The sequence below is a fragment of the Anolis carolinensis genome, chromosome 1, assembly GCF_035594765.1.
Source record: "Anolis carolinensis isolate JA03-04 chromosome 1, rAnoCar3.1.pri, whole genome shotgun sequence".
Classification (NCBI taxonomy): Eukaryota; Metazoa; Chordata; class Lepidosauria; order Squamata; family Dactyloidae; genus Anolis; species Anolis carolinensis.
The window spans coordinates 129,286,636-129,358,724 of NC_085841.1; the positions used below are offsets into that span (position 1 = coordinate 129,286,636).

General features: G+C 41.3%; 2 long non-coding RNA genes across 7 annotated transcripts; one reads left to right on the top strand and one right to left on the bottom strand.

The window, feature by feature from the left end:
- Nucleotides 1–20,538: 20,538 nt before the first annotated feature.
- LOC134299431 (uncharacterized) lies at nucleotides 20,539–30,296 on the bottom strand. Its single transcript, XR_010006645.1, has 3 exons — nucleotides 30,136–30,296; nucleotides 24,139–24,268; nucleotides 20,539–20,750 (listed from the first exon to the last, which is right to left on the bottom strand). It is a non-coding gene; the product is annotated as an uncharacterized LOC134299431 (long non-coding RNA).
- A 19-nt stretch (nucleotides 30,297–30,315) lies between these two features.
- On the top strand, nucleotides 30,316–35,527 carry LOC134299425 (uncharacterized). 6 transcript variants are annotated; one of them, XR_010006633.1, is made up of 3 exons: nucleotides 30,316–31,695; nucleotides 32,979–34,558; nucleotides 35,421–35,527. It is a non-coding gene; the product is annotated as an uncharacterized LOC134299425 (long non-coding RNA). The 6 variants fall into 6 exon arrangements; XR_010006642.1 differs by having other exon boundaries at nucleotides 32,979–34,240; nucleotides 34,355–35,527; XR_010006641.1 differs by having other exon boundaries at nucleotides 32,979–34,045; nucleotides 34,134–35,527.
- The last annotated feature ends 36,562 nt before the right edge of the window (nucleotides 35,528–72,089 follow it).

Sequence of the window (72,089 nt, forward strand, 5' to 3'; positions counted from 1 at the left end):
TTTTTGTGTGTAGCCCGCTTTCCACTCTGCTTGTCAGCAATCTTCTTTGGTCTTACATGTCTATTTTTATGCCGAGGACAAGAGCAGACCAACTTCCATTTCAAACACCCTGGAATGGTTCCATTAAAAGACTCTATACATTATAAGCACAATAATCAAATTCCCACTGAGATTTAGATTCTGTTCCCTTCTTCATCTGCTGCAGAGTCAATGAACAGTGGTTGGAAGCACACAGGCTTTTGTTGCTGGATGTGGGGGGAGAGGAGGGATAGCAATTCAAATAAATATGAAAACCTTTGAAATTCTGCCATCTCTTCAAAAGCCTTTCAAGCAGCAGATTACTATTTATTTGTATGATAAGGAAATAAAGGAAATACATTTCTGTTAAGATGGTGTGTGTTGAAAAGCTCCAAAAGATGTACCCGATGTATTTGAAAGGAAACGCACACAGCACAGGCATTACAAGAAGCTCGTTTCTAAACGAAATCAAAACATTCAAATAAGGCCTAACTTCTTTCCTTTAGATTACAATAATTACATTTCTTTTATCTGGAGGAAGAAGCAATGTCACTTTCCTAAAATGAACTTAATATCACCTGAAGGCAATTTTTATAGTCAAGCATTTGAAGCTGGAAGAAATATATATCCTACATATTTAAGAAAACTCCTGCCCGCCGCCGCCGCCGCCGCCGCCTCCTCCTCCTCCTCCTCCTCCTCCTCCTCCTCCTCCTCCTCCTCTTCTTCCTCTTCTTCTTCTTCTTCTTCTTCTTCTTCTTCTTCTTCTTCTGAGTATATCTTAAGTCTATGGGGACACCATTGACTTATGATGTCCCCATGAGTTTCATAAGGTTTTTCTTAGGCAAGCAATTGTCAGTGATGGTTTTGACAATGCCCTTCTCTGAATTATAGCCATAAAGCACTTTGCATTCATTGGCTGTCCTTCAGATAGTAGTAAAAAGGTAAAGGTAAAGGTTTCCCCTGATGTTAAGTCCAGTCATGTCTGACTCTGGGGGTTGGTGCTCATCTCCATTTCTAAGCCGAAGAGCTGGCATTGTCCGTAGACACCTCCAAGGTCATGTGGCTGGCATGACTGCATGGAGCGCCGTTACCTTCCCGCCGGAGCGGTACCTATTGATCTACTCACATTGGCATGTTTTCAAACTGCTAGGTTGGCAGGAGCTGGAGCTAACAGTGGCCACTCTTGCTGCTCCTGGGGTTTGAAACTGGGACCTTTCGGTCTCCAGCTCAGTGCTTTAACACACTTCGCCACCGGGGCTCCTCTCAGATAGTAATAGTAGCTTCTTATTCTTAATCCTATTCTTATTCTTCTTATTAGCTTGCCTATCTTCCTGTCTCAAGGTGCCTTATGACTTTAAAAAAATAGAACTAAAACATACAAAAAAAGCAAACATTAAAATAATATTAAGTTATCAAAGTGATTTGAAATTATATGTAAACTAAATAGATAAAATATTATTAAAAAGATAAACACATTTCAATTGAGTCTAAAACAATACAGCACTTTCAACTCATTCTCTAAACATTTTCTAAAGCGAGCCTTTGGTATCCACTGGGATTTATTCCAGGATCTTCATGGATACCATATCCATATAATGGCATAGTAAAATAGTGCTCATTATATAAAATGGCAAAATCAATGTTTGCTTTAGGGATTTTTTTAAAAAAGAAATCTTCTGAACTGTGGATAATTGAATTTGAGGATGTTCAATCCATGGATACAGGGTGATTCTAGTCTCCCTAGGAAGGAAATTCCAACACTTTAACTTTTGCCTGGAAATGCACTGGTAGTCAGTAGAAGCATTTTAGCAGAGGAGTAATATGGTCCCTGTGACCTGTCTCAGTCGATACTCTGGTACAAGTCAGTTTCTAAACACTCTTTAAAGGCAACTCCATGTAGAGCATGTTATAATAGTCTAATGGGATGTAACTAAGACAAGTACCAATATGGCCAAGTTTGATGTCTCAAAAAACCAATACAGTTTGTGCACAAACTCTAAATGTGCAAAGGAATGCCTGACCATTGCAGGAACTCTCTAGGTTCAAAACTGAGTTTAATAATCTCATCATAAAGGCCACCAGAGTAACCATGCATTGTGGCAATTCTGGTGGTATCTATCAGGGGGCGTGGAGAACCCGTCGGCCCATGCCCCATATCGCCCAACTCAGCTGAGTCCGCATCCCATGGGGGCAAACATAAACCGTCTGGCTTCCCCCTATTGTTCCTAGCTCAACAAGGGAAGCCTTCCATGTTGCTGCCATGGCGGCATACTCCACTTTGCCTTCTCTTTAAGCACAGAACCCCACTGGAAGTAGCTGTACATTGTGGGTGGGAACCGGTAGGCTCTGTGCTTAAAGGGAAGACAAAGTGGAGAATGCTGCTGAATTCACCTCTGTCTGATGAGGTTGCAAGACAATCCCCAAATTGCAAACTTGCATCTTTGCAGGGAGTGGCTAAAGGCACCTCTGCTTTATCTGGATTAAGTTTCAATCTGTTCAATTTGTTCCATTTTATAGCTATGATAAGCTAACAGGGTGGGGTGGGTGAGTGTGGGTTGAGTGGGGAGAGAAACTTGAACAACAACATGGCCAGACTATGGTAGAAATGCAATTATATCAAGATAATGGAGCACTAACTAGCAAACAGCATTCCCAGTTGTTGCTAAGCTTGCAGGCATACATCTCAGCCGCTGCCCTGTCAAAATGTGTTTGGCAAATTATCATCATCATTCCTGGTAAGATATTCTCTTTTCCTCTGTGGCAGCCTTTTATTTCTACAATCCGGGAGAGTTCATTAAGCTGTAGCCATTCATGTGGGCATTCAGCTGGAAATGTGCCTGTAATCAACCAAAGGGCCAGACTAGTGAGCATGGAAGGCTCTTCTACTTGGGAAAAAACACCCTTCGCTTGGTTCAGTACAGGATATCCACTGCAGCAGGGTGTCAGTAGATAGTGATTAGAGGTTGCTTAATCAAATGACACATTGAAAGTAAACACCCACACAATAATTTCCCCTATCTCTCCCACCCACCTTAAAATCTGAACAATAGGAGAAGAACATCCAGGCCAAAGGTAATACACCTTGCTTTCCTCCCCAACATTTTTGTCTTTTCAGAAGTCGACCTCTGGTGATAACCACGTGCATTAAAGCTATGAATTATAAGAGAAAATAGAAACCCCAGATGTAATATATGTTCTACTCACTGTGCACTATCCAGGTGATCTTGCATTTTGTTTATTCTGTTAAATCATGTGTGAAAAGCAGGGATGGTTCATGGGCTTGCAGAGAGGACTTCCCTTTTTACACACTGAGCAGCTAGGGAGAAAATCCTGGTTCATATGACTCAATCCCTATATAATTTAAAATGCTACAATACAAAAACGTTTCCCCTCAGAACATGCCTAGCTTGCCATTTGTCATAACAGAACCAGTATGCTGCATGAATCTTAATGCCATGTCACTTTGTGGCAGAGAAGGACAAGCAGTAGAGAGATGTTGTTGAACTGTACTCCCCATAATCCCTGATCACTAGGTATGCCAGTTAGGGCTTGCTAGCAACATCTGGAAACCCAAAAAACAACTGAATTGTGACTTATGTGAATAGTTCTGTTCCATAAAAGGTTGAAGGAATTGAATCATAGAATCATAGAGTTGGAAGAGACCTCACGGGCCATCCAGTCCAACTCCCTGCCAAGAACCAGGAAAATCACATCAAAGCACCCCTGACAGATGGCCATCCAGCCCCTGCTTGAAAGCCTCCAAAGAAGGACCCTCCAACACACTCCAGGGCAGAGAGTTCCACTGCTGAACAGCTCTCACAGTGAGGAAGTTCTTCCTAACGTTCAGGCGGAGTCTCATTTCCTGTAGTTTAAAGCCATTGTTCCAAGTCCTAGTCTCCAGGGCAGTAAAAAACAAGCTTACTCCCTCCTCCCTATGACTTCCCCTCACATATTTGTACATGGCTATCATGTCTCCTCTTAGCCTTCTCTTCTGCAGGCTAAACATGCTCAGCTCTTTGAGCCACTCCTCATAGGGCTTGTTCTCCAGACCCTTGATCATTTTAGTCGCCCTCCTCTGGACAACATCCAGCTTGTCAACATCTCCCTTCAATTGCGGTGCCCAGAATTGGACACAGTATTCCAGGTGTGGTCTGACCAAGGCAGAATAGAGGGGTAGCACGACTTCCCTGGATCTAGACACCATGCTCCTATTCATGCCGGTCAAAATCCCATTGGCTTTTTTTTTTTTGCTGCCGCATCACATTGTAGGCTCATGTTTAACTTGGTGTCCACAAGGACTCCAAGATCTTTTTCATACATACCGCAGTCAAGCCAGGCATCTCCAACTCTGTATCTTTGCATTTCACTTTTTCTGCCTAAGTAGAGTATCTTGCATTCGTCCCTGTTGAACTTCATTTTATTAGTTTCGGCCCATCTCTCTAGTCTGTCAAGATCGTTTTGAATTCTGCTCCTGTCTTCTGGAGTGTTAGCTATCCCTCCCAGTTTGATGTCGTCTGCACACTTGATGATCGTGCCTTCTAACCTTTCATCTAAGTCATTAATAAAGATGTTGAACAGAACCGGAGCCAGGATGGAACCCTGTGGCACTTCTTTCCAGGATGAAGAAGACGCATTGGTGAGCACCCTTTGGGTTTGTTTGCTTAACCAATTACAAATCCATCTAACTGTAGTTTTGCCTAGCCCACATTTGACTAGCTTGTTTGTCAAAAGGTCATGGGGGACCTTGTTGAAGGCCTTACTAAAATCCAGATAGGCTACATCCACGGCGTTCCCCGCATCTACCCAGCTTGTAACTCTATCGAAAAAAGAGATCAGATTCATCTGGCATGACTTGTTTTTGAAAAATCCGTGTTGACTATTAGCAATGACCGCATTTGTTTCTAAGTGTTTGCAGACCACTTCCTTAACTATCTTTTCCAGAATCTTGCCTGATATCGATGTGAAGCTGACTGGACAGTAATTGTTTGGGTCGCCCTTTTTTCCCTTCTTGAAGATTGGGACCACATTTGTCCTCCTCCAATCTGCTGGGACTTCTCCCGCCAAGAATATTCTTACGGTGTCATTTCAGAATCCTTTAGCTTTGGAATTCCCAGCGATACTTCCAAGATTAAGAGAAACAGAAGACCACCTTGCTGCTGCTAAACTTACAGCATTTACATCACAATCCACAAATAATTTAAAATATAAGCTCAATATTAAAAAAAAAGAAAATAACACAAACTATTTTTATGAATAGGATGTTTGGCTGTATTCATGTTTGTTTGCTGTTTCATTTACATGTCTTCCTGTCTCACACAACAGATTTAAAACAAGCAATAGCCACAGCTTGAAAAAAACTAGTTGGGAACTCTGGGAGATGTGGTTCAAGAAAATAAGGTCCCTTGTGAAAAGCAGAGAAGGCAGACAGTGAAGAACAATCCACTTTCTTTAGGATGTCTCCAACAGACTGCCACAGAAGGTACAATTCAATGTCCCCATTCCAGACTTTTCCAATAACTTTCTTTGGGTGTGTTCCTCCATATAATGAGTGGAAAGCAAAGCCAGGTCCGCCTCTTCTGCTCCTGCCTCTCTCCCATTTTAGTAGAGGGAACGTATTGCACATCTATACAAGCACTACCCATGATTCGGAATTCTGATCCAGAATGGTAGTCAAAGCTGGCAGTGACAGAATCTGTTGTCCAACTGTTCTGAGTCCTCACTTGCTCTCACAGCCTTCTCAATCAGACAATATAAGTGGACATCTGCCATACACTATTTTACTAACACCCTCCCCTTCCATGCATGGCTCATGTATGTGTGGTTCCTCCATCCTTCAGGCACACAATGAATAGGGCAATTTCTGCTAACAGCATTTCAGGATTCCATATCCATTCTCCAGTACAGAGCCTTCCCAGCAGCCTCAATAATTCAAATTCAGCTTGATATAAAATGATTCTTTAATTTAACATGGAGAACAAATTCAAAAGCATAAGATTTCATATGTGGAATGGAGCTCATAAAGAGAGATAGAGATCAATGACTGAAGGATATTTATATTTCCCTCTGTCTCTCAGCTCCATCTTGTTTATCTTACATTCTAATTAGAGTATTCCTTTGGTGAATTCCCATAGGAAATTCAGTTTTATTTGACTTTCTCTCCTGTTACAGAAACCATAATCTAACATCGAGCTGCCACATCAAACATCATACAGAAGAGAGATAACCCTCCCCTTTATTCTTGATAATTTGATATCACTTCCCTTGCTTCTTTTTTTGGTATCCAGAGATGCATATCCAGATATGTATATGTATATGGATGAATGAATGTGTATAACACATTCAAGGTCCTTCTTTATTAGATGGCGTTTATTTATTGATACATTTATTTTAAAATGTTACACACCTGAGACTGGCTCTTTAGGTGAAGGGACTATTTGATGACCTCTGAGGATAGAGACCAGGATTAAAGCAGGGACATGTGTAGGGAATGAACCCTGCATTATTTAAGGCTACTCCTCTGCGTCAAGATCATCCTCCTCCTCCTCCTCCTCCTCCTCCTCCTCCTCCTCCTCCTCCTCCTCCTCCTCCTCCTCCTCCTCCTCCTCCTCCTCCTCCCTGTACTATATTGTATCTCTGGGCCTTAGACAATTCTTTAAGGATGGTGTTGATGAATATGTTGTCTCAAACAGGTATTGGGGAAGAATGTAAGAGTTTAGTGGGGTCTTACGATGAAGGATGAGGTTCTGGAACAGCCACTTTAAGACCTGGGGGCTATGAAGGAGGCTTCCCTTGGTGCTACCCTGGAGGCTTCTTCTCTCTTATAAAGCCTTGGAGCTTGGGAGAGAATGTCGTAGGTTTACTTTCCAGTAAATGGTGAGTGAGCCATAGGTTTGAATAGCATTTAGGGTTAGGTTTCTCCCAAGGGATAGGTTAAGGAGATGGTCATGGGTTGACACCTGGCCTCAGCTAGAACCACAACAGGCTACCCTCCCATTATTTCTTTGCTCATCCCTAGGCATAACGCAAATAAGCTATAGTTCAATTAAAGTGGCCCATGTTTAATCCAATATTCTGTATCTGGTCTTGTTACTTCATGCTTGGTCATCAAATACCCTTCCTTCTCTAGGAATAGAAGATTGCACTGCTAAGGGAGCTTGATGAAACAGACATACCTTCTTTCCCTATGGATGCACGATGGGGCAGTTATCTCAATCACCCGACTTCCTGTCATTTATAGTTCATACTGTTTCTTCTTGCTTTGATGTTAGTGCTGGTGAGAATGAGTCCACCACACCCCAAGTTGCTCTCTTATTGACGATAGCACCTAATCATCTTCCTTGTTTACAATATTCACTTACTGCACTTTACCCAGTTCATTTTATTTTATCTACTTGGGTGCCAAATCCATGTTTTTACTATGATTATCTTTTTATATATTATTATGTTTAGAGTTTAATTTATGTCTGTATTTTCTGATGTTATTTTATTTTGTTTGCTGTTTTATCCGGGCTTGGCCCCATGTAAGCTGCCCCGAGTCCCTTCGGGGAGGTGGAGGCGGGGTATAAACATAAAGTATTATTATTATTATTTGTTGCTAATGTACAGTCCTGGTATTTGCAAGGATGAAAGGTAGTTTTAAAAAGTACATCTCCTCCCCCCAAAATCATGTTTGATACATTTTTTTTATGTATGATCTTTATTCAAAGTTTTATATATAGAAAAATGACAGAAAAAAAAAAGAGAAACATCAATATACACATCTTAATAAGAAAATAGTGTTTTTCCATCGAAAGTGGGAGAACATTTATTTTGTTAGAAAGTAGGAAAAGAGAGTAGGAAAAAAAAAGTTGACTTCCATCTTCCTTTGACTGGTTCTACAAAAAAAAAAAGCAAAAAAAACTTCTGATAGTCAGTCAAAACCATATCCCCTTTGTCCTTATCCGATTCTAAGATTGAATTTATTCAGCAGATGGGGTTAAATTTTATTTGTTTTAAATAGTCCTTTACCAGGTCCCAGTTGGTTTCTTTCTTAGGCAAGCCTTGACTTGGAGATAACCAGTAGGTAAGCCTATCCATGTTCATCACATCCAAGACTTTAATCAACCATTCCTCCTTGTTTGGAGTCTCTTTTTGTCTCCACCTCCTAGCGTAAGTTATTCTCGCCGCAATAACCAGATAGTTAAACAGGATCTCTTTATCTTTATCATGTTCTATATCTAACATTCCGAGTAGAAAATATTCAGGTTCTCTTCTGATCTTTATCTTCAAAATTGATTGTATTGCTTCATTTACCTCTTTCCAAAAATGTTGGGCTCTCGGGCACGTCCACCATAAGTGAAAAAACGTGCCTGTTTGGTGCTCACACTTCCAACATTTATCTGAAGAGTTTTTATAGCATTTTGAAATTTTATAGGGGGTTATATACCATCTGTATTGCATCTTTAACCAGTTCTCGCGCATATCGTACGCGTAAGTATACCTGAGGCCCTGATTCCATACCTTCTCCCAACTTTTTAATTGAATTGGATGGCCCACATTTTGGGCCCATTTTACCATGCACTCCTTTATCTGCTCCGTTTCCGTGCTCCACTCTAATAATTTTTTATATAACTTCGTAATTATTTTATGCTCAATCTTCATTATGTTGTCCCAAAAGCCATTTCTTTCTGCGAAGCCCATTTCCTTGTCTAGCCTAAAGAGATCGTATGCCTGTCTATAATGGAACCAAGAACATTTCGGAAATAAGAGTTTAATATCTTTTTCCTCTTTTAAGTCGAATTTCCCTTTTTGTTTAGTTAGTAAGTCCTCATAAGTAGGCCACGTTCGCCAACCTAATTCTCTCCTTTGGAAGGCTTCCAATGGTGAAACCCATAGAGGGGTTTTCGTATAAAATTTCAATTTGTATCTATTCCAAATTTTTATCAGGCCGGCTCTAATAAAGTGATTGGAGAAATTACTTTCTACCTTTGACTTATCGTACCATGTATAAGCGTGCCAGCCCTTCCGAAGATCAAATCCCTCCAGGGTTAGGATTCTGCGTTTTTTTAAAGTCGTCCATTCTTTAATCCAACATAGACCCGCCGCTTCATAATAAAGTCGTAAATCTGGTAGGCCAAAACCACCCCTTTTTTTTCGTCTATTAAATTTATCCTTTTGATCCTGGGTTTTTTATTTTGCCATATAAATTTTGATATGTCTTTGTGCCAAGTATTAAAGATGCTTAAATTCCTTATAATCGGAATGTTTGATACATTGATAGAAGAATATGTAAGGGACCCTTCCAGATGAGACCAAAGGCATATCTCATCCAGCATTGAGTTCCTGTCATAGCCTACTATTGAAAACCTAAACAATACACAAAAGTACTGGCTGTTTCTCCCAGCTTAGTATTCATAGGCATATTGCCTCAGATATTGGAGGTAATACACAGTCATCATGATGCCTACAAGTGATTTATGTAAACAAGCCCCCATTTCTATGCTAAGCACAATAGCTTGATGAAGGTGTAATACATATTCAGCAATTGCTGGGAATGAAGCCATGGAGGGGCCTCTTTGCCTTTTGTACTTTTAGCTCTCAGCGGCTCCTATTCAAACATGTGAGGATTAATTATATCTTGGCCACCTACAGCTCAATTTACGGGGAACAGTTGTGCAGCTCAGTTAGTTTATAAAATGTTTGTAATCCCTTCGAGAAAGGCCTTGCATGAAGACACGGTGGATGTTAATAATCAGTAGCATGTTTCCAATGTAATCTTTTCATAACATCCACATGTATTTATGCCATTTCTGTTAGTATTAACGCTTCTAATTATGATGGCTAAGAGCTGCTTACTAGCTTTAATTTAATAAAGATCTTGTGCAGCAAAAAGGAAGGCTTTTACTTTGATTAGTACTTGGGAAGAATTGTAGCTTAGCAACTTGTATCCACATTGTCAATAAGGATACAATTTGCTAAGCTAGGGTTGTCAGATCTCAGGGTTTGGTCCAAATTCTTCTAATTTTCTGGGTCATCCCAGGGAGGGGTGCATATTCTTCACCTTTGGTGGGCATAGAAAACTTTACATCCAGACCACATGATTATAGCACATTTAGCTACTAAAATTCTGTCATATGGAACTCTGGGATTTACAGTATAGGGAGAAGTACTTAGATTTCTCAAGCAGGGAGTTCTAATGTTTCATCAAACTACAAATCCCAGGATTCCATTGGATACAGCCACAACAATTAAAGTTTAATGTGTTCTATGAAAGGGCTCAGAAAGAAAATGCTTTACTGGTACTTTTTATTCAGAAAAAAACATTATGCTCTCCTGTTGGAAGGATCTTACTTTAAACATCTTCAAGAAAGGCGAGGGAAGGATGTTGGTCAATGTCCCACTTATGCTTACAACAATGGTTCTCAACATGTAGGTCCCCAGATATTTTGGCCTTCAACTCTTAGAAATCCTAACAGCTGGTAAACTGGCTGGGATTTCTGGGAGTTGTAGGCCAAAACACCTGGGGACCCACAGGTTGAGAACCATTGGCTTACAAGCTATGCCTTGGAACACATTTAGTACAGGCTAGAGATGGGCACAGTATTTGTTCCATCCATTTCATTCAGGGATTCATTTCGTACTGTCCATTCGGAAGGCAAGAAATGGAAGACCCATTTTCAGATGAAACAAAAGGCAACACGAAAGAGAAAGTTGCACAGTCACCATGGCTTCTTTAATTTTTGGGCCGTGTGGCTTTCCAGGGAAGTTCTTCCTCATGAGTCAGAGGAGGAGGAGGTGATTTTTGGCCAATCAGAGGCCAAGGAAACAGTGACGTGGCAAGGGTATTTAAGCGGGTGACTGCCTCTAAAGCACTCATTGTGGGCGCATCCTTTTCTGCTGCTGGTAGGCTGGCTTGCTCACTCTCCTCTTGCTTGCCTTGCCTTTTGCCTTGCCATGCTACTTCCTTGCCTTTCTGGTGGGGAAAGATTTGCCTTGCTGGAGAATGATTTGTATTTTATTATTATTATTTTTTGCCTGGCTGCTTGGCATATATTTTAATTTTTTTCTTTGAAGGGAAAGGGTTGGGATTTTTGAAGGGGTGGGGTATGTTTGGCTGGGGGGCCTGCGTGGGGCTTTGGGGGTGAGGGAAAGAAGGGGATTTCTCTCTTGTAGCTATCTTGCTTTGCTGCACTTTAATATTTTAAATTTTTGAAACCTTTTCTTCTTAATTCTTTGTTTAAACTCCCTCTTTTCCTCCCCCCATTGTGTGTGTGTGTGTGTGTTTTAAAAAAACAAATATTTTTCAAAGGAAATAAATTGTTGAGCTTCTCTTCTCAGTTTAGAAAATAAACCTCTCTCTCTCTCTCTCTCTCTCTCTCTCTATAACTGGCCCTTGGAAAATCTACTCTTTTATTTCTTCCTATCTCTCTATATTGCCTTTGGATTTGGTCCTCCCTCTCCTTTGGGCTGTTATAGAGAACAAATAGAATAGAATAAATATTTGTTATACAATAAATATATTTTTGAAAGCAAAGACATTTTTGGACTTCTGTTGTATAATACTGTAAAGAAGTGTGATGTTTTAATTTATGGATGACATGTTTATTTGATTTTGTTTAAACAGTCAGGTTTGGCTAAGTTTAAAATGGTAAGTATTAGAGTTGATAATATGTAGGGGAAGGTAGCCATCTTAGCATTCTAAGGCAGGTTACCCTAGCAACAGGGGCGGAGCTAACCGCTGTTTGAAGAAAAAAGGAGGGAACGTTTTAAAACCCAGTCAGTCAGTGAGAGTCTGTAATGGTGAAATTACAGTGAGGACTGATTCTCAAGTGGAGGATCAGGGTGGCTCAAATGAGGGAATTTGAGTCAATTCTAAAATAAGGTGACTTATTTTAGGCAGTCTGTGATTTTTAGTCACAGGGAACATTCTGGTTTCAGGTTAAGGAAACCAGGGAGGCAGACCTCTAGTAGGCCAGACTAAGCAAGTTAGGTGACTTGTTTAGGGTTCTTTATAGAGGCTGTGGATTAGGGGAAGTTAATCCCAGTGGATCCAAGAGGATCAGGTTCTAGTTAGTTTTGGAGAGAGAAGTATTTTGAAAGTTGTAACACCTCACATCTGTTTGTAACCGTTAATCTAAGTGCCTTTAAGAAGTTATAGAAACCACTAAGCTCTGTACATGCAATAAACTTGATTTGTTTTTAAATCCAATTGATCCATTTTAAATCCATTGTTTCTGTCACAATCATATTCTAAGTTAAGTAACATCACCTTCTGAAGTAAATAAAGAAAGCATAAAAAGATTAAGTGCCATCTGCCTAACATCTCCTCCATTTGGTGGCAGCGAAGATAATTAAATATATAATAATATAATTAACATCATCGTCAAGACATCTTTATAATTGGTGGTAACTGTGTGGTGGGATCTAAAAGGGATTCCATCTCTGTCACACAGTCCTTTACAATTGGTGGCAGTGGTGGGATCAAAAGGATTCCTCTCTGCCTCAGACATCAGTACAAATTGGTGGCAGCGGTGGGATCAAAAGGATTCCTTCCCTGCCTCACCTCTTTACAATTGGTGGCAGCGGTGGGATTCAAAAGGATTCCATCCCTGTCACCTCAGATCTTTACAAATACCTTATTTAAAAAACCGCTATCTTTCTCTAATCAAACCTTCAGTCTCTCTCTATAACTGGCTCTTGGGAAAAATACAATATTTTTCTCCCTCTAGTACCTTTGCATTTCCTTATTTCCAATCCAAACCTTTTGTGCATCCCCTTCCCCTCTTCTCCTCTAGAACAGGCAGCAGACTTTGTCTGGGTTAGGGTTGGTGGGCTAAAAGGGGTCGATATGTGTGGTGATTTTCACCCCTTTAGCCCTAAAACTGAAAGGAGGGTGAGCCTAGGAAGTCCTCCCATTGCCGCCAATGGTCCAAAATTTTTTGTTCTTTCAGACACAAGACAAAAATTCCATTTGGATAGGTGCCCCATTTTCAGAAGCAGCAAACGAAAACAAAAACGACATGATTCCATACAAATGCACGCCACTAGTACAGACTGGTTAGAAAAGGAATTCCAGCTCTAAAGACATCCTATTTTTTAATGTAATCCGTAGGCAAAGAAAAGAGTTTTCTGCTATAATTAATTCTTGCACTTTGACTGATAGAGATCCTAATGAATAATTACTTTAGGCTTTTTCGTGCCTCTGCATTTCTTGCAGTTGTCCTTCATTAGTTCCTTCCTGAAACTAATTCACTTTCAGTGTTTTGTGTTTTGAGGCCTGTACTGCAGAATTCGAAATCTCAATGTAAAATCTTGCTTCTCATTCTCACTTTTGTTTTCTCTAAGCCCAGAAGTGAATACATGAACATCGAGACATTAAATTCCAGATCTGAGGAACTGCACTTGTCCCTCCACATTTGTGGTTTTGATTTTTACAGATTTGATCATTCATGGCTTTAATTAAAAATATTATCTCTATGAATCTCTAGTTCTTCCAGTGTGACTCTATAGTCAATTTCTTCTCATCATGCTAGAAGACCTAAAGATTTCTAATAGAATATTTCTCTAGGAATCTCTAGGTCCTCCAATGTGATTCTATGACCAGCTTCCAGTAGAATTAACAATAGAGCCATGGTAGAAGATCTAGACATTTCTAGAGAGGTGTTCTTTTCAATGGAAAAAATAAGGTCTTTATTCATGTTTTTTCTCTCACTTTGATTAGTCTCCTGTGCTCCTAACCACAGTGAATATGAAAGGCTGACTATATAATCTTCAGAAATCATGGTCTGTAGAAAAGACACAGCTTATCCCTCAGTTTGAAAATTATGGGAGGCGGAGTTTTACAAAGTCTTTAGCCTTTTCTGCCCAAGCGTACTGGTGCCTCACCAAACTGCAATTCCTAGATTTCCACAGCATTGTGCCACTGCAGTTAAAGTGGTATCAAACTGCATTAATTCTACTGTGTAGATGCACCTTGATTCAGCATAGATTCTAAATCCAGCTGTCAGTGATATCTGGTCTTAGGTCAGGGCATCATGCAAGCTTGCAGCTCGGAGCATAGACAAGCCCAGTTTGTTCATTAAGTGTAAGAAAATCTTTGGAAACAGTAAATCTCTGCAGCCTCTCTTTTTATCAAAATTCAGGTAGAAGCAGCAACTCAAGTTTTATCGAGCTAAGCATTCAAGCTAAGAAAACCACTAAATGACACAACAGGGTCTGGAATACATGATGTTTCAAAGTTTACCTCTCTGTGCTGATTGTTTATGTATTATACTGACAGGGTTGGTCCTAAACAGGGCTGTTTACTCATGAATTTTAACTGGTTAACCAATTTATAAGTAAACCAAGGTTTTTTTTTAACCTGATACCTTTCAGGAGGTTTTTGGACTTTTAACCCCTCCTCCCCCCAGATACGGCCCTGGCCCAGGCATGAAGCCGGGGGGGGGGCAACCAATGAGAGCAGAGATAGAGTGTCTGGAGGCCTGACAACTGACAGATGTGATATAAATCTATGGGAAAACCATAGAGAAAGGATCAAATCATGGAAAGAATAGAAAGAAAGAGAACATAGAGAAACATAGAGAAAAGACAGAGCGGCAGAAAGACTTAGAGACCAAATAAAGAAGAATAAGTGGCTGAATGTGAACTTTAACTATCAATTATGACTACTCTAAAGATGAAAGGGGATAAAGAATTAAAAGATAATAAAGACACATCAAGGAGACCCCCAGGAAATGAAGAAATTGGGTTGATAGAAGTTTTTAGAGCGATTCAACAAATATCTCATAAACAAGATAGCTATCAGAAAGAACTACAGACTATGGCTAAAAGACATGAAATACAACAGAATTTATTTCAAGAACAAATACAGACCATGAATAAAGAAATTACACAACAGATTGGCACAATGAAGAAGGAATTGAATGGGGTTCTTAAAGATATTAAAGAAATAAAGGCTTACAGATTATCTACAAATTATGCAAAAAAGAACAAACTCTCGAGAGATGTAATTGTCCATTTCACCAAGAAAAGAACAGTATATAGCCAACTTTCTACAAAGAAAAAAAAGATAGCCATCCTAAAAGAACTCCCAAGGACAACATTGTATAAAAGAAGAAAATACATGTTCTTAACAGAAGAACTTAAGTAACTACAAATCTGGTTCAGATGGGAGAAGTCTGAAGGAATCATGGTGACTTACAGAGAACAAAGGCTTTGGCTAACAATGGAAGATAAGGCAAAAGATTTTTATAAGAAACTGAAGAAGGATATAGATCACAACCCACCTGACCAGACAGAAAATAAAGGAAAGGTAAAACCAAAGAAACCCCAGTTCCATCCACCTGAAAATATGGAACAAAACACTCCGAATCTCGATAAGGTGGATGAAGATGAAGATGAATTGGGATAAATATAAGGAACTGAAGAATTACAGCAAGAATAATGTATGTGGAGAAATGAAAATTTGAGGAAATACTAAGTATAGAACATTGATGAAATAAAATGTTGGAAATAATGGAGATGGACAGATTAATGTTTTTAATGAAAGAACGCACAGGGTGACCTGAGATCCCAACAGACTGGAGATTGTTCAAAGACTAAGAAGGCATGTATCAGTGCCAGATAATTAAGCAACGGAGAAATTAAATTTAAGAAGGAAGGAACGCAAATCAGACTAAAGAAAAAGCCATAGGTTGGCTCTACACTGCAGAATTAATGCAGTTTGATGCCACTGAAACTGCCCTGACTCAATGTTATGGAATCCTGGAATTTGTAGTTTGGTGAGGCACCAGGACTCTTTGACAGAGAAGGCTAAAGATCTTGTCAAATTACAACTTCACAGCCTGAGAGGAACAGCACATCCTTCTGAATCTCTTCCTTTCTCTTTCTAAGGGTGCATTCGTATTGTATAATTAATGTAATGTGACACCATGTTAACTGCCATGGCTCAATGCTGTGGAATCCTGAGAGTTGTTCTTTAGCCTTCTCTGACAAAGAGTGCCTTACCAAGCTACAAATCCAAGGATCCCGCATCATTGAATGATGACAGTTTAAGTAGTGCTGAACTGTAACTTCAGTGTAGATGCACCCATAAATATTGGCATACTTGCAGCATACCTTTAATTGAATATTACCAAAGAGTAATGTTTAGAATAGCCATGTGGAAAGTTATGTTACCTTGGAAGATGTTAAAATGTGGCTACATATAGACAAAAGTGTATTTTGCATGTCATGCTGCTGGCACAAACAAATCAATCTTGATTACCCCCCCCCCCCTTCTTTCACCTCTTCTTTCTAAAATAGTTATCAGCATATTCAGGGATGTCTTTTGAATCCCACACAGATGGATGACTAAAGATTGCATCCACATTCATCTGCCTTCAGCATCACTGAATGGGTAGGAAGATTTTACTGGCATCTGGAAAATGCAGTAAATCAAAGCTGGGCCACAAAGTAGGACAGATTTATCAAGTGTGAGCACCATATGACACAGAAATTATGGCTGGCTTTACTTTCCCTGCTAATAGGTGGCACAGTCATTTTAGACATTTGTTCCATTACCAGTTAATTAAGGCTCAAAGACTAACTCTCATAGAAATGCAAGGAAATGTGTGGAGTTGGCAGGGACACTGTACCAAGTGCATGGGAGCAGCGAAAGGGCTGCCAAGAGCATTTCTAATGCCCACTAGGGATGTACCTGGGCTTCTTCTAGCTGCTTTTGAGCATGGACAGATGCTGCAGCAGCAACAAATTTCAGCATAATGGGGGTAGCTGACCACGGCCAATAGTCACGCATTGTTATGTGCCAGGGGCTGTGCTAGATCAGGAACCAATTCTATGTCTCCTTCCACAAGGTGCCCAAAAGTACAAAGTTTAATCCGTGCTGCAAATAAATAAATAAATAAATAATCCTTCAGTTATGCCTGCATGTGGATGTCATCTAGAGCAGGGCTTCTTACAATTATCTACTCCCAACCCCTTTTTGCCCAAGAACCTTTTATTCCACCCCAGGTATATAATTATAAAAAATAGGTATACAAATCAAATGTTTACTGATAATAAATCAGGAAGACATTTATTTTAAAAACAATCCTTTGGTATACATATAATTTTACCATTCATTAAAGATTAAAGCAAACTGGCATACTAATAAGATGGAGTGCCTTGGACCACAAGAAATGCCTTGGACCTTGTACCACAAGAAGATCAAACCAGTCCACACCCCAGGAAATAAAGCCTGACTGCTCACTGGAGGGAAGGATATTAGAGGCAAAGATGAAGTAGTTTGGTCTTATAATGAGAAGATAGGAAAGCCTGGAGAAGATAATGATGCTGGGGAAAATGGAAGGAAAAAGGAAGAGGGGCAAGATGGATGGATGTTATCCTTGAAGTGACTGGTTTGACCTTGAATGAATTGGGAGTCGTGACCGGCTGACAGGGAGCTCTGGAGTGGGCTGGTCCATGAGGTCACGAAGAATTGGAAGTGACTGAACGAATAAACAACAGCAAAATAAGATGAATGTGCTTGGTTATTTTTACACAAAAAATTAAATCTGGATTGAATATTTGATAAGGCAGGATCTAGAACAGCTTCAACATTTTTCATGCCATGCTGGCATGCTTGGTTTGCAGCCTCAAATGTCAGTTGAAGCTTTTTGCTACATGTAGTTGCTAACAGCTTCACATAAATGTCTAAATCAGCCAATAGGTGGCAAGCTATACACATTTTTGTGACTCCCTAATTCAGTTTTAAAAAGGTAGGTTAGGAGACCCCAAATGGGGTCCCAACCAAATGTTTGAAAAGCCATGGACTTTATAAGCCAGCAACTGTCTTGACCAACGGCCAAGGCAGGACAAAAAGAAAGAAGCATATGAACCAAGGGCAATGACATATCTAATACTCCTTCTAGGTTTCCATAAAAAGCAATCTCTTGTTCGCAGCTCAAGTGTTAGCAGGATCTGGCTTTCATCTTTATGACAAGTTCGATGCTGTTGAAAATCCACTGAAGTGGAATAAAAAAAGACGCAGGGATGTCTGCTTTTACGATGCCTACAGCATTCTGCAGTTTTAAAATGCACAGGTGATATTTCACTGACATCAAGTTTTTGGAACCGCACGGCAAGAGATTTTGCTTTAGGGACAGCATCCATGTTACAGATGAATGAAACAGACAAAATTTCTAGGCCACATACGTCTCCCTGGAACACAAAATGTCTAGGTTTGCTTTGCTTGCAAAGGATAATAGCCCAGGGTGTCATTTTAAGGAATTTGTAGTAGACACCAACGGATTATGAGAAATGATAATGGATTCAGTAGTATGTTCTTCCAGGGAATCAATAGACCTTATGGTCGAGATGTTAATTTGAACTGAAAGATCTTGACTTCTTTCTTTTCAGAATTATTGTTGGTTCCTGTAAGAAGATAATTCACAGTGATGCATTGTTTGCTCTAAACCCTTTTTAGCTTCAGAGACAAAATCATTCACATGTGAATCTACTTAAAATTCATGAAATACATGTCATTAAAAGGTGAGAAGGGGATCTACACTACTATATAATACAGTTTGGAACTACATTATATAATCAGTATAAACTAGGCTTGATCGATCCATGAAAAATTTGATTCTAAACTCGTTGCAAAAGTAGAGGGGGGCAGCGTTTCATTTTTGAAGGTATTTCCGAATTTTGCCCCCCAAAAATTTTGAAATTAACGAAAATTCGTTATTTTCTAAATTAATTCGTTAATGGCGGACGCGCATGCGCAATTCCCAAAAACAGCACAGAGGGAGAGGACTTTACAGGACTCTCCCACCCTCATTTTTTGAGTGATCTTCTTCAAACTTGGTACAGTGGTAGAACACATTTAACACTGATAGCTCACCAAAATTTGGAACGTTTCCCTTATCCTCTGATTTTTGGCGAATTTTCATAGCTTTTATAATAAACCATTTTTTAATAATTGCAGAAATCTGTTCCTGGTTTGAAAGTCTTATTTCCTGTTAAATTGGGTTGTCTTTACTGTGAAAGTCATTGTTCTACTTCAGAAACTTTGTTTTTGTGGCTGAAACTTTGTTAAATTGGTGTGTGTGTGATATATACTGTGTATATATATATAGTCCCTGCATATGTGTGTGTGTGTGTATAGGTAAAGGTAAAGGTATCCCTTGACGTTAAGTTCAGTCATGTCTGACTCTGGGGGTTGGTGCTCATCTCCATTTCTAAGCCCAAGAGCCAGTGTTGTCCATAGACACCTCCAAGGTCATGTGGCCGGCATGACTACATGGAGTGCCATTACCTTCCCGCCAGAGCGGTACCTATTGATCTACTCACATTGGCATGTTTTCAAGCTGCTAGGTTGGCAGAAGCTGGAGCTAACAGCGGGCACTCACTCTGCTCCCGGGATTTGAACCTGGGACCTTTCGGTCTGCAAGTTCAGCAGCTCAGTGCTTTAACACACTTCGCCATCGGGGCTCATGTACATATATATATAATATACATACACATACACACAATGTGGAGAATATGTGGAAAGGTAGATAGATAGATAAGTTGGGAGCCACAGCGAAGGCACCTTCCTGGGAGCAAGGTCTAATAATAATAATAATAATAATAATAATAATAATAATAATAATAATAATAATAAATCCCTTGCAATATCCCAGATGGGTACCATTATTGGCAGAGAAAGCCAAGCTGTAGGAGTTGAAATCCAATCATTTATCCTCCCTATAGAATCAATTTTATATGCATTTTTAGCTACAGAAAAGCTAAAATCAGGACAGTAAAAGAACAACACCCAGAAAATGGGAATTCCAGACAGGAAACAATCAGGGCCAGCTAATACCTCCCAACAAAGGATTCCCCCAGGTAGGAAGCAGCCAGGCTTTGAAGCTGCAAGGCTATTCAATGCTAATCAAGGTGACCAATTGCAACATTCACACTTGCCTCCCACAGACAAGAGTTCTTTCTCCCACCCTGGACCTTCCACAGATATATAAACCCCACTTGCCTAGCTTCGCACAGACGTCAAAACCTCACCGCCGGGCCCCTCTCTGTCTCTCTCGGTCTCTCCATTCCCGGCTCCATCCGCCGCCTTCCCGCCTCACAGAGAGACACCAGGCCTGAGCTGAGGCGAGGCGGCGGCGGCGGCGGCCATTTCCCCCCTCCGTCTTCCTCCTCCTCCTCGGCCTCCTTCCCCCTCGCCCCCTCCCATTGGCTGAGCCCGTGACGCCCCTTTTGCTGAGGGGCAAAAGGAAAGGGCCTGAATGGTGGGAGTTTGGGTGATTTGCAAAAGCTTTTTTTTTCCTAACGAAAAAAATGACGAAATAAGAAAAAACGGCCCCTCGCGATTCGAAACCGCGATATCCAGACGTGTGGACAATCAAGGCCGTATATTGCTTCAAAACAAACGAAAATAACGAATTAATAACGGGTAACAGGGAAATCGAATTATTTGAGCAAGCCTAGTATAAACCCATATAATTCAGTTCAATGGGTCTACACTGATCCGATAATGTAGTGTGGAACTGCATTATTTGGCAGTGTAAATCCAACCAAGAGGTATGCATTGCAAGGTCCTCCAGCATGGTGGGGCAGTAAAATGGGTGTGTCAATAACAACAACAACAATAATGATAATAACAATTATTATTTTATTTCTAACCTGTCCTCTCTCTCCAAGGGGACTCAAGGCGGCTTCCAAAACAAGGCAGACAAGGCAGATATATCAAACTCTGGTAAATGTAGAATAGACATCTGAAAAAAGCACCGGAAAACAGAAGGAGCATCTTAGCCAAGGTACTAGGTTTTCGCATCTATCTGACAAATGCAGAAAATACTAGACTAATAAACAAACAACAGCTGCTCAAGCATTCCTTGTTTGCTATGGCTCTTTCAACTTGTAAATGTTTAGACATAGTATATAGTACATAGGGGGGCTGAGTTACTTCTGCTGGTGCTGCTGATGACTTGATAGACTATGAGTGACCACATCCAGCCCTGCCTTTAGGCAGAATGAAGCGGATGCCTCTGCTGCTGCTGCTACTCAAGCACATAGTTGTTTCCGACTCTTTGTGACCTCATGGACCAGTCCACGCCAGAGCTCCCTGTTGGCCGTCGCCACCCCCAGTTCTTTCAAGGTCAAGCCAGTCACTTCAAGGATACCATCCATCCATCTTGCCCTTGGGCGGCCTCTCTTCCTTTTTCCTTCCATTTCCCCCAGTATCATGATCTTTTCCAAGCTTTCCTGTCTTCTCATGATGTGGCCAAAATACTTCATCTTTGCCTCTAGTATCCTTCCCTCCAGTGAGCAGCCAGGCATTATTTCCTGGAGGATGGACTGGATGCCTCAGGAAACAAAATTAAATGACAGAAAATAATTGGTTTTTTAATTTAAAAATATTATAGTATTTTTTTCTCAGAGATATAGAGACGTCTTTTTTTTTTTTTTTTACTGCATGTGCTAAAATAATTTATCTGGCTCTAGGTAATAGGGATGCATCTTGACTTCCATGGTTTTAAGGTGAACCTGAAAAGATTTTAGAAGAGTTAAAATAGGCTCAGATTCTTGAATAGTTGCTTCTCTTCAAGCAGTAATTTGTTTTGGTTCCCGTGTAGTAGTGAACATAAATTCAGTAAGCTGTCATTTTTCTTCTCTTTAGAAGCACGCTGTAGTTTGTCCTCGGTCCATGTTTTTATAGGTTTCAGATATAAAAATCCAAAGTATTCCTTTCTTACTCAGCTTTTTTTCATGGGTCAGTCACCCTTTGCCTTTACATTTCTGTTTATATCCAAAGGTTCCATATTAGTAGGACAGCAATCTCTCTCCCCCCCCCCTCCCGGGTCTTCTTGTGCATCATTTTTTCTCACTAGGAGGATGCTAGAAGATTTATGGTGGCCAGGGGCCTATTTAGTAAGTTTTAGGGAGAAATGGGTGGCTGGGGGTGTGTGTGCCCTCCTGAACTTTTGGGCTTCAGGAGCCCAAAAGGTGTGGGATGACAGTGGGGACTGACCCCTGGGGTTGCAGAACGTGACTCCAAAAATCAGGCTCCACAGGCCCAATACCTCATTAGACCTCAGCTCTAAGGAGGTATTTAATTAAGAAAACTTGGTTTGTTCCAAATGAATTCATTTTTACTGCAGGCGTCATTGGGATGCCTCTGGTACAAACAGAGACAGGTTCCACATTTTGGACCTGTCTGGATGGACCCCTAGAGAAGACTTCCAGCCACTTACATTTTGCTCTTTGAAGCACCACATTAAGCAGGCTGCTTAAAATTTGGGTATGAGCAGGTGCCTTCAAGTTGCCTGCCAAGTTATGGTGACCCAATGACTTTATAGGGTTTTCTTAGCAGGAAATAGTCAGAGGTGGTTTTACTAGTTCTTTCCTATGAAATAGAGCCTATAGCACTTGGCATTTGTTTATGGTCACCCATTCAGTACTAACCAGGCTTTTCCACATTAGCTTGCAAGGTCACTTGGAATCTGGTGCCTTTAGGGTATTTAAATCCCATACCAGCTTTTAACCCTTTGAGTTTTCTCATTTTACTTTTACATTTGTACTGTTTGAAAGCAATGTTGTTAATTTTAATGATGCTAAAGTCAGTTAATGTTAGATTCGTGCTGCAGATATTGTATTACATTTTTGTCTCTCTCCCCCCTCCCCCTGATTAAAAGTGGATTTTAATGTATTTTTAAAGCAACCCAAAGAATTGTATTCTGGGATAGCATACAAATAAATATGAACATTTGATAAATAAATTATTATTATTAAAGAAGAATAAATATAATGGATCTGAAAACTGCAAGCTGAATTTCATTTAACAGAAGAAAAGCTATATATAAACAGAACATAAAAAGAGAATTGTTGTTAGAGTCAAAGCTTTTGGTAGTATCACAGTCAGGATGGAAATCCTTATTGTTCAATTATGCATGTATACATAGCAGTGACATTTCATGTACTCAAAGCATTCATTCAATTGTGATGTTTAATCTGGGTGCAGTTAACATTCTGTCTCACAACAGAGGAAAACATTTGTGAAACATTTTAAAGGCAGCATTCTATTATGTAGTCAAATGGTTTAGAAAACCACTTCTTGAGTGTCCTATGTTGTGACAGCATTAGTTTTTGCTCCTCTGGTGGAAAACAAGTAAATGAAGAAACACGTGGTAGATTCTTCCAGTAGTGGACTTTGACAGCTCTACTAAATTACACATGTAGCTAGATTCATTGGAACATGGTGAGGTTGCTGACCCTTCCCCACCCCCACAAACAATAAGGGTTGTGAAAAATTGACTGCCACTCCTTACTAGCAAAACGAATGAGTTTACTTGTCAAAGTGCGTTGGTCTACTGGGGTAGGGCTATAAGAACTACTCAGAAATAATGCCTATGCAAATGATACGCATGTAGGCATAGTTCAGGTCTTTCATACTCTCCAACAGTCAATGACTGAAGGAAATGCTGCAAGATTCATTACTAAGTAGAGAGTGCATTCAACAATGGATAGAGTCACAAAACTACTTCAGGGAGAGGCACTACACTAAATAACATGAGGCTCATGTAGCGCAGAAGCTTTATGGCGACATGCACAGCCTTGGTTGTGTCATTTGTATATTTGTTGTGGAAGCAGGTATCCTATACCACCTTGAACAATGTACAGGGTATTTCAAATAGATGAGCCTAGTTTGAAATTGCTTTATCTCTGCAACCATGAACTGCCCATGAATGACCCTCTAATCCCTTGAAATTGCTTTATCTCTGCAACCATAAACTGCCCATGAATGACCCTCTAACCCTTTGAAAGAGTGGAGCACAGAGTTTCAGATGATCACCACTACATAACTCTTCCAGCGCACAAACAGCTCCTAGCCCCAGTCATTCACAAGATAGCAACCCTATAACCTAAGGCCTAATGAGATTGTCTTTATGGGATTATTTTAAAAATTTCTTTCTGGCTCAAAATGTTTAGTAAAACCTGATAACATTATAGCTCATTAAACCATTTTTTGCCATCATGAAAAATACTGCTTTGAAATTGGGTTCATCATTTTGAAACACCCTGTATTTCAACAGCAGCACAACAGCAGCCAATGGATCTTGAAGAAGCAACTGCATCACATCATTAACCAAAGATCATTCTTACACAAGGACTTTTTCTTCTCCTCCAGGTCTACATGGGCAGATGTGATAGGTCCAGATATACTCCCCTTCCAGTGAATCAGTGGCCTAAGGCATGGAGCTACACTTGTGAGCTTTCCCCATGATAAACTGATCTGCAATGAAAAAAACATTTATCAATATTATAGCTATTTTAATTTACCAGTATTTTTGCAATACATTTGAAAAACACAATAATCTGCTCTTTTACAAATTCAATACTTCTATGTTTGTATCTTTATTAATTCAGTTGTTATTGAGCATTAATTGTGGATTATTAATGTGGATATTAATATTTCTATATGATTTCTTTTAGGCTCTTTGAATTGATTTTTGTGTTTCCTATCTGCCCCCAGTGGTGCAGCAGATTAAACCGCTGAGCTGCTGAACTTGCAGGCTGAAAGGTTGGCAGTTTGAATTCGGGGAGCGGGGTGAGCTCCAGCTGTTAGTTCCAGTTTCTGCCAACCTAGCAGTTCGAAAACATGCAAATGTTAGAAGATCACTAGGTACCTCTCTGGCAGGAAGGTAATGGCGCTTCACGCAGTCATGCTGGCCACATGACGCCAGCTCTTCAGCTTAGAAATGGAGATGAGCACCAATCCCCCAGCGTTGAACACAATTAGACCAAATGTCAAGGGAAAACCTTTACCTTCACCTATCTGCAAATTAAATTCTTGAACCCGAATGAAGAATATTTTACGTAAAAATCTAGTCAACATAAAGTAAACACCTCTTCATATAAAACCAGGCCTTATTTAGAAAGTGGAGAATGCCTTCGGTACCTTTGTGAGAATTTCCCTAACCCTTCAGAAGTCAAATTGAAATAAAGTATTTTGGTTGAAAGATAGCTCTCAGATGAAAATGTTGTTTAAAATGACTGAAATACTAAAAAAGAACCCTTGGGATTGCTTAAAAACTATGGTTGGTTACTGCGTTCATTTGGAATAACAAGGACTTCGACTATGTCCTCATTGTTCAAATCATGCTTGAAAAATGCAAAGCTTTGCGATGCTCAATGACTATTAAAATTTATTTCTTGAATGCAACCTTTAACTTTTCATTAAAAAAAACTTTGGTGCAGTAAGTAAGAAACAGGGGGAACATTTCCATCAGGATGTTAAGGAGATGGAATAGAGATACCAAGGCTGGAGAAAAGGTTAATGTGATGAAAACTGTGAAGCATGGTAGAAAAATAGTACAGCTTCACAGACAAAAAAAAATATGGAAACAAACACACACATAAAATAGGGATATCCCTCTTCCCCGTTGCTGTTTCCTACATGGAAAAGGCTGGAATAGGGGACCTATTTCTGTGCAAACCTTGCTTGTTGTTGATTTGCATAGATTGTCTGAAATAACAAAATATTTTGGTAACAGAAACTAGCTAAGCCAAACCTTGGTGTGCAGATCTCATGAAGACATGAGATCCTACTGACATCATTGCAAATTCCTGCATGAGGAATTTGAGAAAAGGAACCTTTCTTTATCACAAGACAACCTTGTGTACATTCTTATCTTTTTCACTGCCTCACTTGTGGTCATGAAAGGGAATTGGGAAGCAGGAATAGGATTAAGGGGTTTTTTTTGGTTTTGTTTTGATTCCCCTTCTCCTTCCCTGTGCTTTACTTGTATACTTGAAAGGCTTGAAATACCACCTTCTTCCATATGTATCTATATGAACTTTAAGATCTTCTCAAGAGATGTTGTTGGAAATGCTACTGCCAACTGAACAGAGTAGATACCAAAAGGAAATACATCAGCAGAAGTGGACAAAATAAGATGGAGAACTTCATATGATTGTCTTACATGAAAATATAAGGATCCCACACAGAGCCTATGACAATTGATCATGGTGCCACATTTGGCTGGTGGAAGGGGTTTGGATGCATCATTCTTTGGCAAACTTGCTAGCACTATTAACCCTTTGACTGTATGGCCTTGAAGATGGGTTTAAAGAGGCACTTGCAATCATGGCAATGGTAGAACAGCTGTGAAATGCGAATATCCAAAACATACGAGGCCATGTCTACCTTATGATATCTACATACTGAACAGGATGTCAATCAGATTTTTTTCTTTTTCTGTAATATGCATTTGATGATGAATCTTCAGAGTTCCTAAGGTTTTGAGCAACCTCTTGTTTTGAGCAAGGAGCCAACTCTCTTTTTCTTTCTGATTTCAACAGCAGTCTCTTTCCTTTGAGCAGTATGGAGAAAGTAAAGGAAGGCTCATTTTTATAGTTTCTTATTAAAATGCATATAACATGAGTGTCTAATGCAGCTTTAATGTTTTCAATGTATTGCATTCCCTCTCTTGTTGTTGTTGATGAATCATTGCTCCTCACTAGCTGAAACACACTCCACAGAAAGACCCAGCACGAGACACTGGCCCCTTGATCCTTCCTTCCTTTATTCATCCAGGATTTTTAAATGACTGATGTGTTTTCATCTGAGTCTCTTAGTTTAATATAGGTATTAATTCTGTTCTACTGGCTTTTATTGTTGCTTACTGTATTTGTGAGTTAGAGAAAACATTCATGTCATGAAGCTGCTATGGAAATATGACAGAGAAATGCACATTCATGTGCAATATTTGCAGGTTGGAGAGTCATGTCATAGTGTGGATGTGCAATCTAGCAATGTATTTATACATATTAAATATACATACTGGATATAAATATATGTGCCTTTGTGATATGAAAGGAAGTACAGCCATACAGCAACTGTGCAGGGAAAGAGCAAAGCAAGCACTTATAAGCTGATTGGCCCTTGCTTTCTGGTTGAGTGTGAAATATATGGCCTTCCAGGCATCATTTCTCATGTGGTAGCTTACATGGTTCAGTACTCACTTTCCAAGGTCACAAAGATCCACCTGATTTACTCAACGTTACTTACTTGAAATGCCAGCAGTGCATGCTATGAGCTTATTTATGTCTTCATAAGTATACAGTTATAGCTATTTGTTCCCCAATACATGTCTGAAGTAACAGAGAGAAATTAAAAGCATCACTCATGCAGTATCCAAAGTGGCCATTTTGGTCACTGAGGAAAAGATTTTCATTTAGAATGCCAGGGAGAAATGCAGGGATCAGCAGAAGGAAAAAGGGACAGAGTAGCGAATGTCTTGGTGGTACAAAAAAGGACCACTGAATTATGGTTTTGAAATCTCTGGAGTGTATCAAAAGATCGATATGACATTCTCTATGGTCACCTTTCTATGGCAATTTACAAACCTTATGAATCTTGAGGGGTTTTTTTTCTGTTTTTAAAAAGCAAGTTTGCTCCAGTAAAAATAGTTCAGCTCTGTGAAGAGTAGAATTAAAGAGAGCAGTTTATTCTTACCTTGTTTCCCCGAAAATAAGACATCCCCGAAAAATAAGACCTAGTAGAAGTTTTGCTGAATTGCTAAATATAAGGCCTCCCCCGAAAGTAAGACCTAGCAAATATTTTGTTTGGAAGCATGCCCAGTGCCTGCCAAACCGAACACCAGAGCATGCAGGATTGGTAAATGTACATACCAGTTGTACATGGAAATAAAGGTAGTAACAAGAAATTCTTGATAGGATTCAGTTTGTCTGGTTATGTTGATTTGTGATGACAACTACTGTACAGTATATAATAAATATTCATTTTAAAAACAATAAATGTGAATTCTTCTTCATGGAAAAATAAGACATCCCCTGATAATAAGACCTAGCACATCTTTGGGAGCAAAAATTAATATAAGACACTGTCTTATTTTCGGGGAAACACGGTAGTGATATGGAAGAGTATGTGTGGCCCTTGACAGTATGGATGACCATCTTGCACAGGTCGGACCTTGAATCATGATACTAGCATTCTGAGTCCAGAATTGGGGAGGGGGGGGGAACCCTGGAAATCTCCAAAGCCTGGGAAAGAAACATGTCACTTCAAGAAAATACAACAATATGTCAACTGGGAGGCTTCAGAGAGTCTGTTTGACCCTGTGAAGTTCATTCCCAACATCTTAAGGCTTCTGTCTGCCTTCCAAGGCAGAGGAACAAGGCTAGGAAAGCACACGACAACTCTGCCTCCTTGGCCCCTCCACAACAAAAGCTCTAGAATGGTTGTTCTTTGAAAATGTTCTGTTTTTGCTTAGGATTCCAGGCGATGAGGTGTTTATATGGTCACCGGGGAGATCAGGCATTTTGAGCACAAGTGAAGCTTCTGCAGTCATTGGTGCTTGCCATTATCTCTCTGGACTTGTGTGTGAGAAGAAGCACTTGGAGCCAGGACCAGCTGGGGGTCCCCATTGGTCCTCTTGCCTGAACTGGCTTTGAGAGGTCTCCCTGTTTCTCTACATTGCAGAAGGCCAAGAAAAGGTAACCAGATTTTCTTTACTGTAAGGACTCCAATGGAAGATAGTTGTGTGTGATTCCTTTAAGGTGCCTTCCCCCCAGCCCTACTTTCATTTCCAGGGGCCATCTCCACCTCCATCTCCACACAAAGACCATGAGTTCCCCAACCCAAGGAAAGCTCCTGCCTCAACAGAGACAGCTGGGATCTCAAGTGATTAGAGCAGTGGTTCTCAACCTGTGGGTCCCCAGGTGTTTTGGCCTTCAATCCCAAAAATCCTAACTGTTGGTAAACTGGTTGGGATTTCTGGGAGTTGTCGGTCAAAACACCTGGGGACCCACAAGTTGAGAACCACTGGATTAGAGAGAGGATCCACCATTTGCCTTTGGTTCCCAGGTCAACTCTCAAGTAGTTATTTCAATAGGATATATATGGCAGGAATGGATTGTGAGGTAGAGAGGGAATTTGCATATGAGTTATGATTAGCTCGTGAGGATGAAGGGAGAAGAAGGAGCCCATTAGGAAGGAGGAATGTATATGCAGGTTGAATGGCAGGAATGGGTTGTGAGATAGAGAGGGAATTTTCATGGAGGGAGATGAGGGATTAATTCACACGGGAAGGGAGATGCTGGCTGGGGTGGGATGGAGGGATGCTTCTCCTTTGTCAGCTGAAAGGTGAAGGGGAAACAGGCTGGGAAAGGGCAGTTGGGAAGCTGTCACTCTTCCATCAGGCTGAAGCTGGCGAGTTCACTAGTCTCAGCCTGATGGAGTGGCATGGGTAAGGTTTAGGCATGCAATTATAATGTGCTATCAAATGTAATGCACTTCTCTATTTTGGCTAAACAAAAAAAGATGTGCATTACATTTGAGCAAATACAATATTATAAAAGTTTGCTTTTTGTTTTCATGAACAAAGTATCATTTAAAAAATGATTTGGTGGGAAAAGCCTGAGTTCCCATATGCCCTTGTCTGAGAAGACCTCCCCTTGTTTCAAGCATGGGTGGGAATCCTGCAACTCTCAGATGTTGTTGAACAGTCAATCCCAGTAGCCTCAGATAGCATGGGGATTTGTGAAGAATGCCATATCCAACCATATTCAGGGATTCTCAACCCTGGCTTCAAGTGTGAATTTACCTGCTAATGAGAAAGGGAGATTGTCACAGAATGCAAAGCATCCAGTTTCTTCATTTTTTTTTTGTTCAACAACACTCTTGGGTAGTTGTGGGAACACCTTCAAAGATCTACAAGTGAAACAGGGAACATGATTCACATTCTCGATTCAGAGAAGTATCTTATTTCCAGATTCCATGGTAAATGGGCAAAATTGTGGCCTGCAGGTTTGGGACAAAGAACAACCAACCAGAGCAGAAACCCCATTTCCCAAAACTACTTGAGGCAATAGGAGTCTCAATGTCTTGTCTTATTCCATGGTGACTGCAAACTTCCTGGTGGGATTGGTATGGCCTTGGGGGACTGGAGAGTTGGGGAAGAGAGAAATAATTTCTCACTGGGTTTTCTTGTTCTGATCTTTGACTTGTTGGCTTTTTCTCCTTCCAGTGGCAAGAAAACCACCCCAGAGGAATGTTTATATATTATAGGATTCTTCAAGCACTCAAGTAAGGAAGAGAAGGGGACTGTAAAGGGAAAATCTTTCCCTTGTACTTACTTAAGGCAATGGTTTTAGACTCAGGGCCACCCAGGACCATCTTCTGCCTGAGACAAATGGTAAGATGGTGTCCCTGATTACATCAGGGAAAGTTCCTGGATGAAAGACAAGACTGGGACCCTCCTTAGTCCAGGGAACCAGAAAGTGTTTAATGGCAGACCAAGCATTACAGAGTGTGGTCCGTACATAATACACAGATTGAGTAGGAGGAGTGGATTGTGAGGTGGAATCTACATGTGACTGGCTCATTACATCCTCGTTCTAACTCCTCCCTCCTCTTCCACCTCAACCAATCACCACCCAAAATGCAAATCCAGCATATAGCTGTTAAAAATTGTGGGACCTGAAATCGAAAACACTTGGGAGGACTAAAGGTTGGAACCAATGATCTATATCAGTGTTTCTCAAACTCTGCTCCTCCAGGTGTTTTGGACTTCAGGTCCCACAATTCCTAACAGCTGGTAAACTGGCTGGGATTACAGCTGGATGAGCACAGTTTGAGAAACACTGATCTATATACTGTAGAATTAAGGCAGCTTGTCACTAACTGCCAGAGCTCAATGCTGTAAAGTCGCAGTATAGGGTCACCCATAGCTAACTGCTAGCTTAATAAATCATGTTGTTTAATTTGAAAGAGTCTTGGCTCTGAAACTTCTTCTAACTTTTCTCCTTTTCCAGTAAGAATGGAAAGAGAAAAAGACTCCCAGTTACTCTCTCTTTGAAATAAAACAAATTTCAGTCACCAAGATTCTTCTGAGCAAAATTCTCGCCTGATCTGTCGATCGTAGTACATTTCATTTAATTCTCATTCTGAGCAAAATTGTTTTGAATAATCTCATGTCTGAACTCTCCATCAGAAAACATAGAAAGTGGTTCACGAGTGAAGAACCAAAGATATTCTTGGCTTTGCCAGAAAATGAGACTTTTGGGATGGAGGATATATTTTTAATTTATCTCAAGAAGCACATAGAAATGGAACCCCTTTCCAAAGACTCTTTGGCATTTGGATCCCAAAGCAGAACTACCACCTACAGTATTAGAATGTGAAAGAACCTTAAGAAGATGCCTCCAAAGGGTTGGGCTTTCATGGGAGCCAAGGCCTCCAAAGCCTGAGGAAGAAACTCTTCACTTCAAGAAACTACCAGAGTTTGTCTGTGTGGGTAGCTCCAAAGAGTCTGTCTGATCCTGTGAAGTTCATCTCCACCCCCTTGGGACCTTTGCCTGTACTTCAAGGCAGAGGAGTAGGGCCAGGAAAGCATGTGGCAACCTTGACTCCTGGACCCCTCCCTAAGAGAAGCTCTAAGGTGGTTTTCCATTGAAAATTTTCAGTTTCTGCTTAGGATTCCAGAGCCTGGTTGTTTACATGGTTGCCATGGAGACCAGACAATTCCAGGCACAGCTGAAGCTTCTGTGACTGTTGGTGCTGCCATTGCCTTTCTGGAGTTAGCCATGAGCAGAATCACTTTGGGGCGGTTCCAGCCGTGGGTCCTTTTTGATAGTCTTCTCTCGTAGTTTTGTCAGCGCATCCCCATCTTGATGGCTTTGTCTGGGCAGTTCAAGGTTTAGATTCACTTTTCTCTTTCCTGTCCCTTTGAGGCAACCTACTGGCCAACCCTTCCTTGGCTGTATGACGTCTCAATGCTTTTCTCTCCTTCTCTCTCTTACAGGGTTTAGGTCTTAATTATTAGTTAAGTTATTTAGTATAATTATGCTTATTTGAATATTCATATTCTGTTTTTTATTTTGATATTAATCTATTTTTTGTCATAAGTTTATGGTTATTATTTTGTATTATTTTGTATCATTTTTGAGAAGTTTGTATTTGTGTAGGACATTGAATGTTTGCCTTTGTGTGTGTAAACTGCCCTGAGTCCCCTCAGGGAGAGAGGGCAGTCTATAAATAAAGTTATTATTATTATTATTATTATTATTATTATTATTATTATTATTGCACAAGTCCAGGAAGAGGTGCCCACTTTTCTGTGGTGTGGACACAAATGATGCAGAGGTTCCCATGAATCTTCCAAGGTGAGGCCCACAGCCTCCCATTCCCTTTCAGCACTGACCTCCACACAAGGGCCCAGTCCCCCTACCCAAAGAAAGCTAGTACCAAAGGGTTGAGACCCTCTTTGTCTTAACCTTTTGCTTAGTAATTTTCAATTTTTTCCGTTTTTCTTTGCCTTTTCTTCATTTTGCTTTTCCATACAGCTGAATAAAATCTCACATTTTCTGCTTTGAACTGAAATATTTGGCTGTGTGGACTCAAATAACCCAGTTCAAAGCAGATATTGTGGAATTTTCTGCCTTGATATTCTGGGTTATATGGCTGTGTGGAAGGGACCCCAGTCCCTTCACCAGCAAAGAAGGCCAAAATCCCAAACAATTAGAGGGAGGATCCACCTTTTACCCTTGAACCCCAAGTCACATCTCAGGGACTACTTACAGTGGTTGAGAGTACCAATCTGAAGGGGAGGGGTGTACATGCAAATTGATTGGCAGGACTAGATTGTGAGGTGGAAAGGTGATTTGCATGTCTGTGGTGGAAGGAGAGGAGGCGGGTTGGGAAAGGAGGATGTATATGTAATTGAGTAGCAGAAAATTGTAAGATGGAGAGAAAAATTGCACGTGGGTTCTGATTGGTTGGTCGAAGATGATAAAGAAGCCAGTCAATCACCACACACATGCATTTCACTATTCAAAACGAATTGTGTGAGTGTGTGTTCTGATTTAGTTTTGTAGTCTGTTACAGTAGCTAGTAGGGTAGTGCATTTATATATTATAAAATGCTTTTTGTATTATTATTGCTTTTTACTATATTTTCTTTTCTTGTTTCTTTTTTAAAGGATTCAGTGAAAGAGGTGGAAGCATCCTTGGGGGTCAGCTGTCTGCAGGCAGAGAAGTAGAGTCTGACCACCAATTCAGAGATATACCTTCTTTCTATGAGCTAAAGCATGGAGGGGAAGGTGTGTGGTCATGGTGGTTTGGGGCACAGAACAGCCACCACAATGAAAATCCCCCTTCCCCAAATCTGGACAATTGTCCTGAAACTGGGGGGGAGGGGGCAAGAATGTCTTAGCATGTCTCATCCCAGGGATGCTTGCAGATGATGGCTGAATGGTAGGACCCATGTAGAGGTTGGGGACCAGTGCAACAATAATAGGGGACAGCAAGTGCCACCCAATGTCCAACGGGGCCACAAAGCCCAGGAAACACGTGATGGTAGTTTGTTTAACAAGTCTAGGCCATATTAAAGTGGTCTTATCCTGTGTTATCCTGGATCAGCTCTCTGTGGCTTTTGACTGCCATAAAGGTGCTTGTGCATTAGTGGTCAGTGTAGATGTGCCCAAGGACTCACTGGCTAGTTCTTGTTGAAGTTTTGCCTTGCTGCATTTTTTTCTCCTCCAGAGTCAAAAAGCATCCAAAGTACCCCACATCCCACAAAGAATCATCAAATAAAAGATTGCAGGAAAGGTGGAGGAAATCCTGCCTGCCTCCTTAGTTAGGGAGATGGATTTTGATTTAAGGCCACAGCAAAACCTGTTAAGTTCCCATACAGCCCTTGGATGGAGAGAAATTTCTTGGCTTCAAGCAGAAGTAAGGATCTTGCAAACTTCAGATGTTAAACTACAAGTCACAGCAGCCGCAGGCAGCATTGGCAATGGGGAAGAATGCTGGGGGTTGCAGTTCAACCATATCTGGGCATTTCCAACCCTAACTTTAAGTGCAAATTCACCTTGCTCATGAGAAAGAGAGATCGCGAAACATTGAACTTCTTCCTTTCCCTCAGCAGGATTTCAGCAAATGCAGCTTGAGACCATTTTCAGAGTTTTACAAGCTATTTAATAGCATTCCAGATTCTCAATTCAGAAAGCTGTCTTCTTTCCAGAAGCCCTAGACATCTTGCCCAATAGTCAGCTGTTGACATGATAAGTGGTTTTTTAATTTGAAAGACTCTTTTGGTTCTTGGACCTGATCTAAACTTTCTCTCTTCCATGCAGGACAACCTGCCCTTCAAGGTAGAGGAATAGGGCCAGGAAAGCAGATGGCAACCTTGCCACTGGGGCCCCTCCCAAGAGAAGCTCTAGGGTGGTTTTCCTTTGAAAAGGTTCTGTTTCTGCTTCAGATTCCTGGGCCTGAGGTGTTTACATGGTTGCCAGGGAGACCAGGCAGTTGGAGCTTCTGTGCCTGTTAATGCTGGCTATTGTCTTTTTGGACTCAGATGCAAGCAGAATCACTTTGGGGCAGAAACAGCCAGGGCTTCCCCTGGCTCCTCTCACCTGGTTCCCTCAACACATCCTCCTTGGGATAGCCCTGGCAAGGCAGTTCATGGTTGGGACCTCCTCCACCTTTAGGTTGGCCAAACCCTTCTCCGGCTTTGAGAAGTTTCCGCATCTTATCCTCATTTGCAGAAAGCCAGGAAGAGGTAACCACCTTATTGCTGTGTGGACAACAATATAAGGGAATTTCATGTGACCCATTCAAGGTGAAGCCCCCTCAGCCCCATATTAACTTCCAGCATTCCCTCTTCCAATATCACATAAGGGCCATGGATCCCCCACATCCAAGGAAAGCCCCTGCCTCATCAGAAATGGCTGTGATACCAAATTTTTAAAGGGAGGGTTCCCCTTTAGCTTTTGGCACCTAAGTCAACTCTAAAGGAGACCTTTCAGTGACTGAAAGTTCAAATCCCAAGGGGAGGCATATAAATGCAGATCATGGAGTGGATTGGGATGTGAAGAGGAAATTTACATGAGAGTGGTGATTGGCTGATAGATGGGGAGGCAGAAAGGTGCTTTCAAGGGAGGGGTATATATGATTGAGTGTCAGAAACGGATTGTGATGTGGAGAGGGAATTTCCATATGGAGGAAGAGGGGTGTGTGACTCAGATGGGTTGGAGTTAGGTCAGTCAATCACCATCCAGATCCAGGTTCCCTCTGCATGTCACAATCTATTCCTGCCACTTGTGTCATGCAGGAAGGGGAAAGGAAATTGGGCTCTTCAGGGTAGATAATTTGGCATGTGGGACCCACACCTCCCCTTCCATCTGGGGACAGTGGCAGCAGTGCCTTTTTAATCCTCCTTCAGTTATCTCTAGTTTTTCCACTTTCCAGGGGAGCTGCATCACTAACCCCTGCAAAAGTTGTCTTATTCCAGGGGTGGTTGCAAACCTCCTGGTGGTATTGGGCTTGCCTTGGGGGGCTTGACTAAAGGGGAAGTGAGAGGGGAGGGCTTCTGGAGTGAGATCTCATTTTGACCTTTGGACTTTTGCCTTTTCTCTTCCCAGTGTCCAGAAGAAATTCCCAGAAGAATTTCTATATATCACTTGCTTTTTTGTATTATCATTCCTTTTTCACTATGCTTTCTTGTGAATAAAAATTATTTTAAAAAGAATTTGGTGCAAGAAATGGGAACATTCTCATGAGATCAGCAACCAGAGGGTGAAGAAGAAGGACCTGAACACCAATTCAAAAAGGTAACTTTGGTACTATTCCATTATCCTGGCAGAGGCCACCAGAGAGAAGGATACTCCACTTTATTGGGGGGGGGGGGGTTGAAAGAGTGAAACCATTTCTCCCTGCTTTCCTTTTATTTCCCCCACCCATGTCCTCATCATGGAAACAACCCTTGTTTATTATATCAGAAGTGGGGAGGGGGAATAACCAGCATAAATAGGGAAATGGTTTTCCTCCTTCAACTCCCCCCATAAAATGGACTATACTTCTCTCTCTAGCACCCCCAGTGGCCTCCACCTGGATAATGGAACAGTATCATACCTTCATTCCATGCTCTAGAACAGAGCTTCTTAAACTGTGGGTCCCGACTCCAGATAGGTTCCTGTTAGCTCAATGTTGGGGTCCCAAAAGGCTCCCCCCCCTCTGCAGAGGAGGAGTGGACTGAAGAAAATAAAAGGCCAAAAGCTGAGCCCAAGCTGCTAAGGGAAGGGAAAGGCACCCAACAGAGGCAGCCGGCTAGCCACGTGGATGGATGAGGGAGACAAGGAGGAGGAGGAGGAGAGATTAGGGACCTAATCACATGGAAGTTGAGAAGCTGGGAAACAGCAGGGGACAGCATTCATTCTATCCAGCACTAGATATAACCAGAATTGAGAACTGGCACACACAAAGCTCCTGTACATTTTTGTTCATTAGCCTAATAAAATACACACCTCCAGATATGGGGTACCCATGCTAATGAAGTGGAAATAATTAAAGATAATCATGGAACATTTTCTAGATCAGGTATGGACAAACTAAGGCCTGGGGGCTGGATATGGATCCCTGAGTGCTTACCTCAGGCCCTCCTCATTTTCCCTCTCCTCTTGGCAGAAGGGCATAGTGGTCCGCCATTTCCTTAAGGCAAAAAAATTGGGAAAGAAGGCATGTAGCAGCAGAGAGCTCTCTGGAGCATTCTCAGCCACAGTGTGTCTCGCCCTCCTCCCAGTATAAGGATGGTGTGAGTGGCCCCATCCTTATGCCAGGAGGATGGCTTGAGGAAGGCATGCATTGGCTGAGAGCCCCCCAGAGAACTCTCAGCTGCCACCTGTCTTGCCCTCCTCCCAGAATAATGCCAAGATGACAGCCCAAGGATTGGAGGAGGAGGATTGTGCAGTTGCCTTCTGTCCCGCTTTCCTCCCGATATAAGGATGGGGTGAGTAGCCCGTCCTTATGCTGGGAGACAACCTGAGGATGGCCTGGGCCTTGCTCTGCCTCCTGGCCCAGTCCTCCTGGCCAGGCCTGCAATGTGGCCTCATGGCAAAAAAGTTTGCCCATGCCTGTTCCAAATGGTATTGAACTGTAGATCTTACAACTTCTATTAGACATAGTCAATGGTGAGGGATGTGGAAGGCTATATCCCAACAACATTTCAGGAGAGCTAAAATGGTATTCTCCCTATAGGAAGTCTAAAAGCTTGAGGAACATGTTGATATCTTGAAAGTACATAAACAGAAGTTCCTTTAATATGCCGGACAAATGCAAAATTCAATTCTGGAAAAAAACATGATATTTTGATTTTGTAAAAACAGCTTTCACAATGACTCTCAAAGCTCAGTTCTCCCAGTCATGCTGTGAAGGTGGGAAAGTGAGGGGTAAAATCCTAGGAGGCTGGACCTCTGGAGGGCCAGGAAAATGAAAAAAACATTACAAAATAAAGTTTGGCATTTCAGCAGGCCAGAAAGTTGCCATATTGCCTGTTGTTAAATTTTAGAAACGGGAACATCTATCTTGTCCTCAGCCTGATGCCAAATTTTAGAAAAACTGTTCCCAATACTAATAAATAGAGGGTGGGGGTGGACAGATTGATCAGTCTATAGATGGACAGATAGCTCTCACACATACACACATGTACAAGCACCCCTATGGAATCCTCAATCAATCAATATGTGTATATAGTTGTGGTGTAAACATTGTGGGTATGATGCTATGTGGAAGTTTACTTATAGAGATAGAAACAGCTGTCTGTTTATCACCCAAAACAGACCTAGACAGGTTTAGCAAACTGGAATTATCAGATGTCTACTGAAGGTCATATGGCGGGTTTATGGGGTTCCACTGGTTTAGTTGCCAAAAAGTTTGCCGGTATGTCAAAATGTGACAAAATCTGTAAGTATGCATTTAGCTTAGGACATGAAAAAATACTGTTTGATTCAAGTTAGTCCAGGCACCTGTTCACAGGTGTAACAGTTAATCTGCTATGAAATACCATTCTTAATAGATTGGGCAGTATCCCTGCTTCATTGCTCATTGAAGTTCTATGGCTCTAACTACTTCTTTTATTATTCTTATTACTTTCTTTCATCAGGAGTCTGCCTTGTTCCATTTCTTCATGGAGCTTAAGGAGTGCAGCAAGCTCAAATTTCACCCCTATCAAGACACCTTTGCTATTTTTTCCTCTTCAATACTTTGTAGAGTGAATTTTTCAAAGAGAGACAAAAACATATTTTATCCCCTTCAGGCTCTGACCAATTTTCTGCTGTAACGTATTTTTTTCAATATTTCTCAACAAAGAATCAAAACAACATGTTAATGCCCTCCTTCCGCCAGCCTCACAGAAACCACTGTGTCTGGCTGTTCTATGTACCTTACTTTAGGCGAGCCTTTAAAACTCAGTGACTTCCTGCCAAGCATTTTACAGGATTCTTAAAAAAACACATCAACTAGCAACTCATAATGCAGTTTGAGTGCCTCCTTTGTTCCATTTTACCAGAGCAAGGCTTTGGCACAGTTCCTTAATGCTGACACTACCTTCAGGTGCTTCAGAAATTGAATCTGTGTTCAGCATGATGCCTCAAAGGAGGTTACAGCAGCCGCAATGGATAACATCCAGACAAATGCAGAGAATGTCAAGATAATTTTCATCTGTTGTAACTGGGGGAATTGACAAAAAAGATTGGCACTAGACAGCTTTTGCTCTCAGGGAGGGTTGTTTGGATTGCTTTGTAATACAGTGGAGGACAATAATACAAAAGAAATCCCTGCCGCTGTATCATTTGTAATGGCTTTTAAGGGCGAACTTGTAATAAAGGACAATGGGATTGTTTCTGCTCTCTCAGGTTTTTCAATGGTGGTACTCCTAATAACCCCTAGCACAACAGAGAAGGAGAAGGAAAGCTTTGCCCCAGCTTTCCCTTTGAGTGATGTTTGTGAAGTTTGAAAGCTTGGGTAATTCTTCCATCTGCAAAGAGCTAGTTGAAAGTTAGTGTTCAAAATATGGGAAATATATTATTTAGTCCTCAGAGCAATGACATAAAATGTCTTTCAGATAAAGATATCCATAAGATTGCTCTGCTAAAATATTTATATCATGCCTTTTAATTTTGAGACATTCACACCAAAGCTTCCAAGAAGAGTAAAATAGATAAAGCACCAAAGAACAAGAGCACTTTGATTGAATTCAATCATTATTCTACTTTGATAGATTCAGACTGCCCTCCCATTCACATAGGTTTAAATCTGATTGAACTCAAGAAAACATACTCCTCGGTATACTTGAATAGAAGTGCACTATTAGCCTGTAATTCTATATGCACAGGAGGCACATTTCTTTGAAGCTAAGGCAGGGATACTTTTGAGAAGCTATCCATCAGATTGTACTGTTAAAATATTTATATCTTGTCTTTTAATTTTGAGACATTTACACCAAAGCTTCCAGTTAAAGCACCAAAGAACAAGAGCACTGATCTCATGAGTTAAGGTTGACCCTTGTCTTCCAATGAGCAGTTTTTCTGTGACTGTGGGCCCATCTACATGGACTATATACTAGGCTTGATCGATCCATGAAAAATTTGATTCTAAACTCGTTTCAAAACTAGAGGGGGGCAGCTTTTCGTTTCTGATGGTATTTCCGAATTTGGCCCCCAAAAAATTTCAAAATTAACGAAAATTCGTTATTTTCTAAATTAATACGTTAATGGCGGACGCGCATGCGCAATTCCCAAAAACAGCACAGAGGGAGAGGACTTTACAGGACTCTCCCACCCTCATTTTTTGAGTGATCTTCTTCAAACTTGGTACAGTGGTAGAACACATTTAACACTGATAGCTCACCAAAATTTGGAACGTTTCCCTTATCCTCTGATTTTTTGGAGAATTTTCATAGCTTTTATAATAAACCATTTTTTAATAATTGCAGAAATCTGTTCCTGGTTTGAAAGTCTTATTTCCTGTTAAATTGGGTTGTCTTTACTGTGAAAGTCATTGTTCTACTTCAGAAACTTTGTTTTTGTGGCTGAAACTTTGTTAAATTGGTGTGTGTGTGATATATATTGTGTGTATATATATATATATATATATATATATATATATATATATATATATAGTCCCTGCTTGTGTGTGTGTGTGTGTGTGTGTGTGTGTGTGTGTGTGTGTGTGTAGGTAAAGGTAAAGGTATCCCTTGACGTTAAGTTCAGTCATGTCTGACTCTGGGGGTTGGTGCTCATCTCCATTTCTAAGCCCAAGAGCCAGTGTTGTCCATAGACACCTCCAAGGTCATGTGGCCGGCATGACTACATGGAGTGCCATTACCTTCCCAGAAACACCCAGAAAATGGGAATTCCAGACAGGAAACAATCAGGGCCAGCTAATACCTCCCAACAAAGGATTCCCCCAGGTAGGAAGCAGCCAGGCTTTGAAGCTGCAAGGCTATTCAATGTTAATCAAGGTGACCAATTGCAACATTCACACTTGCCTCCCACAGACAAGAGTTCTTTCTCCCACCCTGGACCTTCCACAGATATATAAACCCCACTTGCCTAGCTTCGCACAGACGTCAAAACCTCTATGTCTGCCACAGATGTGGGTGAAATGTCAGGAGAGAATGCTTCTGGCACATGGCCATAGAGCCCGGAATACATACCACAACAGTGTGATCCCGGCCATGAAAGCTTTCGACAACACAACCACAGTATCCATTCAAGTTCATGTAGCGTGGTATGGACTGGAGACCTGTATTGGGGGGAGGGAGGGTGCGAATCTGGGCCCCTGGGAGCAGCCGAGGACGGGCCTGGCCCACACCCCCTCGCATCCCGGGCCTCTTCCTCCTCACCGCCGGGCCCCTCTCGGTCTCTCCAGGCCTGAGCTGAGGCGAGGCGGCGGCGGCGGCCATTTCCCCCCTCCGTCTTCCTCCTCCTCCTCGGCCTCCTTCCCCCTCGCCCCCTCCCATTGGCTGAGCCTCCCATTGGCTGAGGGGCAAAAGGAAAGGAGTTTGGGTGATTTGCAAAAGCTTTTTTTTCCTAACGAAAAAAACGAAGAAATAAGAAAAAACGGCCTCTCGCGATTCGAAACCGCGATATCCAGACGTGTGGACAACCAAGGTTCTATATTGCTTCAAAACAAACGAAAATAACGAATTAATAACGGGTAACGGGAAAATCGAATTATTTGAGCAAGCCTACTATATACCCCAAATTGGACCAGATAGTTCTCTTGGACATCCATATGACGATGTTCAGGAGCTTCTGGCCCCTAATGCAAGGCCAAACTTGTTAACTTTGTGATGGCGCTAAAGCCAGTTGGGAAGACTCAAGCCAATTGTAATGGTGTCAAAGCAAATTATAAATGCTGTTTCCACTGCTGAGGGGATTTTTGAATCTTTTAATCCCTCTAGATTATATATATATCACCTTTATATGAGGGGAAGGATTACAGGGGATGATCTTTATTTCAAGATCCCAGCCTCTGTCTCTGTAGTTAGGGATTTCTGTGTTGTTGTTCCCTTTCTGAGGTAACTGTGACTATTACTCTTCCCTAATTAGGTGATTTATTAAGGTAACTGCCACCAAAGTGAGACTTTTGAATTATCACTGATGAAATTTGGCTCCACAGACGCAGATGAGATGAGATGAGTCAGTTGTTAACAAAGAACAACAAGTTTATTGCGTACAAAGCTTATGGTTGCAGGTTGACTGATTTACTTATGGAACTTTAGATAAACAAGTGGTTTAATAACTCTTATAATCACCACAACAGTAGTCTATGGTGTACTTCCACTCTCACTCTCCTACAGATGATATAAATTGTAGCGAACTCTAACCTCAGCTGAGCTCCTTAGTGAACAATGTCCCAACTACAATAAAAACCTTTAATTTGATCTACTACCGATCAAATTCCTGATCACTAGTCCTTCCCAACTAGAGATCTTGACTAGGCTCCCTTTAGTCTGTCTTGACTAAAGATTTTGGCCAGGCCTGTCTCCTCAGCCCTTCTTGACTGAAAAGCCTCCAGCCACGCACTCACTGGCTTCTTTTAAAAACTCCCATTTTTTCTTTTCGTGGCTCCGCCCACTTCTCCCTCTGGTGAGCTAGCCAGCTCCGTCTCCTTGGTAACAGCACTACTGTGGATTGAAACAAGATGGCTTCTGTTTCAGCTACTGTGTCAACTAAACACAAATACATACTCTAACAGTTAAAATTAAACATAATAACTATGACTTCTCCACAACTTGATTTCACCCCATGTTAACAAAAACTGGGGAATGGTCAGGATCTTCCCTGAAACTTCAGAGCAGACCCACACCTTGAAGTTGATGGGAACAGCTGGGCTAGTTCAGCTGGGCTCGGGCTGTGGCACAGGCTGGAGAGCAGCTGCAATGAATCACTGCAATGAATCACTCTGATCAGGAGGTCATGAGTTCGAGGCCCGCTCGGAGCCTATGTTTGCCTTGTCTTTGTTCTATGTTAAAAGGCATTGAATGTTTGCCTATATGTGTAATGTGATCCGCCCTGAGTCCCCTTCGGGGTGAGAAGGGCGGAATATAAATGCTGTAAATAAATAAATAAATAATTTGACCCAGTCCAGATGTTTACACAGTGCCACTTTCCCATTTTTCCTGTGTTTCATGGGGTGGGGAAGATGGGATAGGACATACTTTTCCCATCATTTGTTGCCACAGCAGAAGCCACGGAGGTTTGGAGAGCTCCTGGCTAATCGCCACCTCCTTTCCACAGGTCATTTTTGACAACATTGGCAATGGTGCCTGGTAACAGAGGTCTGTGGCCACTGCCACCAAAACAAACAATGGAAAAGATGACTATCAAAGAGCTCCAAACTGGGATCTGTTCAACTGGATGATTGGGACTCCACTCCCACTTGGGAGCAGAGCATGTAAACAAACATGCAGACTCTGGGGCTGGTCCTAAACAGCAGCGTTCCAGTCTGGGCATGCATTTAAGTGCCTGTGTACATAGGTTCCGGGATGGTTTTCTGAAACTACAATAGAGAAAACATAAAGAACTTATGCCTGTTTCATTGTCATTTAATGGTCTTGCTTGCGAACGCTAATATTCTTCACCTGGAACACAGTACGTGATACCTCCCAAGTCTCCCAATTTTACAAGGACAATCTCAATTAATCCTCTGTCATCCCTCTTCTTCAGATGCTTTTTAAATTTCCCAGTTTCTCCCTCTTCCTTCCAATTTCTCCATTTGATCTCAACTTGGTTCAATTGTTTCAAATCAAGATCAAAGTACAAAAACAGTTTTTACTTAATTCATTTAACAAGGCAAAGTCAGAAGAATCCAGAATCCTGCCCTTCCTGCAGAACCAGACAAAACAAACTGTTGCAGCCTTATTCTAGCTTCTGTGTATGTCTGCACTTTCACCATCTTGATCACACTCTGATGTTGTTTGACCAATTTTCATATGTTGGGGGGAATAGTACTGATATCATGTACATATATGTGTGATATATTTTCATGATTTGTGGATACAACCTGGCTTTAAATGACACAGCCCAATATTCCTTATTTATCTTCTTTCTTTTGTCATAATAGTTTTGATGAGATGGCATTTTTGTGCATTTAATTTTTCTGTAGCATGAACCATGGTAATGTTCTCCATTGTTTTGTATTGCTTGGCTTATATAATTGCAGATCCATTTTGATAATCTAATTTCATAAACCATAGACCTTGAAAGTTTTCCCAGAATTGATTTGCAAGTGAACAAGTCCATCATACATGGAAGCAGGTCACTTTTTATGGTGCTTCCATCATCCGGGATTGCATGTACCTGTTGTTTTATATAGCTTTTGTATTATAATATGCCATCTTGTCAAAGATTAAAAAGGTATTTAATAATAGTAATAATAATAATTATTATTATTATTTTATTTTTGTACCCCGCCTCCATCTCCCCGGGGGGACTCGGGGCAGCTTACAAATATAAAACAAACATACAACAACATGAAGTACCGAAAAATGCGCAAATGAAAATTAAAAAGACATAAAATAAAGTCACAACCATTAATAGAACACAAGTTAAAACACAGCAATGAAATCATAAAATGAACTGGGCAAAAGTGCGCTAAGTGAGACTTGCAAACATGGAAGAAGTTAAAAGTGCTATAAGATTATGGTGGAGAACCTTAAAATGGGGGGGGGGGGGTGAACCCTGAGGCTATATCAAGAAATTAACAATGTAGGTACAACCGATCAAAAAGTAACCGCTAGTACGAAAGTTTAACATACAAATGGGCGGTACTTATTCAAAAGCCTGTGTGAAGAGCCAGGTTTTCAGGCTCTTCCTAAACACTTCCAAGGTGGCAGCTTGCCTAATTTCCCTGGGGAGCAAGTTCCAGAGCCGGGGGGGCCTCACGGAGAAGGCCTTCTCCCTCATCCCCACCAACCGCTCTTGTGATGGAGATGGAAGCAAGAGGAGGGCCTCCCCCAATGAACGAAGAGATCATGCGGGTTCATAGGGGGAAATGTCACAGAGGTGGGTTCCAAACCGTTCAGGGCTTTGTAGGTCATCACCTGCACCTTGAATTGGGTCCGGAAAATAAACGGCAGCCAGTGGAGCTCCTTAAACAGGGGGGTAGACTGCCCCCTGTAATTTGCTCCAGTTAGAAGCCTGGTTGAAGTTTCCAGGCCATTTTAAAGGGCAGCCCCACATAGAATGTGTTGCAATAATCCAACCTAGAGGTAACTAAGGCATGGACCACCATAGCCAGATCAGACTTCACGAGGTAAGGTCACAGCTGGCGCACAAGTTTTAATTTTGCAAAGGCCCTCCCAGCCACCGCTGACATCTGAGCATCAAGTGGACCTGCGCCTTCAGGGGGAGTGCAACCCCATCAAGCACAGGTTGCCACCCAATACCCCGATCAGACGTACGACTGACCTGGAGGACCTCTGTCTTGTCGGGATTAAGCCTCAGCTTATTCACCCCCATCCAACCCATCACAGCAGCTAAGCACTGGTCCAGTATCCAAGGGTCTTCCTTGGATTTCAGTGGAAAAGAGTAGTAGAGTTGAGTGTCATCTGCATAGAGATGGCACCGAACTCCAAAACTACTGATGACCTCTCCCAGCGTTTTCATGTGGATGTTAAAAAGCATGGGGGATAGAATAGACCCTTGCAGGACCCCACAGGTCAATGGCCAGGGTTCCGAGCAGGTGTCCCCCAGCTTCACCAACTGGGAACGGCCCTCTAGGAAGGACTGGAGCCATGACAGAGCTGTGCCCCCAAAGCCCATCCCGGAGAGCCATCCCAGAAGGATACCATGGTCGATGGTATCGAAAGCCGCTGAGATGTCCAAGAGAACCAGCAGGGTCACACTCCCCCTATCCAGTTCCCTGTGGAGGTCATCCACCAAGGCGACCAAAGCCATCTCGGTACTGTACCCAGATCTAAAGCCGAATTGTGATGGATCCAGAAAATCGGTGTCACCCAAGAACCCCTGGAGCTGAGAAGCAACCACCCGCTCCAGGACCTTGCCCTGAAAAGGAAGTTTCGAGATTGGGCTGTAGTTATTTAGAATGGTCGAATCAAGGGAGGCCTTCTTCAAAATTGGCCTCACTATAGCCTGTTTTAGGGAAGATGGAAATTTGCCTTGAATCAATGAATCACTGATTATACTCACAAACCAATCTCCCAATCCTCCTCTGGCCAATTTAATAAGCCAAGAGGGGCAAGTGTCCATGGCACAAGTGGTTGCCCTCACAGCTCCAAGGATCTTGTCCATGTCATCCAGGTGAACAAGCTGAAACGAATCCCACAAATTAGGACAGATGGGTGCCTCGGTTACCTCATTTGGCATTGCATCTAAACTAGCGTCCAACTCAAGGCGAATTGAGAGACTTTAACTGCAAAATGGTGTGTGAACTCCCTGCACCAAGTTGCCAAGTCTTTGGGTGCTCCTCCCTCCTCAGGCAGGTGGAGGAGCTCCCCAACAACCCGGAACAACTCCGATGTTCTATTTGTTGCAGACGCTGTGCGGACAGTTGAGAAAGCCTTCCTGACTGCCTGCAGAGCCATGGAGTAGGCCTTAATGGCGGCTCTAGCCTGTGCTCGGTAAGATACGCCACGAGTTTTCTGCCAGATGCACTCTAGTCTCCTTCTCGAGTGTTTCATCACTGCCAGCTCCTCCGAGAACCAGGGAGCCGAAGTTACTCTTCACAATGAGAGGGGACGTTCGGGAGCAATTGTGTCAATTGTCCTGGACATCTCACTATTATAGCGATCTACCAAGGCATTGACAGGATCGTCACCACCCAAGACAGGGGAATCCCCAAGAGATCTCATGAATCCATCTGGATCCATCAGTCTCCTGGGGTGGACCATCTTAATGGGTCCCCCACCACTGCGGAGGTTTGGGGACATGGTAAGTCTTAAATTGATCAGGTGGTGATCGGACCATGACAAATGGAAGACTGTTTTGCTCTTCTACTCTGACCTCACCGTCCGTTGCAATGAAAACCAGGTCGAGCGTGTGATCACCTTGATGGGTGAGACCAGATATCACTTGGGATAGCCCCTTGGTCGTCATGGCAACCATGAAATCTTGAGCTGCACCTGTTAAGGTGGACTCGGCATGAATGTTAAAGTCCCCCAGCACTACCAGTTGCTGGGAGACCAACGCCACACCAGAGATCACCTCTGCTAGCTTGGGCAGGGAGACTGCAGTGTTGCGGGGTGGACGGTACACTAGCAGAATCCCCAGACTGTCCTGGACACCCACCCTAAGATGTACACACTCAAAACCTGTAGATTGTGGGATGGCGCACCTAACCAGGGGGATGGACTGCCAAAAGACCACTGCAACCCCACCTTCCCGCCCCCCAGATCTGGCCTGCTGTTGCACCCTGAAACCTGGAGGACACAGGTCATCCAACCAGCTCATCCAACCAGGTCTCAGTGATGCAAGCCAGGTCCACAATCAGATCCTGGATGATAGCTGATTTACCATTGACGGACCTGGCATTAAACAGCAGTATCCTCAATCCGAGGGGACTGTCATGGGTGCTACCACACCTAGCCTTCTCCAGGGTCGCAAACACTCTGTTGTGCTTCTCCCTGGGATGATGGTGACCACTCTTCCTCCTCCCCCACACGACCTCAATGGTCTCACCCCCTGGCTCTGGACCACCCCTCCCCTTCTAGTACATATGCACACCCAGAAAGACATACGCCAGTATTTCTGTTGACTGTCCTATATGCCTCTATGCTTTTAGGACATCATCCAACATTATTCTTTTACTGATGACATTATTGGTGACAATGAATTGGAAGAGGAAAATCCTCCCTGTCCAAAATTTGCAAGCAGCCATCTAGTATGATGCCTGACTTAGGCCTTAATTTTTTCTCCTAACTATTTACTATTTATACATTCCATTTCACACTGGAGGTACAAAAGAACCTTTGTATTTTGTGACTATTTCTTGTCCTTGGCTGCTGCAGGTTTTTAAAATGAATGCTGTTAATGTCTTGGCTAAAAGGCTTGCTCTTTTAGTTTCTTTGATACACATTCAAATCAGTATAAATTCAAACTATGGAGGTAATTCATTTTTCATCATAAAATTAACAATGTTGTAGAAAAGGATTTGATTTTGTCTTCGTATGGTTTCATATTAACATATATTATTTTTCCTCCAGAGTCTAGAAGAATGTAAACTCTTTAGGATTGTGTTGTAGATTAAATATGAATGTCACCTTTGAAGATTTTGCTGGATTGTTTCAGTCTCTGCATTTATGATTCCAGCTTCTAAAGATGTTTTAATCAATGGCATTGCTTACAGTTTTTCAAAGTGCTTTCTGAGTTATCCACAAAAGGGCTTATAAATTAACAGAGCTCTAAGATTATTCATTTCTAATGCCAACTATAAGTGTATCATACAAGCATTCAATTATCCACTGTGGGCAGCTGGCATAATAATACATTTCAGTGTTTGGCATTCCTAAAGCTCTTCTACTTTTCATCAAGCTACAGAATAAGTTATTTAATCCAAGTCTTTTTCTCCATTCAAAGAACATTTCTAAATAATGACTGCGATACACTAAGCTTTTGATTGGTAATGTTTGAAACAACATCAAAATTTGAAATTATTATAATTTTAACAACAATAGAACACCTAGATAAATATTTATGTATTACATCTTTCTTGTGAAGTTTTACTCTGTTATGCATTTTTGATTTTACACACACACACAAAATCATATTTATGAATTTAATCAAATTAAGTCATTTTCATATCTTCCCTAATCTCACCATTGAAAACAGGGACCCATGTGGTCAAGCAACATCAAAGTGTCACTTGAATCTCCCAGAAATGTGAAATCTGAAAGACACTCCAAACCAAAATGTCATTGCCACTTCCATCTTTGAAGAAAAAGAACTAGCTACATATTCACGGCCATTGATTTTTTTCCTTAAAGAGTGCTTCCTCCAACTCTGTCAGAAATTTGATAATAAAAAGGGGAAACACTCTGTGTCCTATGGCTTGACTTATACAAAGGCCTCTGTAAAAAGTGTTATGTATTTGTTTGCTTTTATGTTCAATGTGGCATTGAATAATTGCCAAAACTGGAAGCCATTCTGAGTCTCCGCTGGGGTGAGATAGAGCAGGGTAGAAATACAGTAAATAAACAAATAAATAGTGGATGTCAGGGGAGGGAAAGGTCCAAATGCAACCAGCTGCCACAGGCTCAGGAAATACTGGAAAGCTCTGCCCAATTCATGCTGCACTTGTCCTTCATGCCCCATTTCTTGGGTCAAAAAAGAGTGTTGACACTGTCCAACATCCTCCAAGCCTGTGGCAACCAGATGCATTTGGAATTTTTCCTTCCCTGGTGTGTCTTTTCTACAGAATCTTTATGTAAATCAAGCCCCAGGACCCAAGTTCTCACCCCCTTTCCTTTCTCTATTAAATTTTTCGAATGGTGGAAATAGAGCTCCTTGAGAAAAAACCCAGCAGCTGCTGAATGTGTATCTAGACCCCATACCCCCATTTATTGTGTATATGCAAATACAAGTATTCCAAATAACAACAACAATCCAAATCTGAAAAATCTCTGGTCCCAGGCATTTTGGTTAAGAGAGAATCAATCTACACTGAAGATCAGTTGTGATAATTTGCTTTTTCCTGAATCTAACAGGAAGGTCACGATACCCTCCTGTCCTCTCTCTTGATAAATTGCTTTTGCACTTTGATCACACTTTGCAGCAGTTGAAGTATGCTGAGGACAAAGGGGAAAGCAAAAGGAAAGAGAAAATGGGACACTTTAAAACCAGCTGGAAGTGTGGAGAGAGAAAATTATTTGTAATTGTCAGTGTCAGATCACGACAGTTGAAGGATATATATTTTTGCTTATGTAGCCTATATTAACGGCACCAAGAAAGACACAATCTGTTCTCCTGCCTATAACATCCCTGTGTGTCACCAAATGTGTTCCAAATGGATTGGAAACCCTCTAGAGGTTACACACACACACACACACATCATACATCATATACACACATACATCATACACATACATGTCTAATAATATTAATCACCATCACCATCATCATAATATAAGGTTGCCCAACTGTCTTTTTGAAACTAAGACATGAAATGTATAAAGCCAAGCCTTAGCGATTTAAGATAAGCAATGAATCACCTTCAGAAGTTAAATTTCCATCTAATGTACTGTGTCTCAGAACAAGAAACTAACAGTATTAATGAATTAATAGAATTAAAAGATAAGAAATTAACTGTATTAGCACCTCATCACACAGAGGTGGTTTTTTTTGGTTTTTTTTGCCCCTTACCATGCTGGGGCTCCTCTTTGGCCACAAATCCAGACTCACCTCATCAGATGATGCAGGCCAATGCCCCACCCCATCAGTGGGTGAAGTGGAGAGAGAGTGTTGCAAGAATCTCTCTCATCACCACGGTGAGTCTCCCGTCTTTTTGGTAGCTCTGACAAAGCTATGCACTGTTTCTGTGCTTTCCCCCTGTCTCATGGGGGAAGCACCAATGTGTCAACACATCTTGCCACACTTTCCCCTGTCTGGTGGGGGAAGAAACAGGGTGCCAGAGCACCTTGCAGTGATTCTGTCACCCTTACCCTATGTGATAGGGAAAGGAGGGAGAGTGCACAGCTCGCCATGAGTCGCCACTCACGCCTTCTGTTTTGTTGATGATTGCTGCCGAGAAGAACTATCTAGTGCCTATGGGGTTTTTCAATACTGTATATACTCGAGTATAAGCCTAGTTTTTCAGCCCTTTTTTAGGGCTGAAAAAGCTTATATTCAAGTGAGGGTCCTGACCGGCTTCTATTCAGGTCAGCTTATACTTGAGTATATAGGCATTCAGAGTTGGACAGTCTTTTCTTATTAAAGTCTTATTATTATCTTAAATTACAGTTTTATATAAATATTCAAAAACATTTAACCTACTGATGCCTCAAATAATGCAATTTTATTAATATCTATTTTGATTTTTGAAATTGACCCGTAGCTGCTGCATTTCCCACCCTTGTCTTATAGTCAAGTCAATAAGTTTTCCCAGTTTTTGTGGCAAAATTAGGTGCCTCGGCTTATATTTGGGTCGGCTTATACTCGAGTATATATGGTATATGTTTTGGAAATACACTATTTAATTATAAGTCCTGCTTTTGAAGTCAATTAATTACAATTAACTAAATCCTTGTGTTAGAAGTGTCATGTTAGAAGCAATCAATTTTTTAGTCACTAGGTGGCAGTTTTCACTAAAGCAGTGCATGCAACCTGGCAGAAGGTATTTTTAGACAAGGCATTTGCTGTGGATTTATACTGCCTCATTTACAGAAGTTTATAGGATGTCCAGGCAATACCATTTTCAGTTTGCAGTCCTCTCATGCTTTTAGTTTGTCTCACCTGTTGCTTTACAAAACCCTGGTTGTTTTTTAAATGATATTATGCATTTTTTAACTGAACACATCAAGAGGCTGTCTCTTTCAAGCCTGTTGTGAGGCAACCTCTCCCTCAAAGGCATGGAGTTTGAAGATTTCTCTGTTAAGGGGCTTTAGTGATGCAAAAGTATAGGAGGAGTGCTTAGGTTTCCCAGCAGCAATGACTTCACATACCTCCAACAGAGAAAATTGTATAACCGCTTGAAAGCTGCAGTGTTATTTAAGGGCTATTCTAACCTATATGAAGTTAGGTACTTTCTCTAAATTTCTCCTATGCCCTTAAATACAAGGAATTATTTTTATTTTTGGATTTTTCTTGAATTCTTTATACTTTTCTTATATTACTTCTCAGTACTATCCATGCCTATATTTCCTAGCAGTTCGATTGAATTCAATCATTATGCCACTTTGACAGATTCAGATTTCCCTCCCTTTCACATGGATTTAAATCTCACTGAACTCAAGAAAGGGTACTCCTGGGTAGACATGTATAGAACTGCACTAATAGTTTGTAATTCTATATGTACATGAGGCATATTCCTTCCAATTCAAGGGGGGGGGGCTACTTCTGAGAAGATATCCATAAGATCATCCTGTTAAAACATTTATTTATATCTTGTCTTTTAATTTTGAGACAATCACACCAAACCTTCCAGGAAGAGTAAAACATTAAAATAGTATGACATATAAAACTCAAAATCAATCAACTATCAGGATCGTATAGCTTGAAACAACTGCAATAGAAGCAGGACAAAGAAACAATGATCAATACCAGTATTCATTAAAAGCACAGCAACTAAAGCTTTTAAATCTTGGCACACAAGCAAAAATCTCTCAGTGAATGTTCTGCCACTAGGCACTGACCAGAGCCATCCCGAGGTAATTTTCGGGAGTAGGTGACCAGAAATTCCCCCCCCCCCGAATTTTTACGCCCCCCACCCCCCAAACAAATGGTTGAAAAATACTTGCAGCGGCGGTGGCAACTGCGGCAGCGGCAGCAGCCCCCTGGAGAGCGCCACCCATCCGTGCAATCGATGAGAGGTGGGGAAGGCTCAAAGGCCCAAAAAACATGGTCGATGAGCCTGTGCGTAGGCCTTCCAATCAACCGCGCCACCATGGGCACGGAGGTGAGAGCAGGCTGCAGGGCTTCCAGGAGAGGCGGCATCAGGCCTGCGAGCAGAGGCAGAGCCCTGGTAGAGGGGCCGCACGGTCCGAGGCAGAGAAGGAAGGAGACCCCTTGGTGCCAAAGCCCAGGATCCTGGGGGGGGGGAAGGAGGGCCCAACACACACACACACACACACACACACACACACACACAGGCAGAGGAGGGCCGAGGCAGATGAGGAAGGAGACCCCTAGGTGCCAAAGCCCGGGATCCTGAGGGAGGGGGAAGGGGAAAAAGAGGGCCCAACACACACATACACACACACACACACCTCACCTGTTCCTCCTCTTCTCTCTCCTCGAAAGGCCTCCCCCTCCTCCACCGGAAATGAGCTCACAGGGAAAGGCGTCACCCAATACCTTCCCTTTGAGCCTTCCCCGCCTCTCTAGGAAGTGTAGGCCTCCTCCTCTCTCTGGCTTCCGCCTGAACCAAACATGGTGGGCGTGTGCAGAATGCCCATAGAGAGCCGGGGAAGGCTCAAAGGGGAGGCACTGGGCGACGCCTTTCCCTGTGAGCTCACTTCCGGTGGAGGAGGGGGAGGCCTTTTGAGGAGAGAGAGAGGAGGAAGAGGTGAGGGGCGTGTGTGTGTGTATGTTTGGGCCCTCCTTTCCCCCCTCCCCCCTCCCTCAGGATCCCAGGCTTTGGCACCGAGGGGTCTCCTTCCTCCTCCACCTTGGCCCGTGCGGCCCCTCTGCTGCCGCTGATGTGGGGACACCTCGACGGCACCCCTGGGAACAATGTGCCACAGGTGGCTGCTTAATTGGCCTCGGCGGTGGACCGCCTCTGGCACTGACCATGATGGATTACAAAAATCAGCTACCAGTATCTTAACCTGGAAAGAACGTTATTTTAAGGATTATTTATCAATTACCTTTGAACATGAACCATCTGGGAACAAGTGGTCATTTGGATTTGGCATGGGGAAAAAATGAAAGAAAGAAAATGATGTAAACTCCTTAGGATCTGCAGTTGATGGGTGCTTGACTTTCAAAAGAAATGGTAACTAGAAACTTTCACCTTCTCCTAAGATGGAAGAAATCATGAGGACAAACTAGGCATTGATTTTTATGGCAACTGGATTGAGAGCTGAGTTCTGGTCACAAAATCAAATTTATGAAGGAAATATGTACCCAGAGGCTCTCTTGTGCATTAATTCTAAAAATAAGTTCTCTCTGCAAAGTTACCATTTTCATACCTGGCTTCAGTTGATGGATCTCAATGTTCAAATAACATGTAAAGTGGATCCTGCAAGATTAAGTCAGCCAGTTTGCCCTTTCTTTAAATATTCCAATCATTATGTACACTTATTTTGCTTAAGGACATCATGAATCATAAATGGTGGGTTCACCATACAAAATGGACAGAGGTACCACACAGAGAAGATGAAGCCATTCTGATACACAGTTTTCACCAAGTTCAACCAAGAGCTCAAAAATGTTACTTTTAGACTTCAACATTTTAAAGATTTGAATAAAATATACATGACTACACACACATTCTCACTTCCTTCATTGGAAGACAAATAGAAGGCGCATCCATGCATATCCTTCCCAGTTTCTCCCCTCCACATTGATACATGTAGGTAAGGGGGAAAAAATGTACATTCCTTCCTCTGTATATAACTCATGCAGATCACTTTCATCCCTATTGTGGAATACTCCTCTAGGCAGAACCTCTGTCAAGAACTGGCTCTGTTCTGCTTTCAGCTACTATGAACAGGAGAAGTGAAGTGGGACCAAACAGACAGAGCTGCTGGCATGAAGAGCATTCCTCACAGCAGTAACTCAGTCAGGAGCTGCTTGCCAACAGAGGGAGCTGTGCGTGGGGTGACAGCTTTGCCCCATGGCTCCCTCTTTCTTCCCCGAAGGCCAGGCAAAGCAGATTGCTTCATCTGGCCTTTATGATAAGGTATTGCATAAAGAGTTATTTCAGGCCAAATGCTAAATGTCCTAGCACTTTTTTTTACAAATGGACCCTGTCATGCCTGCTCCTGAAATGTCTTACTGTTCAAGGAAATGAGGAGCAGAATATTATGTAAGAAGTGTTGCAGTGGCAGGAGGGAGATAGTGAATGGAGATGCAGAACTGAGGACTGACTGCTAGGTCCAGGAACCTTCCTAAATTTATTTATTTATGTATTTATTACAGTACTTATATCCCGCCCTTCTCATCCATAGGGGACTCAGGGAGGCTTACAATAAAACACACATATAAAATAATACAAACAATTCAATCAAATAAATTAAATACATCAAACATTCATAAAAATATGCATATAAATATGCAATTGGCGCATTTTGAGTCTGAAAACTGGGTCTGTCATTGAGTTCTAAGGGTGGTAATAATTAATGCTGCTGTTATTGATTGAAGGCCTGGTCCCACAACCAGGTCTTAACTTTTCTGCGGAAAGATAGAAGGGAGGGAGCCTGCCTGACATCATTTGGAAGGGAGTTCTATAGGCAGGGAGCCACTACTGAAAAGGCCCTGTCTCTTGTCCCCGTCAATCGCACCTGTGAGGCTGGTGGGACTGCCAGCAGGGCCTCACCTGAAGATCTTAAATTTCAAGGTGGGTCATAGCGGGAGACACGTTCTGACAAGTAAACTGGGCCAGAACCATTTAGAGCTTTATAGGCTAATGCCAGCACCTTGAGTTGTGCTCAGTAGCTAATCGGCAGCCAGTGGAGCTGGCGTAACAGAGAAGTAGTACACTCCCTGTATGCCACTCTGGTTATTAACCTGGCTGCCTCCCATTGGACTAGTTGAAGTTTCTGAATAGTCTTCAAAGGCAGCCCCATGTAGAGCGCATTGCAGTAGTCTAATCGGGATGTAACAAGAGCATGGACCACCATGGCCAAGTCCGGCTTCTCAAGGTATGGGCACAGCTGGCACACAAGTTTTAACTGTGTGAAGGCTCCCCTAGCCACCGCTGAGACCTGGGGCTCCAGGCTTAGCTATGAGTCTAGGATCACCCCCAGACTGTGAACCTATGCCTTCAGGGGGAGTGTGACCCCGTCCAGCACAGGCTGTAACCCTATACCCTGTTCGGCCTTCCAACTGACCAGGAGGACCTCTGTCTTGTCTGGATTCAATTTCAATTTGTTGGCCCTCATCCAGACCGACACAGCAGCCAAGCACCGGTTCAGGACCTGAACACCCTCCTTAGTGACAGGTGGGAAGGAGTGACAGAGTTGGACATCATCTGCATAGAGATGATACCGCACCCCGAAACTCCTGATGATCTCTCCCAGTAGCTTTGTGTAAATATTAAACAACTTGGGGGACAGTACAGAACCCTGCGGGACCCCACAATTCAATGGTTGTGGGTCCGAGCAGGCGTCCCCCAATGACAGCATCTGGGACCGACCCTCCAGGAATGAGTGGAGCCACTGCAAAACATTACCTCCATGCCCCATCCCTGTGAGGTGTCCCAGAAGGATACCGTGGGCAACGGTATCGAAGGCTGCTGTGAGGTCCAGCAGAAATAGCAGGGACACACTCCCCCTGTCCAGTTCCTGGCGAAGATCATCAACTAAGGCGACCAAGGCTGTCTTGGTACCATGCCCCGGCATGAAGCCAGACTGTGCCGATACAGAAAATCAGTGTCAACCAAGAATCCCTGGAGCTGCAAGGCAACCACATATTCCAAGACCTTGCTCAAGTAGGGAAGATTGGAAATAGGCTGAAAGTTTCTGAATTGAGTGGGATCATCATGCACATGTTACGATTTGTGTGAGAAGAAGCTTTAGGAAAAGGGAGAGCCATCAGGGAGATTTCAGTTTAACAAGTATTCCAACCGTATCCTTATCTTCCCTGTGTAATCCATGAGCTTTTTTGTAAGCTCTCACCACAGAATTTCTTTACTACTTCAGACACACAGAGAAAGGCTGAAGAAAATGCTGCTAAAGAAAGGCAGCTGTTGTTAAATTTGTTGGGGTTTTTTTTTTTGCAAGAATACCAAGAAAACAGAGCACATGGACTATAGTGCTCTTAGGTAGACTCTTTCCGAACAATAAAACAAATGGCTTTCCTTTTGAAACCAACAGTTCTGATTTTCTGCCTTTTATTCTGGTCAAAAAGAAATATTGATTTTTTAAAATTCTCATAACCAATTGAAAGGAAACACTTTTCCATATCATTGTTACTTATAAATATTTATTTTTTCCATTAGTAAAAAATATTGCTTTCAGGTGGGAAAATATTACCACTTGCTCTGAATGTAATGCCACTATATCAATTGTCCACTATATATGTTTGACTGAATACTACTGAATTTCCTGCAGCAAGATTTTAAAGAGTATAATGGCTGTAAAATGCACACCCTCTTGTGACATCTATGCTACCACTTTTTCACCAGAAACCAGAATTATTTTTATTAAAACTTCAAAATGAGTAAATAAAATATGTAAATTACACAATACTACATTATATGATACTGTCTCAAAATGAAAGATACAGATCTCCCCCAAAAGAAGAATAGATTTTAAATAGAGATGGACAAATTGTCTATTTTGGTCAAAGAAAAATCTATGGACAATTTATTAAAGATTAGTAACTAAGTATTTTTACCCAACATAAAGAAGGAAGAGTGCATAACATTTGTGTGGTTTGAACATTGTGTTTTATTATTTGATTTTTAAAATATATATGATACCTCAAGATTTCCTAAGAGTACACATGACAGATTACACCATAATTTATGTTCCCTTTGCTTTTGATAATATAGGAAGGATGGAAAGATCCAACAATAGCTATATAATGAGATCCTCTGATATTTTAGCATCTTTGGAAAATTCTAAAAGAGGAGTGGTCATGTTTGGTGGCCCAGCAGCAAATTCCTCACCCTGAACCTGATGAAAGAGACAACCATCCCTGAGAATAAAAGGAGAAGTGACCAGAAGTCTACTTTTGTTTTTCAAGAAAGTCCATTTTTCTTTTTCAGAAGTTGCAGTGTGTGTGTGTGTGTGTGTGTGTGTGTGTGTGTGTATGCATGTTCTTGTTTTAAAGGTTGATCACATTTTTGCAGGCTTCCTTTTTAAAAATAATTTTATTACATTTTTATATTATATCGAAAGAGTGAGAACAATCATGGTATAGAAAAGTAGGAAAAAGAGAGAAAGATAAAAGTCTACAATCTACAAAAATATACCCACACACACACACAAAAACCAAAAAACAAAAAAATGTGACTTCCATTCCATCTTCTTGGATAATATTTTTTTTATTATTCAATAATATTTTTTCTTACTAAAGAAAAAAATAGTAAAATTGTCTCTTGTAATCTTCATTTTCTCAAATTATCCAGATAGTCCTGAAGATCGTCCCAATTCGTTCTTTTCATTATCTTTCCTGTATTTTTCTTCAACAAAAAAGTCAGTTCGTCCATATCCTTTATTTCTCTTATCTTCTCCACCCACTCTTCAATTGGTGGGGCTGATTCCTGTTTCCATTCTCTAGCGAAAACAATTCTAGTGGTGGTTGTAATATAAGTGAAAAGTTTATCTTCTTGTTCAGTCAATTGTAAGTCTAAATCTGTAAATCCTAATAGATAGTACTCTGATTTTCTTATAAAGTTTCTCTTTAAAACCTTTTGTGATTCTTCATGAATCTTCGTCCAAAACTTTGTTGCTTCTTTACAAAACCACCACATGTGATAGAAGGAACCAACTTGTTCTTTACATTTCCAGCACTTATTAGAAACTGTTTTGTACATTTTGGCTAATTGTTTCGGTGTAGTATACCATCTGTGGAACATTTTTATCAAATTCTCTTTCAAATCCGTTGCATATGTATATTTTAATTTTTTGTTCCACATTTGTTCCCATTCTTTCATTTGGACTGGGCTTCTTAAATTTGGGGCCCATTTTATCATGCAATTTTTAACCTGTTCCTTTTCAGTCAGCCAGGTAAATAATATATTATAAATATTTGATATTACTTTATTTTCTAATTTTAAAATCCTATCCCAGATCACTTCTTCCCAACTAAAACCTAGTTTTTTTATCTTGATTGTAATAGTCTTTTATTTGCATATAGTGTAACCAAGTAATATTAGGGAATTTTTGTTTTAATTCCTCATACGTTTTAACATTATTTGTACTTTTATTTAACAAATCTCTATAGGTTGGCCATTTTCTCCATCCTAAAAGTCTTTTGCAGACTTCCAGAATTGCAATTCTTTTTGATTTCTAGGGTTTTTCTTTTTGTTAGTTGAGGTTATTTGGGGTTACATGAGTCACAAATTCACTTGTGGGGACCAATGTGGTTTGCGGCACACATGGACTAAACTAAGGCCCCATCTACACATGCTGTAAAATCCAGAGTGATTTTGGAGGGCTAGAAAATACATGCTCCTAATGCCTGCTGCAACATACATTCAAACAGAAAGCACATGTCAAAAAAAGTCAAGAGATCAGTGATAAAATGTGCTGCAGCTGATCAGTGTATGGACTCTGCACAGCAGAAATTCAGGAGCTACATATGCAGTTCTTATATAAAGTGCCACAGATGGAAAATTCAGGTGCAGGGGGATAGAAATGCTGAGACAGCGGCCAGACCTTACTAAGTGCCTTTGGCATGGCTGCCCACACTCTTGTTTGAGTCATGCTTCCTGGGCGAGTGCACCCACACTGTGGCAGACCAGAGTATCTGGGAACAGATGTAGGACCTGCTGATGAATCTGCTTAGCTACTGGGGCATTTCCTGATAAGTCCAGAGGAAGTGGAAGAAGTAGGAGGGGGAGCTGCCAGATAGTGGCAATTGTTAGCGAGTGTGGAACCAGCAGCGTGGAACCAGCAGCGTCCAGTTAACACCATGTGCAAAAGACTCAGACCAGGCAGAGGAATTGAAAGAACAAAGGAAACTTTACTTGTTGAGTTGAAGTCAAATAAACAGTTCAGCAATCGTACAATGTCCTTGTAGTTGCATAGGATCAATAACTAATCAATCAGCATTCAATATACCCAGCATAGCATATTTTAAACTGCTACTTGACCATAGCTAGAGAGCCTGTCTTTTCTGTGCTCTCCCTACAAGCCCAGATTCCCAACTGACAAACCAAGCCATCTGCCAGCAAACCGATACAATGTTTGAGGCGTGGCTTGCCTCTGCAAAAAGATCAGCTCCCTTTTTGCAGAGATTTTTCGCAAGCAACTTTGCAAGGATTTCTTTACACACACACACATAGCAATTTGGCGCAATACCCCTCCTTGTGTAAAGAAATCTTTATAACTGAAATTCAAAAATTCCCAGGTCTTTCTGGAACTGACTATGCTTTTGGGCCCCAAGTGGCTTCGTTAGAATGTCTGCTAAGTTCTTGGCTTTTTCGCAATAGGTCAGTGAGATTTTACCATCCTTCACTGCATCCCTTACACAATTGTACTTGATATCTACATGTTTGCTTCTCTGTTTTACTCTTGTCTGAGTAGCCATCAAAATACATGTTTGGTTGTCTTCAAAAATATTAGTTGGTTCCTCCACTGGAATCAGCAGGTCTTTCAAAAGCTGCTTTAGGACACATGACTCTGTATAAGCCTGAGACAGAGCACCAAATTCGGCTTCACTCGAACTCAGAGCCACAAAACGTTGCTTCTTAGATCTCCAGTCAATGACTGCGCCACTTAGCTTAAACAACATTCCTGTTGTTGACTTTCTATCAGGGCTGTTTCCAAAATCACTATCTACATAGCCTTCTAAAATTAAAGAATCACCAGGATTCAAAACTAAACAGAAATTCTGGGTCTCTTTCAAATACCTTAACAACCGTTTGAGACCGTTCCATGCTGCTGTGGTCGGATTACTTACATACCTGCTTAAGAAATTTACACAAAAAGCAACATCAACACGTGTGTAATTACTTATGTACAGTAACTGACCAATTACACTTCTGTATAAATCCTTCTGTTGAAGTGGTTCAGCATTCTCAACTTAGTTTTGAAATCCCAAAATCATAGGTGACTGGACACCCTTGCAATCTTCCATTCTCATGGCTTTTAACACATGCAATCTTTCCTTTTTGACTTAGCACAAAACCTCCTTGCTCAGTCTTCATGATATGCAACCCCAGGAAATACTGCATTGGCCCAAGATCTTTTATCTGGAACTATTGCTTTAACTCATCAGCAAAATGGTTGACCTCTTTATCAGTCTTCGCAATAAAACATAGGTCATCTACATAAATCAACAGAACTTGAGTCTAACATGTCCAATTCTCAATTTTTCAGGAATCCTCCTAACTCTTGTGGATCTCCTGAGTTCAGTGTCTTTACTTGTGCCTTCCCCAGGATCTTCTTGGTCATTCTCTACCTGATCCTCATCTGACTCGGATTTCTTAAATTCTCCAGTTTCTTGACCCTTTGTGTGTTGAGGAGAAATAGGAGTTGCTGCACTAGCACTTTCCTCCAAGGCTTGTGTTTTCCCTAGAGGTCCCTCATTTAACATTGGGAGAAACACCTCATGGTTTGCATGTATTTTGTCCCAACTTTGTGGACAGGCAAAATTTGCAGATCTGGAAATTACTATAGATCCGTCCCTGTCTAAAAATCTCCATGCCTTTGCTCCTTGAGCATAACCCACCATGACTAGCTTCCTCGACTTCTCCTGCCCCTTTCTCCTAATTGCTTTCGGCACTAAAACCCATGCTTGTGTCCCAAATGCTCTCAGATGTCCTAAAGGTGGCTTCTTGCCATACAACAGAAAATATGGGGTATTTTCAATAGGTTCAGACCATATTCTATTTATGAAATAATTGGCTGTCATCATTGCCTCGCCCACACATTACTGGGAAGTCCAGAGTCTTTTAAAAGAGAGTCCTTAACCGTTTGGATTTTCCTCACAAACCTCTCTATTTTACCATTCTCAGCACTTTGGTATGGGCACGTTTTCCTATGTTTGATTCCTTGACACTGTGGCAGACCAGAGTATCTGGGAACAGATGTAAGACCTGCTGATGAATCTGCTTAGCTACTGGGGCATTTCCTGATAAGTCCAGAGGAAGTGGAAGAAGTAGGAGGGGGAACTGCCAGATAGTGGCGATGGCCCAACATGTTGACATGAATGTTGCAAGTGGGAATTGTCTGTGAGGTCCCTTCCACACTACCCCTATATTCCAGGATCTGATCCCAGATTATCTTTTTATCCTAGATTATTTGGCAGTGGAGATTTATATAATCCAGTTTAAAGCAGATAATCTGGGATCAGATGCTGTCATATAGGGTGGTGTATTAGGGGCCTGAAATGCAGCAGTAGCCCCATATAATGGCAGCAATAAAACTACCAAGGGCAGCAGAGGTGATGACAATGGCTCTGTGTTGTGGCAGTGGTTATGAGAAGGGTTGGAGATGGGAGAAGACACATCAGAGGATGGAAAAGAATAAAGAAAAAAGGAGGAGAAGTCATGAAAGATAGTGGAAGTAGGAATGGGGCTGGGATAAGGTGGAGTGAGACTTAATGGAGAGGAAGGAATTGACAAAGCAATGAAGTAGCAATAGAGTAGGGGAAATAATAGGGGCCGTGGTGGCGCAGCGGATTAAACCACTGAGTTGCTAAACTTGCTGATCAGAAGGTTGGCAGTTCAAATCCATGGGATGGGGTGAGCTCCCACTGTTAGTCCCATCTTCTGTCAACCTAGCAGTGTGAAAACATGCAAATGTGAGTAGATCAATAGGTACCCGCCTTAGCAGGAAGGTAAGCAGCACTCCATGCAGTCATGCCAGTCACATGACCTAGGAGGTGTCTATGGACAACACAGGCTCTTCGTCTTAGAAATGGAGATGAGCATCACCCCTCAAGAGCCAGAAGGGGAAGCCTTTACCTTATCTGTGTTTCTAGGTACTGAATGTTTACGTTGTGTTGTATATGCTGGAATCTGCCCTTTGTCCCCTCGGGGAGATAGAGTAGAATATAAATGTTGTTGTTGTTGTTGTTGTTGTTGTTGTTGTTGTTATTATTATTATTATTATTATTATTATTATTATTATTATTATTAGGAAGAGAGACCTGAAAAGACAGATTAGGGCCCCTTCTGCACTTCCCTACATCCCAGGATCTGATTCCAGATTATTTGATTTTAACTGGTTTATATAAATCTCCACTGCTAGATAATCTGGGATAATCAGCTAATGTGGAATCAGATCCTGGGATATATGGGCAGTGTGGAAGGGGCCTAAGAGAAAAGGTGGTGAAAATAACCTCCCTAGCTCTCCCTCTGCAGTGTCCCATCCACCTAAATTCAATCCCCACCATCCCCCCTGTTCATTCCCATCTGGCTGCAAGTGGAACTCAAGGGAAAGAGAGGAAAGGAGGCTGAGACATAGAAGGGTGGGAAACAAGCCCCACAAACTATATCTAGTCCTCAGCCCAATCAGGGTATGAGATCGGAAGGCCTAAGGAAGGAAGACCAACCTCAGCTCAACCCTCTCATGCTGGCTGAAAATGGTGATTGAAAGCTTCCAATCTATATATATATATAAGGGTAATGAAATTTTGGCCTAGGACAAAACTTAGCAGCACAAGTCCTCATCCATGCCTCTACGTTCATACAACAAAAAGAAAAGAAAAATAAAGTCCTAATTAGAGGGAGAGGAATAATTGTTTTTACCCAATTGCTGCTAGTTAGAAGGCTAAGCTCTGCCCACTTGTTCTCCTAGCAACCCACTCAGCCCAGGGGACATGCAGAGTTAGGCCTCACTTAGGCCTCTTCCACACTGCCTATAAAATACAGATTATCTGATTTTAACTGGATTATATGGCAGTGTAAACTCAAGGCCCTTCCACACAACTATATAACCCATTTATAATGGACTTAATGTCAGAGGAAAACCTTTACCCTTTAACTTAACTACCAACAATTCCTCAATACTTTATTTCCCATACCACCATACTTCGCCACAGCAACGAGTGGCCGGGCACAGCTAGACCATTGGGAGGCCCATGAGATTTGAATGAGACAACATATCCCAAACTCAAGTGTACACCGAGCAACTTTTTGGTGTAGTCTGGACACAATGGTGGTGTAATATGCTCCCACCACACAAAGGCATCAGTATTAAGCTTTGGGCACTCGGAAACATTTTTCTCTCTTCGGCTAAACACCGATTCTGAAACTAAGAGCAGGATAAATTAAGCAATATAGGTCAGTTCTGGCAACATTCTTGTAGTTTTTCTTCCATGTTCTTTGTTCCTTTCCCCCCTAAGGGTTTCACTTCCTTTTTCTCCATGCTTCATCTTGGTTAACATTTGTGGGCTACGTTCAATCTGATGTCCTTATAAATAAGTGAAGAGTCCAATCCTGTACAATGTCTACTCAGAAGTTACCCCCAAGGAATTCAATGGAAATGCAACACTCTTAGGTCCTTGTGCAGCAGACTCAATACTCTTTAAAATCAAACTGTCTTGCTGGATAATTGTGAAGTTTCACCTCCCTTGACTATATAAAGCATTTCTAGCTGTAAAATGACCCTGGCTAACCTTGTTAGCAATTTTTCTGATATCTTGTTTTTCCTTGCAGGGTTACCACTTGGGCCTAAAGGCAATAAAGATTTTTTTTCATATGCAGCAATACTATATTCACTATTAAATTCAAATTGGCCCAAGGCAAAACTATTTAATGAAACATTGAAATCAATGGCATTTTCACCTGATTTAAAATTGGCCCTGGGAGTCAAATCTGTTCAGCATTATACAGTAGGCTATTAATGCCATGGGTACTGGATGTCAATCAACCTCTTCAAAGTATGACTGTTATTTTGGAATCATAGAAGAAAATTCAATGCAATAGTTCAATCTATATGGAAAATGTATGACTGCAATATATTTTACACCAGCTTGGAATTTCATTTAGCTCTGCTGGATTCCTCCTCAAACATACATTTTTAAATTATTAAAATTAGATATAAGCCTATATTCTACACTGGAACTTATGGTAACTTACATTGTAGAATTAATGCAGTTTGACCCATTTGAACATGGCTATCATGTCCCCCTCAGCTTTGTTTTCTCCAAGCTAAACATACCAGTTCCCTAAGCTGATCCTCATAGGACTTGGTTTCCAAACCTATGATCATTTTGATTGTCCTCCTATTGATATATTCCAGCTTTTCAATGTTTTTCTGGAATTTTGGTGCCCAGAATTTGGCATAGGGTTCCAAGTGAGGAATGTTTTGTCTTTTCCCTAAAACTAGGACTCAAAGTAGCAACTCTTTTTGAAAAAAGACATAAACTACCCACCCACCCAAAATAGAATTTTAAAACATAATCCAACAAATTACAAAATAAACACACAAATGCATTAAAGGCAATTTAAAACTGCATAATTAAAACATATCACTAAAAAGTGTAGCACATTCCCTGTGGAAGCTTTTTCCTTTGCAGGTGTGCAGTTGTCCAAAGCCCACCTGAATAAAGAGCTCTTTGCCCACAGGAAGAAGGAGGATAGTCTAGCTTTCCCTGGAAGATAGCTCCACAACATGAGAGCAGCCACCAAGAAGGCTGACTGTACTTTGTTCCCTATATCTTTGTTTATCTTTCTTAGTGCCACATCTACACTGTAGAAATAATGCAGTTCGATTCCACTATTATCATCATGGCTCTACACTATGGAATAATAAGAACTGGAATTTTACATTAGTCTTCTCTGCCAAAGACTCCTGGGTGCCCCAGCAAACTACAACCTCCTGGATTCCATTAGCTTTGAATCATTGCAGTTAAAGTGGTGCCAAACTGCAATATATACTTATGTAGCTAATGGTGTACGTGTGTGTATATTTTAAAATCTTCTGCCAATTTATGGTTATCCTATGAATTTCATAGGGTTTTCTTTGCCAATGAATATTCAGAGATGCTTTTGCCAGTTCCTTCCTTGAAATACAGCCTACAGCACCTAGTATGACATCAGACTCTATCTCCCTTCTCCCTCCCCATATAGGCAATTCACTCTACTCAGCTCTTCACTGATCACCTTTGTTCAAATATCAGCTTCCATATCAGGTAACATAGGACCCTTCCACACAGCTGTATAAAGTCCGCACTGAACTGGGTTATATGGCAGTGTGGACTCAGATAATCCAGTTCAAAGCAGATATTGTGGTTTATCTGCCTTGATATTCTGGGTTATATGGCTGTGTGGAAGAGCCCATAGACATTTTCCATTTTTAGGGCTGATCAATTTATTCCTCACTTGTGCATTTTTACAGAGCACCTAAATGGCCAAAACTGGTCTCAAAATTCTGGTTTAAATAGGCCTTGGCCTGATCCCATTAGACAGTATTATGTTCCTATAAAACTTCCTACACATACTTTCCATAACCTGTTGGGACAGTTGCTATTTTCATCACCCTCTTTATCTTTTTCTTACAGTTGTGCCACTGTAGATGCAGATATGTCAAGAGCTAGGTAAAATGACTTGACTTGTGTCAAGAGAGGGCTTGTTTCATTTCCTAGATGTCAGGACAAATGGCATTTAAAAAATGGACTCTCTGCCTACAATGCTACTTCAAAGGCCGCATACGGGAAAAAATTACATTGGAGGGCAAGACCTTGGCGTTCTTTAACACAGTTCCTGATCTGAAATCTTGATGAGATAGCTATTTGCCAGAATTACTCTCTTGAAGTGTAGGAAATAAGTGCTTTGCTCTTTGGTCAAGAAGAAATTGTTAAGTCTTTTTATGCATGTTTAAAGTCCCACTAAAAAGCTGCTCAGATAAAGAAGTGCAGTTGATTGCAGCTGGTGGGTTTGACTAAAACATAACAAACCAGTTAGCTGCAATTAAATTCTTTCCCCAAACACATTGTATCACAACTGGGTTATTTCTTTGATTCTTTTGTCATGCAACTTGTTCTTATTTTTGCATTAAATGCTAAAGAACATTCACACGCTCATGCTGTGTCTTCTGCCAAATGAAAACCATTCATGTTTTTTAAATGAAAGATTTGGGTTATTTTTGAGAAATGGGAAACAAAAGATTACGATTTAAAAGATAAATAAGGCATCCCCAATTAAGAGTTTCCCTGTTTATACATCAAAAACCTGCTTAAATAAAAATGGAGAGCAAAGAGGCGGCCATGGAAGAGCATTCAAGAGGGTGGGAGCTGCCACTGAGAAGGGTTTCTCTCGTGACCTCACCAGGGAATCCTGTGATGGTGGCAGGACCAAGGCCCCTTATACACTCACATATAATGTAATTTTGAAAGTGTAGACTCACATAGTGCAGTTCAATGCAATTAAACTCCATTATATTAGTCTACACTGACCATATAATGGAATTTCAAACTGTGTTATATGGCAGTGTAGAAGGGGCCCAAGAGAAAGCTTTCTCCTGTAGAAATTAAGAATTCCAAGCAGATTTACAGTATATTAGCTTTACTAATATGATGCTTGAACAAAAGGGCTGGATTAAGACTTTTAGAGCCCTGAAGCTATTAAAGGATTTTGGTGCCCCTACATATACCTAATTCAAAATATAAGTATAGGTAAAGGTTTTTCACTGACATTAATTCTAGTCTGACTCTGCGGATTGGTTCTCATCTCCATTTCTAAGCAGAAGAGCCGATGCTGTCCATAGTCACCTCCAAGGTCATGTGGCCGGCATGACTGCATGGAGCGTCGTTACCTTCTCACTGGAGAGGCACCTATTGATTTACTCACTTTTGCATGTTTTCGAACTGCTAGGTTGGCAGAAGCTGGGGCTAACAGTGGGCACTCACCCTGTTTCCCAGATTCGAACTGCCAACCTTTTGGTCAGGAAGTTCAGCAGCTCAGTGGTTTAACCCTCTGGACTCTTATGAACCAGAGTAAATCCAACTACAGAAAATTTCTGTTATGTTTCCCTTTCCATGATGCCCTGAACACATGCTTTTTTTGCTTAATGGTTAATCCAGCCCTGCCATACAAGCAACACAGATGTCAATTTATACACAGAAGTTGTGGTTATTTCCTGCCAATTGATGTGTTGTGTTGTTATCGTGTTAGATGTTGCTCTGACAGCTGGTCTTCTGTAAAACACAGGAAGATACCAATGGAAAGAACCACATTGAACTGCATTATATGATTCTACTCTGACCATATAGTGCAGCTTCAAACTACATTATATGTCAGTGTAGATGGGTCCAGGTTCCTATGGAAATCTTGCTTTATACCAGGAGTGAGAAATATGTAGTCCTTGAGATATGGCTGAATGCAACCCCCAACAGCTCCATCGCTTTCTATAGATTATGGGAGTTGCAGGCTAATAACATCTAGAGGGCCATAAGATCTTCCATCCTCACCTGGATCAAAGCAGTATTATTTTAACATATTCCAATTTACCTTCTCATTAGTGTGACCTTGAAAAAAGATTCTTCTTGAGCTGCCCCATTGGTTCAAGGGGGCAGCTTTGGGTAAAAAGTAGCCTAAGGCTTTCAATAAGGCATTGTACTGAGTAATATGAGCAAAAGGAAAAGCGGGTCCACTGGGCGTGCTTTCTCTTCACAGTGGAGCTTAAATAAATGCCAGAGGAGTCGTGCCTGATTAAATTGTGAACAAAAACTGAGAACCATTTGCTGCATAAATTAAAATCAGTGTGTTAAGGATATTATGACTGTACAGGTTGAGTGTCACAGTGCTGTAGTTCAGAGACTACCATAACATTCCCCAGAGAAGCTCTCATTCTATTGATACTGAAATGTTACATCCCTGAGTGCAAAGCATTCAGCTGCCAATAAGAGGCTGTGAATTAGAAAGTTACAAAATACATTTAAACTTGAAATCCATAACTACTTAACAGCAATTATGTGATGTAAAAATAAAAATAAACAGCTTTGCACTTTATTTACTAATACTTACATCTGATTGGCCTAGGGCAATTTTTTTAAAAGTGTTAGAATTTCATAAAAGCAAATTTTGAAGTAAATGGAAACACAAAAGCTGAATCCCATTGGTTAGACGCAAATAGAATAAACCCACTGAATCAATTGCTGAATCTCAATGAATCCCATTGATTTTCTGAGTCTACTCTAGCTGGGATTAACAATTGGATTTATGATACAGGCTTGGGGGACTGCTCTTTCAGGGCTTCTCTATACTGGTTGTATTCCCTGCATCAGACAAGAAGTCACTCCTGGATGCTCAGATGATGTCCAGGGACTTTCAGTCAACAACACGGATTAAAACCAGACTCTGGAGCAAAAGTTTGGGATTAGTGTGGATATCTGAACTGGCTTTAATCCAAAATGGTCCACTATTCACATCAGCCATCTCCTTTTCCCTGTGCTTCATAGTGCAGGGAAAAGAGGACAGATTGGATTTGCATCACCCTTGTATTGCTGCACCAAACATCAGCAAAGAGCCAGAAGCTCTCCAGATCTGTGGCAGCCTGGCAGTGGCAATAAGGGGCTACCCAGGTAAGGTGACAGTCCAGTGGGGTTGACATGATCTTAGCGCTGCTGGATGGTCTTGACTCTGCTACAGGGTGGAAATGGAGCCAATCTAGAGTATTGCTGCTTTGGACTGGCCTTGGATTAAGTTGCTTGTGTAGCCCTCAGTTTTTATGGAAAGAAATGACAAGTTCACTCCAAACAAATATTGTCAAGATTTTATAGGGGCAAAAATAAATCAAAGTCAACTCGAAGGTGTACAACAAGTAGTATTAGGCACTACAACTCTCTGGTTCTAACTATCTTGACCAGTGCTGTGAGTAGGTTGGACTGAAAGCAGTGCTGGAGCCTGGTAGATCCTTTGGTCAAAGTTATTGTTTGTTGTCTATTTGTCTTCCTGCTTAGTTTCAGAGCTCATTTCACTTGGGAGATGATGGTAGGGCTGCCCCACACAAATATAACACTATAATTGTGAAAGAGGACTTAGATCCAGATTTAATCACACCTAGGGAAGACGTATTGAAACTTGTGTGTGTGTGTAAGTATTTGTATATATCTGTTAGAGTATAACAAAAGTTGCACTTTTACCTCTTTGTGTTTATTTTAAAATGAGCAACAAAGGAGATTTCAGCTTGGGTTTTGCTGTTTTGAAGAAAATGAAGTGAATTAAAGGAGCATAAAGAACTTTATTTCATGCCTTGTTACTTTTACACCTCCACCTTCCCAGATAGTTTTTAATTCAAAACTTTATCTTCTTGTGTGCATCTATTCAAATAATGGGCACAAAGAAAGAGATATTTACTTGAAAAATAGTCACAAATATGTTTTAGTCAATAGAAAATATAGGCAAAATTTCATTCTTTAGATTGATATACCGAATTACATACAATAGAAAATACAGATAATTCCTATGGAGGAAAAGAGTAAAAAAAATCACAACACAATAGAGAACTGAGACAGAAAAGAAAGCTACTGAGATTCTGAGGAAGACTGAGAAAAAAGTCAAGACTCTCAGATTTTCATTTCCTTATTTTAGGTGCCTCGGTTTCTTTGGAAAAGTTGCAGGAACAAATTGAGTTCTCGCCATTCCTTTTGATAGACCATAGATGTGTTAGAACTCTTTTTACAAGCACACAGGCAGCTTTTATTTAGACATCTACAGTAGATAAATTTCTCTGAAATGTCTTAGAGGAAATATAATCTAAAATTACCTCCAGCTATAGTACTTGTCTCCTTTTTATTAACATACTCAGAGACCTTTCAAAGTACTTTCTTCTCGCAGTGTTAATGCTCCAAACAGATGGAGTTCTCAGTTTAAAATTCTACTTGGGTATCATCCTAGATGAGGATATGTTGGTTATGGTCTGTACCAAGATCTACATAGAGGTGTTATTAAACATTGTGTTTAGTGCTGCACATTCTGTGTTAATAGGCTTTTACTGCTGGATTCTAAAGTTGCATTGTATTATGTTTAATGTATCTATGATGGGATCACATTCTTCTCTGGGATTTAGAAACATGTTTTGAATGTTGATTAAGGTACAATGTGGTTCATTCAGCTGAATAATATAACATGTACTATTCAAACAAAGGCTGGCTAAAGTACAGATTCTTTCTATTTTTCAAGGTATAATAAGCTATGTGATATAGTAAGTAAGTAAGTAAGTAAGTAAGTAAAAGTTTATTTGTATACCGCCCTCTCTCCCGAAAGGGACTCAGGGCGGTTTCCAATATAAAATCAGCATAAAACATTGTACAATAAAACACTGAAAACACTATAAAACGCTATAAGAATTAGAAACAAAAACAAAACATAACAATTGACTAAAACAATCACATAAGCAGAAGGAATATAATCACTCAAATAACATGAATCTGCAAAGAAAGAGGGAAAAAAGACCACTGGGATGGAGGAGAGGATGGCCTGGAGGGACCACTAGAACTAAAATGCAATGTGATATTCTAATATGCTTTGGGGCAGAGGAATAAAGTGCAGTGTTTCAAGTCAAAGAGGTGGCCTGTGCAACTACTATAGCTATGGGCTCGGTTATCCAAAGGCGCAGCGGAAGAGCCAGGTTTTAAGCAGCTTTTTGAAGGAAGCCAGGGTGGGTGCTTGCCGGATCTCCTCCGGAAGGGAATTCCAGATCCGGGGAGCAACAATAGAAAATGCCTGCTCCCTCGTCCCCGCCAACCGAGCCTGGGATGGTGGCGGGAGCGAAAGAAGTGCCCTACCGGATGAATGAAGAGTTCTTTGAGTGCTGGAATAAGAGTCAGGGCAGCCAGAAGGTCAGTTGATGACCTTGGATAATTCACCCTCTTTCAGTCTAAGGTAGTGGTTCCCAAACTTATTTGGCCTACCACCCCCTTTCCAGAAAAAAATATTACTCAGTACCCTGGAAATTAAATTTTTTTAAAATTTTAATAGCAATTAAACAGAAAGATATATGTAGCTGTGGCCATCACTGCTCCCCTAGATTGCTGCAGCGCCCACCAGGAGGCGGTAGTGCCCACTTTGGGAATCACTGGTCTAAGGGGAAGTCAGTAGCAAACCTCCTGTGAAGAAATATTGCCAAAAGCCACTTATTTAAAAGTGAAAACATGATGTGATTGTTTGAGTGTTAGACTAGGAACCTTATCAGACAAAGGTCCTCAAGCTGGGTGACAGCGGGGGGATTCACCATGCAGCATGGCAAATCGTATGGGCAATGGGGGGAAACCATTGTCCTGTGCCCTTCATCACCTGCTGTGCTGCTTTCTCCATCATATGAGGGAAAATGTCACCACCCAACTTCCCCCTGTTCTTCCCAAGCCTCCCATGTTCTCTGGGAAGCGTCCTAGCATGCTGCTAGAACACTTCCGCAATGCAGCTTCACTGGAAATGTGTGATGGCATCTGGTGGGCTTCATCAGAAAAGCATCCTGGAAGTATCCTAGGACGCTTCCCAAATACCGTGTGATGAAGTGGTCAGACTATAGCCATGGAAACTGACTAGATGACCTTGAGCAAAAATACTCTCTTAGCTTTAGAGGAAAGCAATGGCAAACTTCTTCTGAATAAGCCTGCCAAGAAAACCCTTTGATCCAGTAGCTATAGGTTGGAGTCAAGTTGGCACAGACAATAACAACAAATGTTCATGCCCCTGCCACCCCACCCCCCCCCCCAAAGGCAAACTTACTTTAGACTCCACTGGTGTGTTATATGAAATAGTAAATGTAGAGAGCAACATATTCAGTCTTTAAATATCTGCCTTCTACCCTTGTCTTGTCTTCATAAGAGCTTCCTGTGTAAAGGGTGCAAACTATATATATAGACCACCTTTCATCCAACGAACTCAAAGTGGTGTACATATAGTTCTCCTTCTTACTTATTTGAATAACAATCCTGTGAAAAAGGTCACAGGAGGTTGCAGTGAGCTCCATAGTTCAGTGAAAGTTGCTGCATATAGTTGTGTATAAGTCAACCTCATGTATATATTGAAGACAGTTTTGGGGCCAAAATTATAGATTTTGATATGATCTGTGGATAGGTTAAGGAAATATTTGCATGTTTTGGATTAAAGTGGAGGAATATGAGTAAGCTGTCCTCTGCAAGTTTCAGGTAAGCAATTCAGTAGACTGAGATTATTTTTTTAAGTTCATCTTGTTAATCATCTAGCGGTGTGGCTATTGGGGGAATTGGGAAATAAGAGCATTTCCTCCTCAAGTAAGAACTCTGGATCTCACTAATAAGTTTTAATTTAGTTCTCAAATTGTTAACATTGGAACAACATACAACACTTAGAAATATGCACAGTTTGGA